Source organism: Cyanistes caeruleus, chromosome 15 (assembly GCF_971803275.1).
Source record: "Cyanistes caeruleus chromosome 15, bCyaCae1.hap1.1, whole genome shotgun sequence".
Lineage (NCBI taxonomy): Eukaryota > Metazoa > Chordata > Aves > Passeriformes > Paridae > Cyanistes > Cyanistes caeruleus.
Genome location: NC_141715.1, coordinates 5,833,691 through 5,905,779, shown reverse-complemented (window position 1 = coordinate 5,905,779; position 72,089 = coordinate 5,833,691). Strand labels below are relative to the sequence as shown.

Sequence of the window (72,089 nt, the reverse complement as noted above, 5' to 3'; positions counted from 1 at the left end):
CACAGTCGGTGGACCTGAGCTGGGATTTGCTCGTAAAGGTGCCCACGCTGTTAAGAGCTATATTTGCAAGTGCAGGTGGGGAATTTAGAAGGTTGCTGCTGGGAGGAGTGAGTGTCTCCCAGTGGTGTCCCTGCCCCAGAAACAACCACTGCTGCCTGTGCCTTTTGTGTAGCAGCATCTCAGATTAAGTCTCTGCCACTCATGGTGTTTTTTGCTTTGTGTTTTCAGAACTTTCCATCTGGAGTCACACAGTAGGTTTGTTCCCCATAGCATGAAAGCACGGCATCTTACTGCTTTTCCCTGGAGCAGAGTTCCACATTCATTTTTAATTGTTGACCACTCTATCAAAAATCCGATTTCCCAGAGTTTAATTGTTTTACATGATGTTTAATTCATGGCTTCCCTACAGAAATCAGCTGTTAACCTTTTAAAAAAAATTAAATGTATTATTTAGTATTTATTTATTATTTAGCAATAACATTTTTAATTGTACAAGATGATATAATTTATTTATATTTTCACTATAAAATTCCATATCTTAGTGGTCCCTCCCTCTTACCCCGTTTTTTTTTTGACTTACAATTATGAAGAACAATAAAAGCTGAAGAAATTTTACCATAAAGGTTCCAAGAACCAGCTTTTGATACAAGATATTCTTATACAGGACAACACTGAAGACAGATTTGAATCCTCCTGGAAATACTTAGTCTATGCTTAAGAGCTTTAGGAAATCAGGGCACAGGTGAATATATTTTCTTTCTTTTTGAATATGTTTTCTTCCATATTCTTACAAATGAGCTGCCCTACAGAAAAGTTCACTGTCAAAACTGAAGCCAAAGTTTCCGAGGATTTGTAGGAACAAGAATTCAGAGTTTCTGCCAGAGGCCTGATGTGACTGGTGATATTCATCCAGCCAGGGGACCGTGCTATGCAGAATGTGTCTAGCTGAGTTTCACACACAGAAAAGTGCCTTTGGAAACGTTCCAGGACAATAATTATTGGATACCAGGGAGATGCAAATAAGTGCTAAGAAATGAGGAAGCACAGCACCAGCACAGATCACATCCCCCCTTCTGGCTGCCTGGAATGCCCTTTCCTTTGGCTGCCATGCCAAAATCTCTATCTTTTTGTTCTGGTTCTCAACGAATGCAGAGCAAGATGAAAGGATTGGGTGCTGGGGGATGTTCTAAAGTGTGCCCAAGTCCTAAAGCTCCTTCCAAACCCAGAGACCAGGCAGAGGCTGCAGGAGTCCCACTTTCAGCAGAACAAAGCTCTCCCATGATGTACAGCCTGAATTCAGCTGCCCCCACAGGGTCCAGCCACTCAGGCAGAGATCCAGGGATGGATTTCAGCATGGGATGTGTTTGGAAGGTTCATAGCAGCAACATATTCCTTACCTTCTGTGTTCAGACTTTTACATACTTGGAAATATATATATTTTTTTTGATTGATAAGGCTGAGAGGCCAGCCTTTATTTTCCTTTTATCCAAAGCAAGTGTGGACCCAAGAAAGTAAGCCAGGATGGGTGTTTCTTTGTAACCACTGTACTTCCCCTGTGGCTGATCCTCTGCCTTTCTATCACTTTGATTTACAAATTATTCCTCCTGTTATCCTCACCCACACAGGGAGAGGTCATTTTTTCCCTGCTCTGAGAGGGTGCTGTAGTGCCAGTGCATCATCAGGGGAGGAAGTGCTACATCTGGACAAAAATCAGTTTACAGTGGAAGAATCACAAAGCTTTTAATGATGGAACTAAAAAGCAGTGTAAAGGTTTTTGCTGAGTGTGTTTGGTTTAAAAACAAAATTTCCATCAAATCCTGAGGGAGCAGAGCAACACTTCCTTTCCTAATTTTTAATATAAACCTTGGCAGTGATGAAGACTTAATGGATAAAGCAATTACAGGAAAACTCCAATTCAGTAGGAGGCAGGAAAAAAGATAACTACAGAAAAAACCCTGGTCATTTCTAAGAGATAGGATATCTGATACAGCTGCTGCTCTTTCAAGAACTACTTAAAAGCATTTTGTACTATTTTTCTCTGGAAAATATTTCAATCAGCATATATTTAAAAAAAAAAAAAGCCTTTCTTCTCTCTTTCACTTTCTTCCTACTTTCTTCCTTTTACCGCAATATAAATTCTACTGCAAAGCAAGAAGGAAAAAAATCTGTATAGCATAAATGACTCTCACTTGAAGCAAATATTGCCATAAGTAATTATGCTTCTCTCTGTTCTTGTTTCAGACATACTGATGTTACAAATGAATTAACCAAGGAACAAAATGCTTCACTGCCAACTGAGAGCTAGTCCTTGAAGTTTAGTGCTATTACTCTTAACGTATTTCATTTGGATCTCAAACCACGACATGAAAAGGAACTGATATCAGTGAAGGAGACACATTTCTTGTCAAGAAAGAGTCTCACAATTCCTTTACTCCAAGGAAATTTGAATAAAGGAACACTCTGTTTGGAAACATGCCTATTCTACTTGGACAGAGTTAAAAAATGGGTTGAGGAAAGCAAACAGAGCTAGAAAAACAATGTAAAGAAAAACTACAATTTTTTAACTAAAAATTCAAGTTTTTAAAATTTTCCATAGAACTTTTTGACCATCCATCCTTATTGGGACGTTATTACTACAATTTACCCCTGAATCTCTTGCAGAACAAGGAGTTTGTCGTGCTTGAATGGTCTGGATGTGCTTGTGATTTCCAGTGGCTCCCTTGATGGCTGTTGAGGTGTTTGTGCCTTGGGGCTCGAGCACCTGCACGACACTGACCCTCTTCCAGGCTGGAGCTCAGTGAGGTGCTGGCCCTGCCATAGACTTTGGGTATGGCAAGGTCCCTGGGTGTGTGCCACTTCAAGCCCAGAGGCCCTTGGCTTGTGCTTATGGTCCCTGTGGAGTTCTGTGGGTAACAGTTGTTTTGCTTTAAAAATGAGGAGGGAGGAATTTCACGTAGCAAGGAGCTGCAGAACAAATCAAGGTCCTCTGACAACAATTTGTAGTCAGAGGAAAGGCTGGTGTTTGCTGCATGAGCTGTCTGTGGTCACTGCTCTTGTTTTCTGTTATTGCAGGTAGCTACGTGTCAGGATGTACCTTCCACACCCCCAGCCTGCCTGAGCTGTGCTTATACACTTATTAAATAATGGTCTGCATTTGTACTCACACTATTATAAATCCATTACTTTCCTGAGGCCAGAGGAAATGGTTTTAAAATGTGAGGTTTTTCTACAGGGAATTGAGAGATAAAAATACTGAAGCTCTGTGCTTGGCTTGCACAGATCAATGTAGTACAATAACTGGGAAGACAAACCAAGCTTAAAATATTACAAATCTGATTGCATGAAAGCTTAACTTGACATTGAGTAATTATCTCTACAAAAGTCTCCTAAACCACCCTAAGAAAAAACAAAACCAAAACCAAAACTAAGAAAAGAGCCTGGCAGTAAATTATAAAAGAGAAATAACAGTGTGTGTTCTTGGAACCAAAGTCTGAGTAATATAATTGCACAGTAGTGAGTGAAACTTCAAATTTGTCTTTCACTTTTTCAATACAATGAAGAAATGTAGATGAAAAGTCTTGGGATGGGAGATATGAAGAGGTTTTGAAAATTATTTTTCCACCAGAAGTTTCACAAAGATCTTTTCCTTCATCTCTAACTTTGTTTCTCCACTAAAAGTTTCACAAAGACATTTTCTTAATCCCTAACTTCGTTTCTTCATCAGAAGAAACTAATTGTTTGGAACAATTAGTTCCAAACCTGACAATTGCTATTTGTGATGGGAACAATGAAGAAAAGGAGAACAAGGCAATCTTTCAAACAAGACTCGAAAGCAGTAATTAAAGTTCCTACCAAGTTCAGAAGCTGGTGCTAGGTTGAACTAAGGCACAATCATTATCCAGTGAGCAATAAGGTTTACCTGCATTTTCAGGACAATGAGATAATTCATCCTACAACAGTCATGATGTACCAGTTAGTGAATCTTCCCCCTTTTTTTCATGAATTTATATTAAGCAGAAAATAAATACTAATGAAATGTTCCCTTTTCTGAAGCACTGAGCCACTTATAGGAATGATTTTTTTGGGGAGGAGTAGGAAGTAAATTTGTATCTTAGACTTCTGTCATTATTTCACTTGAACAGATGGAAGCTCAGCCACTTGTGATTGAATCACTAAAATGAAAGCACATCACTGACATGATGGTCACTCATTTGCTCAATTCTATGTGAAGAAAATTAGCAGTGGATAGTGATAGCTGTGAGTTTCCTGAAAAGAAAGAAAAGCAGCCTTTTCCAATCTCTCCAGTTGTATTCCCATATTGCCTGTGGGAATGGCCAGGGGCTGTGATTCTCCATTTCCACTTGGGATACATTCCTGAGCCCCGGTATCCAGAAATATGCAAATCCTTCGGACTCTAAATTGTGCCCCAGTTTATGCACGAAGAAATTCTTTCTCTAAATATTGCAGGTACATAACTTAGAACTCTACAGCAAGAAGAGTCAAACAGAGATTACTCTAAATAATTCAAACATGTGGGACCATCAGCAATGGGACATTGAACACTTTTGTATTCTCAGCATGGAAAGTGTATTCCTGGTTTTGGAACACATTAGTAGCTGCACAAATCCATTTGGGAACTACAAGTGTTGGATTCAGGTCCCCATCTTAAAGTGGGGTGCAACTCAGAGTCTGAAAGTGTCCAGTTCTCTTTGCTATTAACCAATGTCAGCTATTTCAGGTGCTTTCTGAGAAAGTGTCCAACACCTCCACTGTCCCTGGGAGTTGAAGAATGCAGCTACTTTGCAAAGCATAAAAATGTAGTTTAAAAAAAAAAATTAAAAATCTGCCAAACCTATGATATACTATTCACTTACATCTTCAATCAGCTTCTCAATGCTCCATTTCTAATTATTTGCCATCTGGTGCAACCTCTTCTCTTCCAAAGCAAAGTGGAATATTCTTCTGGAGCAGGCACATGCAGCGGTGCTGCCCGAACATTAACTGCTTCTGACTGGTGATCCTGGGGAGCCTGATTGTTTGAGGCAAATCTCCTCCCCAGGGACAGCAGGATTTATTCCCTGCATCTGGCCTGCAAGATTTTTATTGTTGGGGGAAAAAAAATGCTTCCGTGTCATTTATAATGGATTTCATTCCAATAAACAGCCATCTTCTGGCTTATTATGACCGTGGCTTATCAAATAATAAACCCCTGTCACTCTGAATTTCCAGGAGTGGGACCAATCCAGCCAGCATCAATTTCAGTGTGCCCTTTGTCATGCCATGAAATCTGCAGTGGTTTGGAGCGTGTGGGAGTCAGGGCTGTGAGCAGGGAAGGAGCTCCCTGTGCCCCAGGGGAGCTGCAGGGGAAAGGGGGGAGTGATTCCTCAGGCTCTGGTCCTTCGTACGTCCCCCTTTAGTGCTACCTAATGTTCATTAGGGACGATCACAAAGCCATATGGCCAAGCAAATGCAACACATATCTCGGCATGTTGGCAGAATGAGTTCTTGTTAATTCTGTCTCCTTTCCCACCCTCTGCCTGGGAGAGAGGATAGTGAGGAGGCTGGTTTTACTGTGCTGAAGAGATGACAGACTTGATAACTTTAGTATGGAGCATTTCCAGAGCTTAACAATGAATGGCACAAGCTTTCTGGGGGGAGAAAAAAATAGGCACAGATTTTTAAATGCATCAGCAGGTTGCAAAAAAATGTGCTGATTAGCCATTTTTATATTTGACTTGGGATGGTTGGAACATGGGAGATCTCAATTTAATTTCTATCCCTGCAACATTTTCCCTCTGTGACCTTATTGTACCTTTTAATTTCTCTGTGCTTGGATTCTCCCATTTTCTCCCTAGGACAGGAGTCTTGGTGGGTCTTGGTATACATTTATTTATATGACACATGTTGGTTTGGGTTGGGATGGAGTGGATTTTGTTCATAGGAACCAGTGTGGGGCTGTGCTTTGGATTTGTGCTGGAAGCAGTGCTGATAATTCAGGGATGTTTCCATGACTGCCAGGCAGGGCTTTCAGGCAGCCAAGAGCTTTTCTGCTCCTCACCCCATGTTCTGGAGGCTGGGGGTGCATGGGAGGGGACACAGCCAGGACAGCTGACCCCAACTGACCCAAGGGATATCCCAGGCCATGTGGCATCATGCTCAGCCTATAAAGCTGGGGGAAAAAAGCAGACAAGAGGACATTGAGAGTGATGGCTTTTGTCTTCCCATGTTACAACACCATGTGATGGAGCCCAGCTTTCCTGGGAATGCTGAACACCTGCCTGCCCAAGGGAGGAGGTGAATGGATTCCTTGTTTTGCTTTGCACATGTGCCCAGCTTTTGCTTTACCTATTTCACTTCAGAAAATTCGGGTATTATTTCAAGGTGGATGTTTTCTCAGATACCCAGAGCTAGTGACAGCAGGTTATCTATGACTTGGAAGGGACTGGGACCATCCAGGGGTCTGGCCTTGCTGCTGGCTTCCTCCCATGGCAGAGCTTGTCCAGCAGCACCCCTGTCATCACTCCCTGTTGTCCATGGCAAGACACAGCCTGGAACCCCTGGGGCAGTGTTTCTTTCTGTGGCCAAAAGTGATGGAGTGCCCATAAATATTTTTCTATTATATTTTTGAAAATTCAGCTTTCAGATATAATATTGGTAAATTTGAGGAATTATTTTCCTCAAGAGATTTTTTTTCCTCTGCTGTTATTCTCAACATATTAAATGAATCAACTCTAATTTATGGTGATTCTTGATCTGTTGAAACCACTGTACTGATCTCTGTTGTCAGGTCCAGGGCTTGAATGTGCTCTTTCCATAGACTCCAAGTGCCTGCAGGAGTGCACCTCTTATACCACTGCATGTCCTCTGTAGTAGAACAGATGAGTAAATTTGAGCAAACCTCCTATTTGAAACAGACCCCACAGAAAGGAATAAAAATGTCATCATCAGCAGGAGTAAACTACTCTCACAAATAACAGCAAAGCAAAGGTTGGCTGTGTCTATATAGAGAAAACACTTAGTGTCTGTGTGATATACAAGGCAGCTTATCTCTTTGAGAGCAGGAGACTATAAAAATACAATTGCCAGAATGAAAGAAAATTGAAGCTGATTGCCATAGCAACAAAAGAATTACATTGATGAAACAGAAGCACATAAAATCCTTGTATGCTACATTAAAGACAAAGCAATCAAAAGTAAACAAGAGAGGATTGAAATTTGCTTGGCTAAAGCTGGAAATGACAAATGTTACCAGGTGGTAGAGGCAGAAATGAGCCCACAAGAAAGGAAAGGGCATCCCTGAGGAGCTGGGGATTTATTCCCCATTTCCTCCATGAGCAGGACAACAGGGACCTGGGAATGCAGCTACAGGCACTTCCCAGGCTTTGAAGGCAGTGTGTGGAAACAAATTCCCCATCAGATGGTCAGAAACAGCAGTTTTCATCTGTGCCTTTTGCACTGATCTCTGTGACTTTTTCCCCAACGCTGCCTTGTTTCTCTCTCTGGCTGAAATTCTCCCGTGGAGCTGGGTGGAACAAGCTGCTGTTGGAAAAAAGAAGTTTCCTTTTTCTTTCTGCATCTATTGAAACATCTTGCTTAGACTGGCACCTACTTGTCCATGAAAATACACTTTTGCACTTTCGGGTCTGCATGGCACAATGACACTGCAGACACTGCAGCAGAGGCAGCAGCTTTCCAGAGTGCACTGGAGAAACCACAATTTCAACCCCTCAACATAAATCTGACAGTTTTCTGATGTGAGGGGCTTTGAGGACCCAGACCTCAGCACCTCCCACAGCATCCAAAGTGTCATGGCAGATGCAGGGCTGTGCCGTGCTCCCTCATGAGGCTGTGTGCCCCTGTTTGGGGATGGATTATTGCAAACCTGAGGGCTGCTCTCACCTCCTGAATCACTCCCACAGGCAGCTGGTTAGATGAATTTACCTGGAGCATAAACAGCATAAATCTCAGTGGTGTTACCCCAGAAAAGGAGGATGCTCCTATGTGCATCCCTGTCCCCACACGAACAGCCATCCTCACTCTTTGGAGGGGTAGCCAGTGTTATCCAAGGTAAAACCATTTGGAGGAACTATCTATTTGTCATGGCGTGGTCTGAAAGATTAAAAAATACAGAAGGAATTAAATAAAAGATCTTTCCTGAATGCAGTTATAATTAAAATGTTACTATTCCTTACCATAACAAAGTCTTGAAGTCAGTCCAAACATTGTACTTGAGCACAATGAAAGCGTTCCAAGTGGTGGACTGACATGTCCTTAAAATACAGCAAGATTTAATCTATTAGATTTTATTCTGCAATAATGACCAAACCTTTCAAAATTATCACAAAAATTCTTAAGACTTGAATAAAGTTGACTGTTCCTTTAATTACACTCATCTTCCTTTCAAAGGAAGTGACAAAAAGAGTTAAGGAAGATTAACTGTGACTTAAATGCACAGAAATTACTCAAGGCATATTTAAGTAAGACTTAAATTAGTCTTTCATTTGGACATGGGAGATTCCATTAAGAATAATGAAATGAGGAAAGCCAGATCTTAAAGCCTTTGCTCTGAGCTCTGCTTGGAGGCTGTTTCCCAAGTCCTACTCATCTCCCAGATCTTAGTCCAATCTGGATTATTTTTTAATACTTCTGTCTTTTTTTTTTTTAAGTTATCTTTTTTGATTTTTTTGCTGTACTTTTACAAAACTCTTTGCCTTAATTCTGTTTGGGGTTATATGTTCCCATACAGGGTAACTTGTCCATGCAGATCCTGACTCTCTGGTTCTCCCTAAAAACCTGGTGTTTAATAGATAACTGCATTGTGCAGCATCAGCAGCTCCTGCACAGAGGTGGCTCTGAGTTGGGAGGAGGAAAACAGAACAATTCTCCTGGCTTGCATTAAAGGTTTACAGCATCTTGCCATGCGCAGATGGGCATGAGAGTCATCCTGGTCACCATGGTAATAAGATAATCAAAACCAACCCTTGGATTTCTAACTCTGGATGATAAATGGCAGAGACACAGAGAAAGTGTCAGAGCACAGGCAGAAAGGGTGGCATGGGAAGAGGTGTGTGAAGGAGGGTGTAGCTGTATCTGCGGAGCACGGGCAGCCTCACAGGTGCTTCTTTCCCCCAAGGAGACAAAAATTAACCTGTAAGAAAAAAATTAATTCTGTAAGAGATTTCTATCAGAGCTGGAGGATAATGTTAGGCTGTTCCCCAGCCCAACATGAGATTGCTCCTGTGCCTGGCAAATGTGTGAACTCGTGTCCAGGGTGGCCATGGTGAGGGTTTCTCTGCCTTCTCCTGGCTGCTCTCCAGGCTTCTGTCATTGCTGTCTTCACCTCTGCAGTCCCTGTTCTACTAATCTGTCTTCAACCTGCCTTGCTCCAGTGTTATCCCATCAGTTCCAGTTGTTCCTGGTGTGAATATTGGGAGAGGACTGCTCCCTGCCTCTTGAAAGGACAACTGCTGTTGATATTCCTCTATATGTCTTCTTCAGGTCAAAAATCTCAGCTTATTCAGTCTTTCCTTAGGGTCATATTACGTAGACATTTCATTGTTCTTGTCATTCTCATTACTTTTCCTTTACTCACAAGAAATGTATCCTCCTTTCCAGGTTTACTCTTGCAATAAAAGGACTCCTCTGGCATCTTTCCTCTCTACACTGTATCCTCTGACTCTCATTGATTTTTTATTATTATTATTTTTTTATCTCCACCAAACCAGACTGTAAAACCAGGAGGGCAGGGGGACAATGAACCTCTATTCAGTTTTGTTGAGGTTGCAAATAGGATCCATCCATTTCTCCAAGAAGGAAAACAAACAAAATGGCAATACTCTGGGGAGCACACAACGCAAAACTATGCAATAAGGAAATTTGTAAACCTACTTTCTCTCTGTGGGTGACTAAATGGCTGTTCGAAGACATTTAGCATCACACATACAATTGAAGAAACAGAATAATGAAAGAAATAAAACTGCATCTTCCTATTAAAGAAGCCCTTTGTTTTATCAAAAATTACTGGATTGCTGATTTAGGATGGCAGGGCTGGAACTCTGTGAGGGGGGAAGAAGCTTCATTTGGGCTCGTAATTGCTTTAATATGCACTCGTGAATACACTCTTAAGGCAGTGCTGCGTGTCCATGGAATTGCTGCTCCTGTTGGCTGGAGTCCAAATGTACTTTGGGCACTGTGGAGAAGGAGACAAATGGGTGCCATTTTCATGGCTAATGATCACAGCCATTACAGGCACAGCAGCAGGGGCAGGGAAGGAAAGATGATGGAAAACTTGCTCGGGAAATAAAGTCCGCTGCCCTCCTTTGCGCACAGCAAGCAAAGCAGTGTGTTTGTCCGTGTTGCTTCTGTTGGGAAACAGAGTTCTTCTCATTGTAGACATTCCTAAATGTAAGGAACAGATGTACTGCAGGTGTCTGTGGAAACCTGGGGGACTCCTAGGGATTGCTGTGTTTTTAATAATTTGGGTAGGGGTAATGTCAGGTCGCAGCAGTAGAGAGGGATCATTTAAACTGCTAAACTCCTTCTTGCCTTAATTGCTCTCTCCTACTAAATCCCAGACCAGTTAGTTGAAAACTAATTTAGCTATTGCTGCAGTAAACTGCTGTGACAGCAGTGTCTACAGACCTGCATGCCCCTTATTTTATAACACTAGAGCCAGGACACCTTCCCACTTGGTGACTTCCAGGTCCCACAAGAGCACCTGAGATAAGCATTTCAGGCAGCTCACTGGTGAGTCTGTCATGAAATATCCCCAGGACAAAAGTCACAATCTGCCTTGCAGCTGAGGAAGAAGAAATCAGAGTTGTTTTTTTTCATTGATGTCCTGTCCCACCACGAAGGGATTGAGGCTTGGAAACTGCTTTGCTTTTTAATGTCCTGTACTGAGATTTGTGAGAGTAAGTGCAATACATGAGGGACAAGGAACTGTTTTCCCTAGCTGGAATACGTGCTTCTTTGGGGCTTTAAGCTGATTTTCACTCAGGCAGAATGAAAAAAATAAACTGGATGAAAGCCTCCAGATAACGCAGTCCTCATGTGAAATCTAGTGAAAAATAAAGTACCTATAGAGATATCCAGTTTCCAGGACACAACCACATTCTGCTTTTAAGCCTGGCACTCTCCAGTGCCCCTCTATGGCTTTGGGATAGCTGGCCCTGCCTCCCTGGGAGTGCCCTTGGCTTGCAGTGAACCCCTGCCCTAAGGGGTAATACAATATATATAAACTGCAAAGGAATTTATATTCAATGAGCAGCATGGTTCAGGCTCAGGTCTGCAATTACAGGAGTTGTAGTCACTGATTTAGAGCTGTCTGGGTTGATACATTCTTTATCCAGATGGGGCACCAGACCATGTCTTCCAGTTAAAACCTATCCGCACTAGCTCCATTCATTTTGGCTTTCACATTCAAAAGATCTTTGGTATTTATTCTGGAACTAAACAAAACCTCCAGATTTTTCATCAAATAGAATCAACCTCCAGTCAACTCAATATATCCCATCCTACACCTGTGGATTTTTAATTCATATTCCTCTCCATCATCTCAGGAATTCCCTTTTGGAGTCTGAAACAGAAAACAAATCTCCACATAATATTGGCAGCATTCCATTAAAAAAAAAAAAAAAAAAAAAGGAGAAAAAAAAGAAACAAAAAAGAAACCACCACACTGAAGGGTTAAGAGGAGGGAATCAGGAAGGATGTTGTGTTTGGATTGGAAATAAAAGTAATGTGCCTGTTTGTTGACAATCCTCTGTGCCTATCAGCACCGTTGCAAAAACTGGCAGTACAGACTGTTTAAATTCAAACACTGTAGATCAAGTTTACACTTGCACACAAGGTGTAAAGGCAATGAGCCGACCAACCTAAAATTAATCTGTGTGGGAATGTGAGATATTGTAGGTGTGCTGGGTAATGGATTCCAGCTCTTTAGTGCAGCAGACTGGAAAAGGCAGGGGATGCCCTCAATTCCTTTCTAACCTCTTGCATCCTAGCTCACTTATCGTGTAGCAGAGAAGGGGCAATTTTGTTTTTCATAAATTAAGGGGACAAGCACACCTCCTGTGATGCTCCTGCTTTGCCTGTGATCTTGGGATTGTGGAGGGGATTTGAAAAACAGAGAAGCTAAGCAGACAGAGGAGACTTCTGGGAGGCTGGAGACTTCTGCACCCTCAGGAAACCCTGATTTCTAAATGATTCTTAAATCCCCAAACTTTCTAAATGAGTCCCTTAAAGGCACACTGCAGTGTTGTGGCAGGGTTGGGCTGAAGGGCTGGTATGCAGAGGCTCTAATGATTGAGTTGTGTTTTCTTTTTAATCCCTAGATGCAACAAAAAAAAACAGTGGCAGTCACCTTCACTTCCTCATTGCCTTTGCTCTCCTCCTCTCCCCATTGCTCCAGGACATCTGCCATCAGTTCCAGCTCTCCAGTTCAGCACCACAACAACCACCACTGTTGCTTTTGCTGGTGAGATATTCCAGGAGCCCCATCAGCTTGGCAAATCCTGCCCCATCCCTGCAGGATCTGCCTGGCTCTGCTTGCAGCGGGGATCCATCGCAGACATGGAGCTCTGTGACACACGGATGCACGGATGTCCCCTGGGACCAGCCTTGTCTTCACACACAGCTGCTTGGTGCACAAAAACTCTGAAGTTCCTTTATCCTTTATTTAGATTTTAGTCCCTAAAGCGATGCAGAAACCTCAGCTCTAACAGGGCCTTGTGTGCAGCTTCCTTCTGTTCGCAGAGAAAATCTCCTGGAGTTTTGCGTGTTTGGCGTTGTTTTGCTAAGACCATATGGCACCAAGTTTATGGATCAGCCCTGGAGAAGCCGAGGGGGTGATTCCCTCAGCCTGGGGGAGAGCAGAAGGGTGGACAAATCTCAGATCTCACAGAGAAGGAGGAGGCTGGACAACCTGCAGATGGCTCTTGTTCTCTGAGCACAGAGACAGAGAATTTACACTGCTGCAAGCAAATTGTCACAATGATGACATAAACTCGATGTACCATCAAGCACAGTTCAAAGGAGAAAGGCAGGGCTGATACAGCTCTTGGTGAGGCTCTCTCTGCTTCATGGCATCATCCGAGATGGATGGATACACTCAGACAGCCCAAAGGATTTGTGTATGACCTCAGACAGGTGAGGCATGGACAGCTTGAACCTAATGAAGACAATATCCAAGGTGTATTTTTCTGCCCAGAACTGTCACAGCAGCATTTATTTGTCTGTGTTCTATCACAGAAAGGGAGCCCCAGGTTTCAGTGCCCTGACACGGAGGTGTGGGCTCCATCAGGGCTCAGCACAGCCATTCCCAGTTTAGGCCTTGCTCCCTCTTATCTGCCTCCCATTCTCACAGGAGATTTGACAGGCAATTTATTAACTCCACAAGCCTTCACACAGTCAAGACTAAATTTAGAATTATTATTCATGGAGATGAAAGCTAACATAGTGTCTCCATTACCTCTTGAAATAAGGGGTCCATTAAGGACCAGTGAGGTAAGTGCTTCCACAAGGTGCCATCTGTTCATAGGCACATGTAATCTTTCAGTTCCAATTATCCTCAGAGATCTCATTTGTTTCTCAAAACCATGAGTTGGTTCAAATATGAGCCTACTCATTTTTTCACCAACTCCAGTAACTCTTTGAATCATATTCTTTCTGGAAAATGCAATTTCTTTATTTAGTGCATCTGTCTTCTGAGGCTTGAAATCCTCCCTGAGAGACCCCAGACCTGGATGTCAGCTGGTGGAAAACTGGGCTAAATCTAGCTCTTAATGTCTAAAAAGCATGAGTTATTGCTAAACTGAATAATAGCCACAGTATTTATTTATGGAGTTGCTATGCCACTGCTACCTTTTCCTAACTTATTACTTTGTAAAGCTCTTTGGGATATCCAGAATTTGAAAGGTGATATATTAAACTGGGTTCTATTATATTTCCTGTTGCTATCAGCAACTTCCCTTTTTAGCCTGGTTTAAGGCATCCATGTGTGTCTTGTGAAATGCATTCCTATTCCTGTGCTCTAGGCTCCCAGATGTCCATTTTACTGTCCAAATACTAGGAGGTGCTACAACCAGCATTCCTTCAGAGCACCAGTCTTTAATCCTGTCAGAAGGACTAAACAAGGAGTTTGAAATGAGAGGGCAGAGATGGGAGCAATATATTCCTTATTTGTCATTTCACTGCTTGGATAAAATAGTATTAAACTCAGTAAAATAACATTAAATTCTGCAAAATAATCAGCCTCCTTACCCTGAAGAAAGATTTTATTTTTTCCATGTCTCAGAAAACATTTCTTTGTCATCAGCCACAAATTCTGATGCTGTCTTCTCTCCAAAAATTCATGAAACAAGGTTCTTCCTTTTTAATTGCAGCATAATAATGTGCAATGATAATTCTTATACAAGCCATCAAAAATGGTAACAACTATTGCCAGGGCAGTGTGACAGACTAACATCTGAATTTTACTGTGCTTAGAAATTGGTGGGGTTTTTGGCCCAAGGGAGCAAGAGTCTGCTGACCGCAATGGCATTGAAATGAAGAAATGTTAAAAACCTGCCTTAATCATGAGATCCCTGTAGAGAACACAAGTTTACCAAGAGTCACCTACTGAACTGAAATTTCTGAGCACACACATCGTGGTGTAAAGAGTTACAGAGACCTTTAGGACAATTAGCATTTCCCCAGGAGTAAAGATGTCCTCGATAGAAGCTGAGGGATCAACATTCCCCTCCCTTTGTCATTTCTGGAAAACAAGCATTTCATTTCATAAAGGTTTCTTTTGTTCCCTTTGTTCTAGGAGATTATCTTCTTAACAGTCTAGGCACTTAGATCAAAGTGTCTGATTTCAGAGGGATTTTATGGTTGTTGTTGCTGTTTTGTGTTTGCTTTTCAAATCATTCCTGATGTATCTTGCAGCAACAAAAAAGAAACTCTCTACGGGTGGGTAAACTGAACCAAAACTTCCAATCCCACATGGAAGATGCTGCAATCAGGCACATCCCATCCCATCCAACACAATGATGAATCCAGCTGAGTTAGTTGTAATAGTGTCTAAGAAAACAGATGAGCAGTTGAATCCAGATTTTCTAAATAATAAGTTTCCACCAGGAGGCTGCATAATTCTTTTTGCAGATGGACATCCCTGTAGACTTTCAGTACACTTGCCTATTATTAGAATGAAGAAAATGGGAAGAGAATATTTTAATATTTGAGATTTTGACTTTCCCTTACTACACTGATCTCAGAATTATTGCTCTAGGACTTTTTTTTTTTTTTTTTTTAATGAAGATTTTAATGCTTATGGACACTTTTAATTAAAAACACACATTCTCTATCCCCTCTTCTTTGCAGCTTTCATTCTTCTTAAGTTGCTGGGGCTCAAAAGGAACACTGAGGCTAGAGCAGAACAAGGAAGTGGGTGGATGGGGGTGCTTCTATTAAGTCAGAGACATTAAAAATCAAAGGCAGCTGAGACACAGATTTATCCTACTCAATCCTGGACCTAAAGCCCATGCTCTGACAGTAGGCATTTGGGCTGCTACCTTCAAAAAGCTATTAAGATCAAAGATGAATAAAATGTTTCAAATTAGACATAGTTAATGCTAAGGATTGCTGAATCTGGTGAATTCTGAATGTTCTGCCATCTCTCCCCATGCACACACACGTGTGATCCCACACAGAGTGAACTCCAGGGGTTTTTTGCAATGGTCATTATTTAGTCTGAAATTTTGGCTTCAGAGACAAAGGTAAGGTGATTTAAGGCTAAATAAGTCAGAGAGAGCAGAAAAGGGTCTCTTGTATTCATTCTGAATTCATCCCTGCCTTCTGCAATAGAATACCCCCAGATCTGCTGCTGAGGATCAGCAATCAGATTTAAACGTTACCATGGCTATTGCAATGGACATTGCATTAATGTGTAAGAGCCTTAAAATTTTGGGTGGGTTAAAAGGAACATATTATTGCTGGTTCTTTTCCAACTTCTAGCTGATATATACACACATACACACTATTTATGTACTGAATCAGTACTGAATAAATGAAGACCCCAAATTACTTGCAAAATTAATTTGGATTTTAAAATAAGATCATTTTGGATTCATTCCCTTTCAAGTTTGTGCTTTTGCCAAATGATAAAATAATGATTTTAACTGCCTGGCATTCTCTGCTCTGTCACAACATGGAGATTTATATAAGAATAGATGCAGGAACAAATGCTTCAGCTGTGATGCTTGCCTAGCGCAGTAATACAGTTCAGAGCAGTGACTCTCACCTTGTGGAGCAGAACCAGACCATGAATTTAACTAACCCAGGGCATACATCAAGTGTTCTCTGCTTAGGATAAACTCCCCTTCAAGTTAGAATTCGTGCAGTACAGAAGATGCATCTAATCCGAGGAAGTTTGGTTTCAGACACAGCACGTTGCAGAACTGATTGCTGTGAAAGCAGCACAGTCTGCAGAGACCTGGGGGCTGCTCCTCTGGTAATAAATCAGTGGGAAAGTCTCAGAGGCAACAGGGAAAAGGATAGGAAGAAAAGTCTTACAAAGCTCCAGTGACTCCAGAGTCTCTTCCTCTGAATAAGGGTATAGTCACATCTCAGCAGGTCTGGAATCAAATGCTGCTATCCACCCACGAATCACTGAAACACCTCCAGCCTTTCAAAGCCCAAATTCTGGGGCACAAGCTGGTGCTGCTGCTCTTTGTCATGGGTGCTTGGTACTGACACATGTGTGAACCTGGCTTGTCTTGCACCTGAGGTGCATCATTTGCATGAAATAAGTTGTGTATCTCTGAGGAACATTGCATCATCTCAGCAGACCTTTGACAGTCTTAGGGAAATGAAGACTTTATAACTTCCCCTGTAAATTGAGAAAAAATATTCCTATGGAGCTATCAAAACGTTCTCTTGTAACAAAAATTAAACTGTCTCTCAGATTTTTATTTAATTTTAGTGTTAGAATTATCTCCTGATTGATAATATACAATGTATTTGCAAACTGAAATGTCATTTCAAATTCCCAAAGATCAAAATATTCATATGAAATCAAATTGAATATTTTGACATTGTCAAAGCGCTGAAGTTCTTTATTTTCCCCTTGGAAAATCTGATAAAAATCAACACAAATGCATACAAAGATACAGTTTCATTAAAACAGAATTTTCTAATAGGAATATGTTCTGCCAAAAAGAAACAAGTATTTAGGGATCTTCAACATTGACTCTCTGGGTGAAAAGATTAGCTTAATTATTGTTTTGTTGGCTAAGGAAGTCGTTCAATTGAATAGTGCTATTGTCTTAATATAATGGCAGTATTTAAATCCTGTATTTACAAATAGGGGAGCAGACAGGAGGTTCCTCCAGCTGTGCCATCGATTTCCCCAAGACTAATAGGACAAGCTGATAGAAATTAAGCAAAGGGGAAGGAGAGAGCCTTCACTTCTTCTCCCTCCTGGCAATTTTGAAGATCATGAACGTTCTTAGTCAAGCACCCAGAGTGTTGCATGTAACAGATACTTACATATTAAATTTTCATGTATTTAGGTAATCCTTTTCAGTCTATTAGAATGCTATTAAATTCTCTCTCATTTTTGTCCTGTAGTACATCAAGTAATATCCCTCTTCTTCATATTTCTCTCATGCTTTTGAATTCCTTGATTATTTAAAAAAAAATAAGCAAGGTGAAAACAACTAAACCATTTTATCCATTTTGGTCCCACAGCCTGGACTTGACACAGAGAGGATCCTGAGTGGAAAGGGAGTTCAGTCATTTCTTGCCCCTTTTTCCCATCACAATTAATCAGGACGATGGATGCTTCATGCCCACTAAATGAGGAGGTTTATGGATAGTTCTTTGCAGTGCCACAGCACAAGCACCATCAGAGATGCTGGCGGATTCCCATATCCAATCTCTCATGCAAATAAATATTGACGATCCATTTCATTCAAATTATTAGTCACTGCTCCTCCTCCCTTCCCCTTCTTCCGTCTGTTAAAATTATTCATTTTTGAGAAGCATTAGGGGAATAATCCACAATCAACAACGTGTCCAGTGTTCAGCAGCATAACTGATCACAGACTCAAATATCCCCAGTGCCCCAGGCACTCGACTGGAGGGGACAGACAGCCTCCAACTACTGCGTGACTCTTCCCTGCAAACTGCCTTCAACAGCACGTTTAATATGCTTGAAATGAATCACATTCATTTTTATTCACCACAGATTTCTATATGATGTTAAAATCCTTCACTAACAATGAGCCTCAGGTTCTTTAGTTTTGGCTGGACAGACAAGTAGCACAGTATTTTCCTATCCCTTTATTTGGATGAATATACAAATATTTCTATGGCAGATACATGCATAAGCAAACTTACAAGTGGGTATTTGCAAATATGTTCGCCACTCTGAAATTAGCTCTCTACAAACAACCCTGCCAGTAAAACTCATTGTTAGAGTGTTTGCAGAGAGCTAACAGATGAGAGGGTGGATATAGCTGGACTGAGCTAATTTAAATACCCAAGCAAATAGTTTCTGAAGTTTTCCATTATTCTCCCAGTTTTATTTTCAAAACATTATGGAAGATAAAGATTTTGCACCTTCTTAAACTGCTGAGGACGAACAGGAAGATAACAGAAGGGTCATTCTCATTTTGGTGTCTCTCTGCACATGTTCTTGATCTCCATTCTGAGAGATCCTATCTTTGCAGCCTGGGGTTGGATTTTCTGTAGTTCCAGTGCATGGTCTGGCACAGCTGAAGTGTTCATTCACAAGGATCATGTTCCAGCCCTGGAATGGGGTAATTACTTCTTCTGCTGTTCACAACTGTGGGAGAGAAGGCAGAAATTTCCAGAGCAGCAGCCTTCAACCGTGTCTTGCACCAGCATTATCAACTCTCTCCACATGGTAGATAAGCAGTGGAATAAACCCACTTCATCCAAAACACCCCAGGATAGTTCCAGATAAGTACATCTGATCCAATAATTTCTGTGGACATTTTGTCTGTTATACTCAGGTGTGCCAAATTTTCTTTCAACAAGTAGCTTCTTTAACTGTGTTGCCAAACACATCTTTCACCTCTTTACTATTCCCCCTGCTCCTTAAACTTACTCTAATAACCAGCATGCAGGAGCACTGTGAATTGTTTGGATGCAGCACACTTCAGAGATACAGCTTTGAAGCAGCAACACTGAAATGGGAAATAAATGAAAGCTTTAAAAAAAAAAAATTAAATTCAAATGAATGTCTTCATATCCAAGAACATGAAGTGGCTTTGATTTCCAGGCCACATAATTTTCAGAATAATTAGTAGCAATGCTTCTTAATATATCATTTTAAATGATTATAGGAGGCAGAAAATAAGAGCATCTTTAGGGGACTTTAGTGCAATTTAACTAATATGCTTTCACTTCAAACATTCAGGTAATTCATCTTAACTTGTTCAGATGCCCTTGTGCACCTAAGCAAGTGAAGATGGATAACCTGGAGGTTTGGGTGATTTCTTGCTCATCTCCAGCTGCCAGGAGCATTCCTGTAGCACTGGGATGAGCAGAGGGTATCCACCAACAAAAAAGGTGCTGTAATTCTGTGGTGGAATCAAGGCTACATCAGCTGCTCTGTGCCTCTGCTGCCTGCAGTGATCTCAGGGGATTTCTGTTCTTTGGTCTGCAGGTGTCAGGGGGCAGCTCCTCACCTTGCAGCAGGGGGGAGAAAAAGGTCAGGTTTTCTATCATTTGATACCAAGCAGGGCTCCTCACTTGTGCTGGATCCTGTGAATCACTAAGCTCAGGTCCAAAAGAGGATTTCTCTGTAGTCTGATGAGTTGGATTTTTTGTTTGTTTGATTTTTGATTTTGTTTTTTTTTAAATAAATGAACTTTCCCTCCCTTTTTTGTCTTCTCCTTACTGTATTGTATTGTCCTAGCTGTCCACGTAGGTAGCAAAGAGGAGCTCTAAACTCTCCAAAGCACCTACAACTAATCTGTGCTTAGGTAAAAAAGTAAATATTTCAATTGAGAACACATCAAAAAAACCTGGACCCTTTTTTCTTCTCCTACTATGATTTGTGGAAGTGATCATTATGTTTTTCCTGACAGTGATGATAACATGGCTTCTCTATTTTGCTAGGAGAAAGGGGATTTTTTTTTCAGATAACCACACACTCAGACAACCATTCTTGAGTGGAGTTCTGCTCTTGCTCATTACAGATTTTGCACATTGCTTGGTGTGTGAGGGGAGGTGGAAGAGAAAGGGGAAGGAAAAAGGAAGAAAATAACTGGAGAGAGTGGAAAAATCCAAGAAGAATGTTTCATCAGGAAGACTTAATATAGAAAAGAAAAGAAAACAAGTCTATATTTTACAGAGAAAGCACATTTTAGCATCAGTCTGCAAAGCTCCCTTTAGATAGGATAACATATTTCCTCAATGACAAAAGGAAAAATTGACTCTTGGGAAGAAAAAATTCTTGGTTTAAAATACAGGGCAAAGGTCTCTGAACTCAATCTGGGTTTTTTTTTTGGAACCCAAAATAAACAGTTTGAGTGGTTATCAAATACAGCCCAACTCCTCTGGGTTTGCAAAATCTTAGTTATCCTCTGGCCTCTTCTGTACTTCTGTTTGCTCTAAAATACATCAAAGCCTGAGATAAAACACATCAAACAGCAGCAACCTCTGGAACCAGGGAAATAGTAAGTGAGGAATGCAGAGAACAGCAGGATGACCATGTTGAGTACAGAAGGATGAGGCTTCTGAGGAAGGATGCCCAGTGGACCTCTTGGTTTGCATAAGGACAATGCCATCTGTGCATTTGTCTGGCATTTCCTCTCCAGAAATGACCAGAATTTGTTTCTGTGAATGTCCTCTGAAGCTGGTGGAAGTCACTGATGCCCCACCTGTCAGCAGCTCTTAGGAACTGTGCATTTCTCAGGCACAGCACATCAGCTGGGTGCTCAGGAGGGTAATGGAGCAGTTACATTTCTCCAGAAGTTTTCACTTGGAGAGGCTGATTGGGATCTGATTTCTCCTGGCACATCTTGCTAGCCCTGTTCTTCTGTTTGTGGTGGGACAGGACATGTGGGATGAACAACCCTTCAGCCTGCAGTTACTTATCCCACTAACTTTTACATTGATTTAATTCAAGGTTCTTACCTGAAGGAAGCAGAGCAGCAAAATATTTTTACATCTGTGCAAAAGATGGAAGATGAGGATGGCAGCCTCACTGCCCCAGCTCAGATGAAGTCAGAATGTGGGTAGGAATTCACTGTAAAATATCCAGCTCAGGGGGATACCCAAGGCACTGTGGGGTTTTCTTTGTGGTCCTTTTTCATTCATGCATTGCTCTGGTGTCTGGCTATAGGAAAAACAGGGCAAAACCAGTAAGATAAAGTGTAAAACACTTAAATTTTGAGTTATTTTATGTAATGTGTCTCCTTGGGATGCTGGTAAGGCACTGTGTCTATACAGCTTTTATATAGTGACCGTTGCCTAACCAAGTAGAAGTTGTGGCTGTAATGTGACCTAAAAGCTCCCTAAAATAAAATAAAATGCCAGCTGCAAGATTTCTTTCTCTTGCTGAGGGAGAAATGCCTTTTTTGCAGTCATTTTCAGCAGCACACGATATCAGGATTGATCAGCTGTTTGCAGCTCATGCAAAGGAGGAAACAGAAGAACCTGAGGGGTTCTGATGCCTCTTTGGTTTCTTTCCCAGTTAACCCCTCCACACATTAGCAATAATATTTCTTGAGTATGATACTAGTGCAGCATTTCTTGGATGAAAAAGTGCAGTCCAAGGTAGGTTAGTCAAACAGGAATATTTTAGATGCAAAATAAAATCATGCATTTAGAAAAAAGAAAGGAATAGCCATGAGTAAAGACCTCTGTTGAAATCTCTTGAAAATCTTTTTTTCCTGTCAGTCCTATAGATCTTGTATCTCTCCCTTAGGCTCCAGCAAGAGGAAGAGAAGGGTATTTTGGTGACAACTGTAAATATTTCAGCAATATTGACTGGCCAGCTGAGCAATGTGTTACTCTGCTTTTGTAGATTCTGAAATCTACAGAATCCTGGCTCTGAGTTTTTTATTATTTATCACTTTTACTAAGGTTCTAATAGACCTTAAAAAACATGAGAGATGCTATGATAGTCATTCAATGCCATGTTGTTAATTTTCTCCTTTACAAAACACTTCCCCAGATGTGACTTTGAAAGAAGTACAGAACAATGTATCGGTACTCCAGATGTCAATGTTCTAGGAATCAGTTTGTTGTCATCAGAGGTTATACTTTTCTGGAGATACTTCTGGGTTCTCTTCAGACCCAGACCATTTTAGATAAGGAGGCTCCTCTGCTAGAGTGGGCTCCTCAGCCACATCCATACTCTGGATGGATGAGTGGAGAGGAAGTAAAATAGGACCAATGTTCTCCAGAGCTGAAAAAGATCCTTTTAATTTATTTCTTCTGGTGCTCACAACTGTGAAGGGCTTTTCAGAGAGGGATGGCAGGATCTGTGCATAGTTTTTATCTCCCTGCAGAAGTAGAGATGAGGATGCACTGAGCTTTTCCCTTTTTGCCAGGTGCTCTCCATTTTCCATAATGTGAACACTAAAGTTTCTCTGAGTGGTCAGGTAGAGAAGGCAGGAGAAGTGAGATGTGAAGGACACAGCAGGAGGAAGCAGCCAGCCCATGGTTACATCACAGAAAAGTTGAGAAAACAGAAACAGTTCTGATGTTTTACCAGACCTTTGTACAAAGATCATCAGCTGGGCCTTGCAGCCCAGAGGAAGCTCCAGGATTCTGGAAGGATTTAACACAGAATAACACAGAACATCTCCATGGGCTGCACTGCACCCTCAGGCCACATATACATCTCCTTACACCCAGTTAGCCCACCTGCTTTAAGTGCAAACTTCTCCAACCCACTGCAAGCAGGATCCTTCTGGCAGACAGAGAAAGTTCCTTCCTGCTGCTCTCCGAAGGAGCTGTGTGCTGCCAAGCTCATTGTGGGAAAGGTCTTCTGCTGACCACAGAGAACAATACCAGCAAAGCCCTACTCTTAATTGGTTTTCCATGGCCAGATGAGCTCCCAACCCCTATCTGAATCCATTTGTCCCCAAGGCTGTAGCAGCTCTGCAGATTCAGGAATTTTCAGCCTGTGGAGCTATGATAAATAGAGGCAGGTAATGGCAGTGCAGATAGACTGCAGTACTGGACGTCTGCTCTCTATTAGCTGCGGAATAATTCCTGCTGAACTCCAGGTTTAATGGCAAATATCTTCTTTCAGCAGCTGTTTCCCCAGACATCTCAGGTACATGCACCCTGAACTGAACTGCTGGTCTTGTCCTGCCTGAGGAAAAGCCTCTGAATTACATTTGAAAATGAATTAACTTTGAATGATGGTGTTGACAACCAAATTCTGAAAAATTTTAGACATTGGTCTCATTTTTGTTACTAGTGAAAAATGGCATCCAGAGCCAAAGGCTTCAGAAAACTTTCAATATTTGTAAACATTTCCAAAGCTGAACTATTTAAGCTTTAGGATTCAGGGAAACTTTAATGTCTACAGAGGAACCTGCATTTTAATTTAATGATTGTATGTGGAGCCAGCATCCCAGCTTAGAGCAGCTCAGAACTTCTATTGTGAGATCTGTTTTAAGCTGTTTACAACTTGGACAAGTTTTGAGAATTTGAATTGCAGGCTTTTGAATTAATTTGGTGTTTGTAGAAAAGCATCTGTTAAATTGGTGTAGAAATCTGTCTGAGAATGAGACAAGAGGAAAAGTACATTGTTAAAAATCCTCATTTACTTCCAAATTCAAAAACAAGGACTTGACAGGTACCAAGAAGATAAGGAGGTTTTGTCTCTTTTCCATTATTCTGAAAAAAACCCCCCAAACAGCAAGACAAAAGAGGAACATAAGGAAATGTGAACCTCAGGGGTAAAAAATCTATTAACAGAATTGGTAGAGTCTGGCACCTAAATTTGCTGAAGAGTGCGTCCCAGCCTGCCAGTCATGTTCTTTGAAGTTGATGAAGACTTAACAGATCATTCCCTTTCCCCAGGGTGTCATGGGCAAAAGAACCTGAATTTGGGGACTTTTAACTTAAATTATCAAACCAATCAAGACAAACATCTAATCCGTGATTCATTTATTGAGAAAAAAGAAAGTGCAAATTATTAAAAAAGCCCTTAAATAAACATCCTTCCTCCTCCAGCCTCAAATTAAGTCAAATGCCTGCCTTCCCACCTTCCCAGCGTGAATTTTTTGTGTTTTCACTCCAGGTTACACTGGTTCTGTCACAAACCTTCAGTGAGGCAATGGTTGGTGAACTGAATTTGTTTGTAGTGGTGTTTGTCACTGTGCCCACTCTGTCACAGCTCATCCACAGCTGCAGTGGTGGCACGGGGTGCCCATGGCCATGGAATTGGTTTCCCTGACCCACAACAGGACATGGTCCCTTCAGGCTTGTACCCTCGGGCATGGAGCACCACCACAGGCTTTTCCATGAGTGAGTCTGTGCAGTTGGAGCCATCAGTGATGTGAAACACCCCGGTCCAAAGCAGCCAGACAAAGAATGAGGATGGATACCACATCTTCCATCGCTGTGGCTGGTGCTGAACACCTGCTCCAAAAGCAAACCCCAAAAGGGGCTGATGCCTGCAAGGTGCTCCAGGTGAAGTTCCAAGGCTGGGACAGTGAGGAGGGGCCCAAACTCCAGATGCAGAGGGGCTGAACAGAGGTTTCCATGCTGCACTGTGGGCTGGGCATGGGGAGCAGGCAGGAAGGATTCTGCCCCCCAGCCCCTGCAGTGCAAAGGCTGCAGTTTGTGGTGTCAGTAAAACCTTCAGGAAGCTGCAAAGCTGTGCCATCCTGCCCAGTGCTGGCACACGGAGGATGGCAGCCTATAGCCACTGCCTGTCCTGGGATCTACTGTGTTAACAGAGCACAGAATTAATTCACAGTGCTTGTGGAAACCACCAAAATCCTGCATACTGGATTTGCAACAGGGGCAGAGGAAAACGTGGGGTCTCTTTTTCTCCTTTTTTTAATATAACCCACATGCAACAAAAATGTATTGGAACTTCACGTGAGTTCGGAGGTGAGACCTCTTCCACCCTGGCTTTAAACAGGCTGCTGTCTAATTTTGATTCTTGTTCCTAAAGAGTCATCATTTCTGATGTGGAGAAGAGTCACAGGCAGTCACGCACACTTTCTTTGCCACCTGCACAGCCTTGAAGCAGAAGTGAAGCAGAAAGACATGAAGACTTTTATTCCTGGAACTGGGAAGCAGGGGGATGTATCAGGATTCCAATCTGCAGTAAACTATAATAATTTTGGAAAGAAGCTACCATCACACCCCCTGTTTTAAGAGTGACAGTTCTTACAGAAAGGTCCTGGCAGTGCTGATTTGCATCTCTGCTCGAGCCCTGACAGCAGCACCTCTCTGGGAGAATCCCCCCAAACACAGTGCATGTGCAATGGGACATGACAGGCTGTGTGTCTGTGGGCGAGTCCCTCAGGGGCTGTTATAAGACTCAGCACTGTGTTCTTTTAACTGCCTGAGAGAGATTATAATGATTTTTTTCTGTGCCTGGTGGAGTGTCTTCCCACTACTATAAAATGCAATTTGCAAACAAAAATACAAGAAAAGGGATTTTGGATGATCTGGGCACTGTCCAGGGCCAATTACAAAGCGCTGTTTTTTCTCATCTACAGCTGTGAGTATAGCTTATAATAATTTACTGAAGTTGTTAAAAAGAAGTAATTCTTTACACATCTGTTTTTCATAGGCATTTACTGGCCTGTAGAAAATGTAATTAAGCAGAATTCCTGCCTGTTGGGTTTTGTTACGCAAGATCTTTCTGTTCCACTGCTGCTGTTAAATTCATCAAGAGGTGGGCACCAAATTTAATACTATATCCAGAATTTGTCTTTGAGAATGGTTCCACAGTGTGCAAAACTACCTGGTTTTGTCTGCTCCATGCCCAAGCTGCACATGCCCCCGCTCACCACAGCTGAGCCTCAACCCAGTTTCTGGGTGGAGTGGTTGCTTTGAGTCAGGATTTAGGAAAACTCCACCATTAGGGAAAGATAGTGGAGGGTGAGGATGGAGAGACTCCTGGGAGTCCTATGGAGTGGTAATGGCATGCAAAGCCTTTCATCTCTAGGTTTCTAGGCCAAATTAGCTGTAGTGACCCAAAGCTTTTTGAAACCAAGAAGGGATGTATTTTATTTTAACTTGTAATAAATAAGACAATTTGACCTGATTTTTTCAAAGGGGTAAGTGTGTGTATACCCTGTTGGGAGTTCCTCCAAAAATCAACAGCTTGTCTTTGACTAAAAGAGAGGCAGTTCTTCTCCCTGGCAGCCTTTGAAGCTTCCCAGGCAGCCCCATCCAAAGCCAGGGCATCCCTCCTCCAAGAGCATCAGGAGAGAGAAGCTCTGGCCCTGGCCAGCCTCCTCTGCCCTCTTTTCATCTCATCTCATCTGCCCTCTTATCTCCTCTTGCTCAATCAGCAAGTTTTCTTAAAAAGAGATACCTCCATGCATTGACTGACTTCAAGAGTTTGTTTACAGGAGAGACATTTGTCAAGTGGCACATGGGGACAGACAACTTTCTTTCTCCTAGAACAGTCTTCGAAATAATTTTAGATTATATCATCTATATAGGTATTCACTGGCAGCAATACCTGAGTTTTTTCAGCTCTAAAAAAAACAATTCATCATTCAGTTACATCTGTTTATAATAGCATAAGACAGTCCTGACTGCTGAAGTGCCATGTGGTATTTTCAGGCATTTTACCTCTTCAGTGTTTTTCCCTCTCAGTGTCAACAACTTTTTTCTTTTTTTTTTTTTACCTCTTGTAGGCTGTTTTCTTAGGACACTTTTTCCTTGTGAGTTAAGGAAAAACTTGATTTGGTCTCCAGGCAATGTTAAATAGATACATAATGAAAAAGAGAAAGTTCTGTATTTTTTCCCCCAGTGGCAGATTGGCAGGATTTCCTTTCCACCTGTCTTCCAGCAAGGAAGATTCCTTATCTCAGCAGTTTTGCTGCTAATAATCAACAGGAAATATCACCACAATTTTAATGGAGGCTGACAATAATAGGACATCTGGTATTAAGAGAAGCTGTTAACCATATTCAAAATCTAAGTATAGCATGACAGTGAGGAAGTTATGTAAGATTCCTTGTCACTTTGGGTTGCAAGTAGAGTATTCACTTACACAATCCTGGCACACAGGCCTGGATGGGATTTCTGAGATTTCCACTTGCTCTGTAACAGTACCATACTGGTTGGCCTCAGACTATTTCCTTTTTCCAGCCCTCACCCTGTGCTGCCCAGTGCATCAATTCCATCCACTGGGAACATGGCTCTGCTGCTGTTCTGGGGGTGTTTTTTGGGTGCTGCATGTCAGACACACAATCACCTCTAAATCCACGGAATAATCAACAGAATTTGTCATACCATGTCTGCTGCACCCTGGGGAATATTCCCTCCTGCCATCAGCACTGTGCCATTGATGTGGCACTGAAAATCCCCAGTGACCACTGCTTGTTGGCCAAGGAGAGCACAGGTACCTGTGCCCACCAGGAGCAACACGGTGAGGAACCAGCCCAGCACAGCACAATAGAAAATAGAAAATAGCAAAGTGTAGGGAAAACTGGGCTTACCTGTGGGACTATGGACTAACATCACAAGGCAGTATTTTAAATTCTAGGGTTATTGAGTTGTCTGTCTATCTATAAAACCAGAATAATTCTTTTACATTCCTACTATTAGCGAGTTTGTACCAAATTTGGAGAGTGCTGTGAATGGTTTGGGGTATAGACTAATGGTATTAAAAGGACCAATAGGGCCAGGTTCTTTTGTGGGCTATATTTGTGCACTGTTAATGACTTCTATAATTAAAGGCATAGTATAAGCCTATGTCTCTTTAGTATTTAGGTACAAATCTGCCTTTTCTCATCCACGCAATTAGTTCCACTTAAGGCTGTTAGGACAGAGAGGCAAATAGGCAATCTTGGAAATTAAGAGAACTGCACTAGAAATGAAGAGGCATAGAGAAGCAGACCTCAGATCCCATTATCTGAACTCATTTTATTAAGGGCATATTTGCACTGTATTTGCAATTCCCTCAGAATCGCCTACCCATTGCTGAGGAACGTCTGCAGAGCAATTATGTTATCGCAGATGCTAATGCGACCTCGGGGAGGGAGGGAACCAGGAATCCTGCAGCTGTGGAGAGAAAATCTCACATTTTAACTATGGCTAATGAATGCTTGGCATGGCACCTTTGTTCTTCGTCCTTCCTCCTCCTGGAAGCCGTTCCACATGGAGCTGGGAAGTCAGTGGGGCTATACTTTTGCCTGCTGGTGAGCTATAATGTAGCAGCTGTTAGCAAATGAGTTGTTCCTTACATAGTAAAATTAGGCCTAATCTTTCTTTGCTCTGTCTGTGCCAGGTCTTTCTCTTTTTTTTTTTATTTTATTTTATTTTTTTTTCTGTATCTCACTTGAGGCTGAGACAAAGGGGACCCAAGGTATTTATGTGGTTTTCCCTCCTAAGGCTCTGAAAATTAAAAATGAGTTGTCACTGGCCCAAGCCCCATGAAAACTGGGGATTTCAATCGACATTTCTGCCCCATTTCACTGCAGAGAGTGGGATGTAATTATTACAAATGTCATGGTAACAAACTTGGTGGTTTTCACAGTGACAGTTGCCACTGCAGAAATAGCACAACAGAGAACAAAAATTACCTGTCAAGCAACTCATTATGTTCATCCAAATCCTGCTTGTTCAATTCTCCTTTGGGCTGCACCTGACACAACACTTCCAAATGCTCTCACAGATTACCCGGGTGGATCTGTCTGGGGCCACAGACATCCTCCCACAGCCCACCTGGGCAGCCAGCACCAGAGCCCCGCGGTCTAGAGGGATTTCAGTGCCTCCACAGAAAATGTCTCACACCCAGTGCAAGCCCAGACTCTTAATGCAGGGTCTGGAGAGAGTAAGGACCTCCCAGAGCTGGCATGGTTGAGTGGAGCCTTGTGTGGAGGTGGCTGAGAGGAGACACATGGAATCCTGACATTCTCTGGAGCTGAAGTGCCCTGGGTTGAGACCTGCTCTTCACAGCGTGGGAGATGTGACTGTTCTGCTAAAATTGTAGCCCACAAGTCAGAGTATTCATTCTGAAAGGAGGAAATTTGGGTTAAATTCACCTGTCCCCTCTGATCTGATGCTTTCCAGGCTGCAGGAGGTGCCCGAGACTTGTTCCAGGATGGAGAAATAGGAAAGCAGATGGGCATTCAGGCAGGAACACAGGACTCAGCCTCTGCTGAAGTTAAGTTATTGTGCAAAGGAGAATTTAGGATTCATTGGACCAGAGATGCCAAGACAATTTAACACATTTGAGTATTTCAAAACCACGGTGAGGTGACCTTGGACCATGGAATATCACAGGGCTGGCTGAGCACATACTCTGGGACTAAAGTGGCACTCAGGTGCCTTAAACCACTGGAGGGACATTGGCACTGAACCTGCCAGTGACAAAGTGTGACTGGCACATGGTGCTCCTGGATGACACTGTGCAGCAGAGCAAGCCTGGCAAGAGGGAGCATCCCCCAAGGCTAACCTCATTTTCTCTTTGTCCATTTGTCCTAATGCAGAAAAGTGACATTTCTTGACTTCTTGACAAAGCCTTTTCGACTTTAAGTTCATGAGATGCTTCATTCTGTTCTTTTTTACCTCAAAATAACCTGATAAATGCATCACTGAATGGGCCTTTTGTCTGGTAACGGGAAGGAGTCTGATCAGATCACAAAATGGAAACATTGCTTGCATCCTTTGGTGCTCTCCCTGAAGGGAAGGGTCTGGTGAACACAAACACCAGGCTATTAAACAGTGTTTTATCCAGCCTATAACTCACAAGGGGGAGTCATATGTCTACTCTTTGGATCTTTTACAGTGAGTTGACTGATACTCTGAGCTTTAGTGCCTTATGGAAAGCACTGCTGAATATTTTCTATCTTTTGCAACCCACAAGATCAGGAGGGTGGAGGAAGCAAAAAAGTTAGCTAAGGTAACAATTGTAAATTCACAAGGAAAATCTTCACTGAAAAAACAAAATTATATCTTTCACTGGTTCTCTTAGAAGAAACACCTCTTTGAGGAAATGAATTTCAAAATGGGGAAATGGTTGATTTTGAGCCAAACCTTCATAGATTTCTACCATTTTTTTTATTTCAGTACAAGAAAACGAATCCAAGTAAAATAAAAAAGGACCTTTCACCTCAACAAAAATTTCAGCTGTTCCCATCTCTTTCAACTAGGGAAACATACCAGGCCAATGCAGCCATGGGGACATCCTGCTTCATTCACCAGCAAAAAATTCCCTGCCACTTCCCAAAGTGATATGTAGCCTTGAAATCAATAACTTCTACATGTAATAGATAAAGCTAGGCTAGAATGTTCTAGTATAAATTGATACTGTATGAGAATTTTTCTGAAGATATGATTCAAGCACCTAAGGATGAACAAAGGAACCCACAAACCAGACACTGATTTCCCTACAGGGTGCCTGCAATAGGAAATCATCTGGAAGCATGCAGAATTAAGGCTTTCATTGCTCTTAACCAAAATGATGTTGAACTATATTTTTAGCCTTTCAGAGCATGTTCACTGTTGGAGAAATTCTGGGATGGGCGCCTATAAATTGATGCAATAGATCCTTTTGACCTGGGCTACCAAGGGATTGACTATAGCTCAGTGAAGAGCACTTAAGAACCAGATGCATTTCACTTTTTTTTCTTTCCTTATTAAATATTTTGCCAATGCTGAACCTGAAAAGAGCAAAATTCCACCCGCTCTCCAAAAAGAGCAGCCTAGGATTTTTTAAATTTTTTTTTATGTTTCACAGTTTTAAAATAAGGAATATGCTTTCATTTGCCTAACACTTTCATTAGGGTTTTTAGTATACATCTGGAGGAGTGAGATTCTCCCAGTTTTCCACCTTGTCTCCATCCCTCCTTTTTTGTTCATTTAAGAAGGGCTGAAAGGAGGAAATACCAAAAGCTGAAGGTACTTTTTCAGTTTCTTATTTTGATCCTTCCTTCTGTCCAAAATAAAATTTTGTAAATTAAAGAGAATCCCAACAATAATAATTATTATTATTATAGAACTTGTTTCACCTAAGTTACAATGAGTTGTTTTAACTCTGTTTTTCTGCCAGACTAATAATATTGCACCTAAGAATGCATGTTGGGTTTGGGCAGGCCTCTCAGCAGAAGAAAAATAATTTTAATAAATAGAAGAAGCTATTGGCAGAGGAAAACAATCTTGGTATTTTTAACAAGCCAAAGAAACCTATTTTCAGCCTTTGACCTTTCAGATCAGAAAAATCTGAGAAACAGTCAAAACTAGTTTGTTTTCAGCTTTCTCCATCATTTATACTCAATCTCTTCTCCACCCACAGGTTCACCCACTCCATTGCTAATTAAAACAACTCAATATCTTTGTCTTTTGTGCCTGTCTTTGCAGTCGATAGGGCCCCTGTTCCCTTGAAGCTGGAATGCTTCCTTCTATCCACAGAGAAGGGCAAAGAGAATTGTTACACAACGTTGAACTGCTAAAGCAGGAAGGATATCACATTGTCAGAGCTCAGGCAGAGTGAGAAGGTGGAGATTAGTGAGGCTGAGGGGGCTGAGGTCCTCTCCTCGTGTGCTGCTAGCATGGGACACATGCTTGGAAAGGGGAGGTGGTCACAGCCAGGTGTTCTTGCTGCCATGGCCACTAGAAATCATAATTTTTCTACAGCTTTGAAATCCAAGTGTGCCTGGGCTAGGTTAATAAGAGAAGAAGGTGGGGAAGGTTAGGGCAGGGGAGCTGGCCAAGTTCTTTGAAGCTGGAGAAGAAAAAAAAATCACTTTATTTTAGTGGTTAATTTAAGTTCTTATCTCCATGTACTTGGAGCTCTGTATTGGCTGAAGCCACCCTTCCCTGCAGGGCTTTGTCCTCTGAACTCTTCATGAAGTTTCAATGACGTAGCAGGATAAAAGGTTAAGAACAAAACTAGAGAATCAACCTTTTTTTTTCAGATTCTTGTGGGTTTGATCTCAAAGAGAAGAATATTCAGAGCCCAAATCCAGCTGTCAGATCTGTGCTCCTTCCCCTGTCCTGAAGTCTTTTCTGGGACATTTATGCCAGGCTCCCACTGTGCTGAGATTCAGAAGCAGGTTCACAAAGCTCAAAAATCCCCCCAGGAGGAGGCTCCTTTGTCTTTCTCTCTTATGAAAGCCCTGTGGTGCTCCTCTGGTTGCGTTTTAGGAGACCCAGCTTCCAAAGCCTTCCCTCCAAGCACAGAGAGACATTTCTTTCACCTTACTGTCCTCTTGTGTTTGGAAAAGCTTTGAAGAGAAGCCACCTGTAGAGCGTGTTTAGTAAAAGGATGTGTCTCGGCTGCTTTTCAGTGTGTGTCCTCTAAATGGCTTTGCTATGGCATTTAATCAATTGTTTCAGCTGTTTATTACCTTGTATATCACAGTGCAATGGAAATAGTTGCTTTGGTTAACTTTATTGGATCTGAAATAAATACACAGGATCCACTTAGAGTACTTTTGGAAGGATGTGTTTTGAATGCACTGAACCAAAGCAGGCCGTGAAACTCGCTGCCCAACAGCAGAACAAATCTGTGTACAAAATTAAGCAACTGGCTCTGTGCTTGGAATAATGCCTTGGAGTGCATGGTGAGCTCTACAACGATGTCTCAGCAGAGAAAAGTTTCTGTCTTTGCTGCTCCTTCTTAGATGACTCCTGTAAAGGCAGTGTTGAGGACCCTGGTTTCATCTACCACAGTGACAGCATGGATAAACAAAAATGTGTGTCCCAGAGCTACTGGAAAGTGGTTGGAGGAGTCCCAGCACCGTAGACCAGTGAGCTCCAGCTCCAGCAGCCTCACAGGAGGAAGAGTAGAGGAATCTAGAATACCATATATTTCCTAGACTCCCGTGATTTGTCCTCATTTTGGTTTGCTCATGTTTGACAGATACAGAGAAGGCCTGAGGATAACTAACAATGAAGTTAGGGAAGGGATTGAAACTGGCAAAATGGACAGGGCACTCCAGAGTGTAAAACTTGCTGAAAGCTCAGTTTGCCTTCTGAAGAGTCTTGGCTGGTTCCTCACCTTCATGGGGTGGAGACAGGCAGCAGAAGAGGTTTCCTTTTTCCCCAGAAAATCAAATTAACTAGAGGCCAGAGTTCCTGACATCCCTGCAAGTCTGGCTCCAGCTCTAACCAAAACCTGATTTCCTGCAGTCAAATGTAAAACATCAAGATTGACATCCCTTCAGACAGAGATGTGGCACCAGACTCCAGGGACACAGAAGTCAAGCAGTGCATCCAGTCCTTGCTGAAGTCCTTGCTGCATACTGGGGGTCTAGGAGATATTCTGCCTTCACCCATGATTTTATCTAGAACCAAAATGCTCCACTGTCCATATTTTTTCTTCCTGGCAAATTTTTGGCCATATCCCCCTGTCAGAATCTCTTCCCAGCTGTTTCCTGGCACGGTGCTGATGGGCACTGTGCCCCAGCCGCCGTGCCACGCACATTTCTGAGGTAACATCTACAAGGTGTGGCCAGTCACAGAAAACTGGGGTACACAGGTAAAGGGGTGCCTTCATGGCAAGGTTACAGGGGTAAAAGTGTCCTCCTGGAGTCTAGAGGGTGGCCCATGACCTCATACATTGACAGTTTGGTTCTCTGAGTAGAAAACCACTAAAATCAGGCAATTGGGATACACCTGCTCTGTTTCAATCAGCCAGACTCAAGCTCCCTCCACAGTGATCACTGGGCTTCCCACTGCCTGCAAGGAAAACACTCCTATATGCCCAAAACCACCCTGCCAGTTTTAGGTTTGCAGCAGTGGCTATGTAGGTGAAGTGGAAGCCTGGAGAAATGTTGTGAATTAATCTGTTCCAGGCAGTGAGCAGAAGACATGGGCTGCTCTCCCCTGCTGCTTGCAGAGCCTCTGAGGGCAGCACAGCAGGCAGAGCTGCTCTGCTCAGGCTGCCCAGGCTCTCCCCAGCAGCTCTGCAGAGAGCTGCTGTCATACTTAGTGGAGCATCTAATGCTTGCCAGCCAGCCAGCAAGGCAGTGGAGACAGGGATTCAGAAATGCCTCAAACTCTGGGGAGCACTAGTCAGCAAGCTGCTGTCCAACAAGCAGCAGTAATCTGAAATGAATCACACAAGCCCAGCTTTTTCCAGCAGAGGCTTATTATTCAAAAGGAAGGACATATCCAGTCAATGAGGCGTGGTGCTGCTAAATGGTTGGCTCAACATGAGTGTGAGTAAGTACAGCAAAATAAGTCCTGCTTCCCCTCAGAGTGAAAACTCAAACCAGTTCTTAAGAGGTGAGAGCACAGGCCCTGTGAGCAGAGGCAGGAAAATTGATTTCTGTTTCACTGTTTAAATTAGAGAAGATGGAATCTGCCTGATCCACTCTTACATCACTTGGGACATGGGTTTTTGTGGCAGCCAGGGACTTTTCTGACTCAAAGTCCTATGAGATCCCACTTGTTTTCCCAGAACAAAAGCTTCTCCCATTGTTTTCATTCAAAACTCAGGTCATGGAAGCTGCAGTCCTGCAAGGATGCAGAACCAGGGTTATCCAGCAAGGTACTGTAGCTCCTTCCAGCTCCTGCTGCAAAGAAGCCTCTCTGAAGCAAAGTTTTCTGATGGGGTTTTAGCACTCACCATTCACAGGTCAAATAATTGCAAAATTCTATTCTTGCACACCCCCCTCCCATGAGAACACCAGGCTGGACAGTCCTTCCAGTAAAAGTGAGGGTCTGATAGAAAAAGCATATTTGCTACCCTCCCCAGTTTGCCTCCTAGAGAAGCATTTGTCAGGCTGATTGTCCTGGCCCTCCATCTCCAGCCTGGCATTAATCAGTCAGTACAGCACACGTCCACAAACTGCAGGGCACCAAGGCAGGAAGAAAAGCTGGATTTTAATTTTTCATGTTTATCATGTTCATAGTTCTCCACAGCAGCTCAATGATTTCTTTCTGTTCATAAAAGACAATTGGGAAAATTAGTTGGTTTCAGTTTAACAAGGTAATGATCCAATTTAGAGGAGATCAAAGCAAGCAGTGTGGCAAATACAAAATGGTGAAATTAAGTTACTTTATTAATGCTCAATGCACTTGCACCAGGGTGATTTGATATCCATTAGGTTTACTGAGCTGCAATTAGCAATTATCAGCAATAGCTTCCTCTGTGTGGGCAAGTAGAGGTCTGGATCGTGTTCCTACTTCCAGACAATGAATATTTCCACCTTGTAAAATCTCAGCTGATGTAGGAGTGCAATGTAGTGGCCAGTTATAGAAAGAGTAAGCAGAACTTCACCTGTGACTTCTTTTTCTGACTGATGCATCATAATATAATGAAAAATTATGCATATGCTAATGATCTTCACTGTTATGCTGATGGATAACTTGATGACTGGCAGTAGCCTAAAATTTGAAGAAAATCAGAGATGAATTAATTTCTCTCATGCAATTTGGTGATTTGTCTATCAGCCAGTAACCCCCCTCATAATCCATTACTGGCAAAAAACAGTGGTAGCCATTCTGTAAACAAAATGATCAGCAGAGGAGGTGGAGTCCTCTGAAAGCTTTAAGTGAAATCTGACAGTGTGGGAAGAATTTAGGTTCACATCAGTGCCTTATCTGTGCTCATTTCTTTGTATCTTTTGAGACAATTCTATGATCATTGAATTCTCTGATGACAATTATGTCACTTTATTCATTATTTCTCCTCCTTTGATCTTTCTAAATGTTGGAATAGGATCTTTATTTATGTAGTATTCATCTGTTCCTTGTTCCTCAGGCTGATAAAACTACAGTCATCTGAAACATGCCGAAGTATTTTTGTTCCAGCACGGGCTCCATGGATTTTATCCTGCATAGTGCTTGGGTATGCATATGCCTGTTTGTTTCTGTGCCTGTTCTCCCTTATTGACTTTTGATCTTGCTGTCCAAATTAAAGCAAATTTGACAGCCAGGAAAATTCTTAAATATACCAAGTTCTTACAAGTCTTTTGAAAGTAGGTTGTCAGAAAGAGTAAAGAGAAGCTATTAGCAGGGAAAAGTTGCCTTTTCAACTCCTACCAGACATCAAACAAATCTACAAGAAACAACAATGTAAGAAAAAGTTCAATTTGTCATTTACATCTTCTTAGACATCACAGAACCAAGAAGACACATGGCCATAACAAACCAGGATTCCTGCATTGCCTCAAACAAACCAGGATTCCTGCATTGCCTCACTTAGGTTTTGTAGCTCTTAAAATCCACCCTTGAATAAAGCATTGCCTTTATTGACTGAGTGTGGTCTGAGAGAAAAGGGGGAACAAAAGAGCTAAAAATGGAAAGGCACAAAGAGAACATGGAAGGAAAACAGATCATTTGTGGGAGATTTGTGAAGATGATGGTGCAGGGGGCCTTGCTGTGAGCAAGGGCAGTGATAACTGGGTCCTGTGTGAGTCCTGGGTGCTTGGTGTTGTATTAAGAGCAGGTCAAGTAGCCCTAACTTGGAGTTTATTCACAGTTTTCTGTAATAAGCTATAACAGTCCCACTGAATTTCTCATTAGGAAACAGAGTGCATACCCAAATTTCCTATTTCTATCAACCTAAACCCCTTTAGACAGACTGCTTTGGGATATTGCCAAATTAAATGCTCAATTTTCCCAGTAGCTGTGCCCATCCAAGGATTGTCATTACTTATTCTCTATTTTAGCTATGCATAGTATACACAGACCTACAGTAAAAAGTTTGACTCATTGGGGGAAATATTTGGGTTTCCTTGTTTGAATTTGACATTTTAGTTTTAACATTTTAAGTCATACCTTTGGACATGTGCAGACATTCATGTGAATTCACATAAATGTCCTTCTAGACACACAGACACATTCCTTCTGTATGAAATTAGGAGTGAGTATAAGTATCTATGTCATCTGCCAGGAGATAATTTGCACATTCCTTTTGGAAGAGACATCTGGTACAATTTAAAAATATTAGTTTTGCTACTAAATCTTAAGCTAAAAAAAAAAGTCCTTGCCAAGTAGAGAGCCTTACAATTTGTGTAACTTGATTTTCCATGCTTGATGGCCATATTGTTCAGTGTTTAGTATTTATTGAGCTACATTTGACATCAGGAGTTCTATTTACATTTTAGTCAAACAGTTTGAAAGTTGCTAAATTGGCCATGTGTCTCCAAAATGTGCTTGGCTTCTCCTCACACACACCTATCCATCTTAGTGACTCTGTTATCAGCACAATTATTGGTTTTATCTGCACTGAGGAGCTGTCAGAAGCACAGTCCTGGTGCACAATCTATTTACTCTGCCAAGATAAAATGACTGATGTTCCCATGCATGGGGATTGGGTATTTCCTCGGAGCTGTGTAATTTGGGAAAGATTGGAGCTGCTGTCTTATGTTAGAGCTCCTTCTCTGCTGTGCTTCATTGCTTTCTTCCCAAAGTCACTGGGGAAAGTCTCTGCACCACCTTCTTTGGGAACTCTGTCTGTCCTGATGAGCAGGACTTAATTTACATGTAGGACACTAATGACAGGAGGGAAGCTAAAATAAATACCTGTTCATGGAGTGGGGTTGTGGTCAGGCCATAGAAGAATATATCACAGAAAATGGAAAACATTCTAAAATTTCCATTAACAACAACATGCCCACCACATCCTAATGGCACACATGAGTAAATGCTTGACAAATAGTACTTGAAAAATAGTGGGGATTCATGGGATGTTTGGCTGGTGGAAGAATATCAAACCCAGAAAGAAGTTTTGACAGTTTAGTCAAATTTGCTCTCTCCAAGCAGGCAACCTGCAAGCTGTGAGGGGATGATGAAGAGCTCTGTTTACAGTCAACAGTGCCAGTCCTAAAAGACATGTTGAAATTTACAGCATAATAGATGATGACAGAAGAAAAAGGCTTCAGTAGGCCCTTGCTTCCTCCTACTGCTCCTATCATGAAAATGAAATAAGCAGGACTCAATTTCCCTCTGGGGATCTCATAAGAGAGATGCCATTCCTGGCACTGAGGCCATGGCTGAATGTCTCTCCCGAGGGGCTCCTCGTCTCAGAGCAAGCAGAACCACAAATCTTGCATAGCAATACACAATTTGCTCTCTGACACAAGGGTCAGGGTGGCAGGGATGGTTTAAGCACGTTCCCGCAGAACAGGACATTGCTCTTGACATGGTAATAAAGAGCATTTGTAGTTGGCTCTCAATTCACTTCCCATTTTGTTCTTCACTCAAGGACAGTTAAAAGGGATTCACTTATCTCACTAAAATTTCTCTAATACGCTATGCCAGAAAACGAAAAAATCCTTTGTGAATCATATTCTATCAAATCCATTATCATCTTTTGAAAAGACAACAGTCCTCCTCCTCTCTGGAGAGATGACATTTCAGCTCCAGGTGAGGCAATTACAGAGCTGATTGCAGGGGATGGAAACTGCTATACCAATTCTCTGATTAAGAACTTGATTTGTATTTATTTATGTTTGATATGTGTTTTATTTAGATTTTCCATAACTAAATGCAATTGGCGTCACATTAGGAGGTTTCAAATGAACAAACCCTATTTTTTTGTTCTCTTGGGTTAATGGTAAATATCAGAACCTTTCATTTTTTGATTGGGAATTCGAGTGTGATTTTTAGTGCTGCCTCATATAAAAATCACTGCATTCATTCTTAGGCACAGAGAGATTTTGGATCCAGAAAATGTATGTGTTTAAAGGAACACACACAGGAAGCTTTCCAGCACTTCTAAAATCTTCGGTATTTTTCTATTCACAGTGTTGTACCACTGTTACATCCATCTATTACTCATTCCCTGTACAGTCCTTGCAATTGCTTTGTTAGCTAAGCTTCTACCCCAGAAAATGCAAAGATCTTGAGGCTGAGTTAAAATATCTCTTCTTGAATGCCAATTTTAAAACATCTATTTAAAATATAAAAAGCCTTGAGTGAATTGCTACCTGGTCAAAGCAGTGGGCCCATCAGAACTACTCCATCTGAACATGTATCTGAATTTTGGTTCAGGTTCCCACGCCTTGAATCTGTGCATTTTCAAGTTTCCTAACCCTGGACACCAGAGGGACACTACAGGGACACTGTGTATTTGCTTCTCCATGGTATCCTGTGGGATGAGCACCCAAGGGGGTCATTTCTTTCCCTCTGCCCTTGTTGCATTTCCATGTGTATCCTAAAAGTGTATCCTAAATAAGTCAGGCTGGGAACACGAGTAACTCCATACATGTCACCATAGAAAATTCAAAATATTACTTCAAATGCATAATATGTGTTTGATTTGCCAAATTTTCATTTTCTGTGGGGAAAGGGGGGCTGTTGAGGGCACTCCATGAAGGTGGAAGCTGCCTCCAGACTTGTCCATCAGCAGTGCTGCAGTGCCAGAGGAGGGTGCAGGAGAAGATCCTCATCCTAATGCAGGCTGGCTGAGGAGACACCAAGGGCTGCTGTGCAGAGTCTGTGTCTCTCAGGTCATTAACAGACCGGCATGATTAGCATCATGATGTCCACCAGCTACTCCCACGGCTGTAGCTGCTGGTGATTGAGTGAATTAATTAGCATTCCTCTCTGCTACCGGATTTCAGGTCTCTGCACTTACAGGGTGATTGTTTGGTTCTTTCTTCAGCCACTCATATCTGTAGTGAGCTGCTCTCTACAGCACCACAACCTCTGACCTAAAAGTAACTGGGTCTTTACCGGGAGAGGTAGAGCTAGAAATGTGCCAATCTACCCTATAATTAACAACGCTAATTAGCGGGGCCTCAGGCTGGCCCTGACAGCTTTTTGTCAACAAATCTGAGGCCACCTTAACTCTTCATCTAGGGCTGAGAGAGATACAAAATGCACTTAGAAAATGGTGATGGCAGCAATATCTATAGGAAAAACACACTTAGCAGAGATATTACTTCCATTTTTCATGATCACAGCTACCTCAACACTGTTAGCTCCAAAGAGCTGTCCTGGTTTTGAAGCTGTGTCTTCCTGCTGTCACTGCTCCTTCTCCATCAGTGCTTTGGGACATCTTCCCCTCAACACTTTCATCTCCACCAATTCAAACTGTTCCTGTTTTTGTCCCTCATCCTTTTTCCTGACTTTTACAGATCTTTAGCAATATTTCTGTCATCTCTAAAGTTTGATTGGCTTCCAAGGCAACACCATCTGCCTATTTAACTAATATGCTTCTCATGCCTTCTTCCTGATCACTAAAGGTGATGTTAAATAAGAACAATCTTAAGACAGATTCCTCTGCTATATTTTTTAGCTACAATCTGACAGTTTGATGCCTTCATTGTTTACCATCAGTCAGCCAATTTTCTGGCCAGCTATGGTGCTCATATCCAGTTCTGCTGAAATGATTTTCTTCAGGCCAATTTATATTTAGTACAGCAGAAAATTAATCCTGTGGTAAGAGCATTGTGATGAATTGTTCTCTGCTCATGCTTGTCCTCTCCACTGAAAATGGAACAAGCTCTATATCCCATATACCTTGACTCCATGAAATTTTGTTAGATTAATATAAATGTCTACTTCTCTCCTACTTGTCTAAGATACTCCATGGCCATTTTCTTTCTGATATACTTGGAGAATTCAGGAGTGCAAAATTATGTTAAAATAACAGGCATTCTCCATTGAATGGATTTTTATCATGTTTTATATTAGCTGAGATTTATTTGTAAATGGTTAACAGAGGGTTAATAAACAGTAATATATATTAAAAGCATCTGTAATGACTATTCCAAAATTGTTACATCACCAGCAGACATTACCAAGGTTTGAAAGCAATTTATTGACCTAGATAACAATCTGTGTGCTTAATTGAAACATTCATTATTCACTTAGTAATCTTTTATGAACCGTTAAGAAAATAAATGGAATGTGAAGTGTGACAGCAACTTCCTCAATAAGGTTTACACAAACAGGACAAAAAACCCCCAGGTTTAATCTCTGCCTCAGGTTGTACATAAAGTCCATTGAAACAGCACCGATTTATTATTGTCTGTACTCTCAGCAGAGCACATGAACCCAGCACGAGGATGGTTTCCATGCCCAGCTGGGCAGGAAAGTGAGGTTTTCTTAGCAAGCCCCGGGGCTGGGAGGTTCTGATGACAACCCTGGACTCACCATGCTGGGGAATAGAAACAAAGGGGGGAAAAAAACTCCAAAGAGGAATCCCTTCTAGTACTTCTTACCTTACTCTTCATCCTGGCCTCTTTGAACTAGAGCTGTCCTAGCAGTCACAGCTGAGGAAAGGAGACTCAAATGTTCCTAGTAAAAGTGATTTCAAGTGGCCTTTGTCCTCTTCACGTCAGCTGGTAGAGAGGACCCTGAACTGTTCACTCCAACAAAAGATAAAAGAAGAAAAATTCACAGTGCCTTTTGGTTTGAGCAGATTGTGGTTACTGCACTGCCAGCACTCTTCCAAGCATGTTTTTCCCTTAAATGTTTTCTTTTCAGAGCTCTCCATGGCATTTTTTCATTATATTAATATGCTCTTTATATTTACTTTTTGCTCTTGCAAAGTGGCATGTGCAAAGGCAAGAAATTTATCAGGGTTAGTAAATTTTTCATTGCAGAAAAATGCCATATCAAAACAAGCAAAAAATCTGCCAAAACAAAAAACAAAGAAACAAACAAAAGCCAAACAACAAAACCCACCCCCACCAAAGCCAAACAAGTGGGATAAAGCAGCACTGATTTTGGTTTTTGCAGCATTAAGTCTCTTCAAAATCAAGATAACTGTGGACTCAAGATTAAAAGAATATATTTTTTTGAAAAAAAAAAAAATTCGACTTCCTTGGTTTCTGACTTCCATGCATCCACAATACAAATCTCTTATTTCTATGACTGGCATAAATTGACTGCTATTGTTGGGGAATTGCCAAAATCTAAAACCTAAATATGTGTCAAAATATTCCGACCTTCTAATACACAGTAAAGAAACTGTTCATGTTCATTGCATGGGTTCTTCTACAGATGGAGAACTCCAGCATTCTGTGCTGCTGTTGAAGTATTTTTCTTCCATATGTAGAAATATTAATGAGAAATAGCTCGTTGAGAATCATCTGAGCTTGGTTAGCTGCCAACCCTTGACATCACGGCCAGGAGTTTCTCGGCAGCACGATCCTTATCCAGCACTTCCTGGAGAGCAGGACCTGTTCCCTGATGCTTTTTAGAGCCAGTGGTGGTTCCAGCAGCAAGGAGACACCTTTTGATCCTCCAGTAAAGAGATAGCTCTGGCAGGATGCTGAAGGAGAGGCATCCGCTCCTGTTGGAAAGGCACAGCCAGTCAGCTGATGAGGGGCAATCCTGGAATCCAACTCTTTCACAAAGGCTTCAAGCTCCATTTTCCAATTGCTTCTCACCCAGCTGATAGAAAGCTTCAGTTATTTCCAGGTTACCTCTTTCCATCATCAACTTATGGATGCTGAAAGCAGCAGGGAGCACAGAGTCTGTGTGAAACTAAGCCACACAAGGTTCTCACCCTGGCCTGAGAAAGCATAAGGAGGACTCTAAACAGTCCTTGGAGAAGGACAATGACCTTTGCAGGTGTTGTTTAGATCCTTCTTGTTTACTTGCAATAAAGAGTCAAAGGGTGTAGTACCCAATTGACCGGTAATGGTGATGTGTTGTTTTAATGACCAATGAGAGTTTTACCTTTCAGACCTGTCTGTAAATTAAGATCAGGAATAATAAAACTTGCTTTCTTGATCAACCCACAAGAAAGACTGTGTCGTACTTTCTCCATTCCTAATATAGTGTGACATCAATTTATGTTTCTTTGCTCCCGTGCCAGTGGCACCATTAGTTCACAGGGTTCTGTTCCTCAGTTTATTTATAAAGGGAAATCAGTTTTCCTCCTTGAAATGCTTCTTGTAGACAAATTTCCCAGTCCACAGGTTATCTGACCTGCATGTCTCTAACTTGAATGAGTCTCCATTGAACATGAGCGAGCAGAGGTTCACCTGGCAATCCAGCACCTCACACAATAACACTGATCCCTCTTTATCTCTGCAGGATATGCAGCTTCTGTTATCTCCAAAGACTAGGCCTGACTTCTTAGAGCTATGTAAGTCCAGTGGCTGAGAGTCCATTTGCAGATTGATTGATGTGTCAGCTTGGTTTTTCTCCTCTGCTGAACTCTCCTACCCCAACAAGAACTGTTGTATATACTCTTAAATGTGCATAATTGTTTTATAGTGTCAATATATTGTAAAAATAGAATGACTTTGTGGTTTACACTATTGTATTTACTTTGATTTTCATTATTACAGTGCCCAAAGTCATATATTTATTAATCTATAATATGCTGAGCATCTTTTGAAATGAAGATTTCTCAGCTTTGTGCTATTAGCAAATTAAATTCACACACTGAAACTTTTTTTTTTTCAGATATTAATGAAAATATTGAATAATATTAGCCCTAAGGATAATCTGCAGTTTTGCTGACAGTATAAAATTATTCAGGGTAGTAAAAACTAAAACTGATCATAAAGTTCTGAGGGAGGAAGAAACTGGCAGATTAAATTCAATGTTGATAAATGCAAAGCGATGCACATGGGGAAAACAACACTAAATACACATATGCAATGATAATCTCTAAATTAGCCATTATCATTCTGCAAAGAGATCATAGAGTCGCTGCAGATTGCTCAACAAAAACATCTGTTCATTGCCCTGCGGCAGGCTGGAAAGGTAAACAGAATGTAAGGTATGAAAGCAACCAAGAATAGCAGGAAAAGCAGCTCTGTGCCACTGAATGAACCCCACATTTGAATCCTGCATGAACTGCATCAAAATGGAACAGGCAAAACCCAGTGAAGACACAGAGAAGGACAAAAAGTCAAAGACATTAGATGGTTTCTGCACTGGGAGAGATTAAATAGACTCCAAGCCTTTAACTCTGAGAAGAGGTGATGGGACAAGGAAGTGACAGAGCCACAGGAAAGAGTGGCTGGCAGGAAAAGGTGAATGAGGAATGAATATTCTCTCTACTCCTGTAAGAGGAGCTTGGGAGCAACAAATGAAATCACAAGGCAGAGCCTCTGTAGCAGACAAGGACAGAGTAGGTGCTCCCTCCTATCTCACACAAATACTCATACACACATAAGCAGTACCATGACAGCATTTCCCAGTTTTCCTTAAAGAAATGGAATCCATGAGATTGGTGAGTGCTGTGCTTTACAAGTATAACTTCCTTGGACTAATGCTAGTGTTGTTTTACACAACTGGGTAATATTTTGTTTCTTTTTACAGGGGGGCTATCTCATATCACTTGTATAGGTAAGCATTTGGTTTTAAATGGGATGAACTCTTTTATACTCCCTCTATCCTTAACACTTGGAATATTGCCAGCAAACTCGCAGTGAGTGGCTGCCAATCTGCTCTGTGATTTTGGTACAGCACCCATGAAATTAACAGGACACAAACGTGTATCAGCAGGAGATCTGATCACCAGGAGATCAGATCTTTCAATGATACTTACTGATACTCTGATTCTTTTCATTTTCCTACATGGAAAAAAAAATAAAGTCTGGTAAGGTCAGCCCAAAAGGAATACTAGACTGGGATGCTATAGTTTTGGAAATTAGTGTTTTTCCCAGTTGTCAGAAGCAGCTGATCCTTCCAGATTACCCCAGGGATATCTTAAATCAGATTAAGACAACATTCACACCGACAGAATGTGGGGAGGGTGGGGATCAGAATATCTTGTGTGACTGCCATTCTACAGGTGGAGAATTCCAAAGGTTTGCTGGACATGCACTGCATCAAAAGGAATAAAGTGCCCAGATGTCAAGAGGTCTCTGGCCATCCCCAAAGAGAATCCCAACAGGAACATTTCCCAGTTTGTCAAATGGAGAAATGTTTCTGTGCCCTGGACCCTCAGAGGAATCATAAATGGAAATATTGCCTAAATGCTGCTTTGTTTGAGCAGGGCCCAGAAGAATAAAAGCACTCTCAGTTAATTCCCTACTCACTTGAAGCCACATATCCCATTTTTCAGGGAAAAAAAGTTAATAAAGTTTTACTAAAACTCCCACAGTTTGTTGGAAATTCTGGCATGGTAACTGTGTATCTTACTTAAAAGGTCAATGAGAATCTCATGAATAAAACCTAACTTTATAATGAAAGCACAGTATTTAAAATTTGCCTGGATCTCCTTGCTCAAAACTGATTAAGAACAGACCTGCTGCTATCCTGTAAAATGCTTCTAAATGAGTCATCCGTTCATCAGCAGAGCCCCAAAAGTTCAGATGCAATTGCTTCAGAAGGAACATTTTCAAAACTATGGCATACCAGTTGGAAGACGCTGATAACTTCCAATCCACAGGAGGGCCCTGCTAAAAAAAAACCTGAGATAACTTTGCTTTCAAGGTTTCCCCAGCTGCCTGATTAAAAACGTCACAACAGAAAATTCAAAGGTCACATTTTCTCAAGTGTCGCTGAGAACTCACTGTCTGAGAAATTAGATGAGATTAAGATGCAAAACACTGAAACACTTTGAATCAAATTTAATCTTCCAATGTTTTGCTAACTTATTTAAAAAAAAATAAATAAACAAGGTGGGGGGATTTGTATTTTAGGAAAACACTACTGGAAGTACAGAGCTGCCAGGCACTGCCAGTGGGATTAATAGGCTTTGACTAGATTTTGATATTTTGCTTGAGGAACTGGTCTAATTCATATCATCTGAAAGCACTTTTAAAGATTAATTGAAAGAAAAAGGATTTACCGGAGTTTATATTTTCATGAATCTCTTCTAGATATCTCTGAAGAACAAAAGTGAAGGTCAGTTTTGCTGTCTATAGAAGCCAATCAGAAAACTCGAAAATGATAAATTTTCTCCAGATGGTAACTAAGAAAAGATTGAGGATTTTCATCCACATTTAGCAAGATCTCTCTTTTACTAATACAAGGCAATTTGTTCAGCTGCTCCTGGGCATAGCAGCTGAGAATGAGACTGGTGTTTTTTTACAACAAATAGTTGACTTGAGGGGTTGGGTGGAATTTTTGTGGGGAAAATTTTCTAAAACAACATGAGTGAGAAGCTGTGCATGGTCTCTTGTATTCTCCCTGCTCGTGCTGTTCTTGGGTACAACCAGAGGAGTTTGTTTTTCCTTCCTCAGATGTCGGCTCCAGACTGTGCAGGCAGCACCAGGCAGAGAAAGGGGCACAAACAGGAGGGTGCGAGAAGAAGGAATTTGGAACAGCAGAGAGAAAAGCAATTCTCTATAAAGAAACCTCAGAAGAAACATAAAGAGGTACAGAAAGGAATGCACAGGACTTTCCAGGGGTCAGACACTGCAGGGTATAACTCACTGTCTCACAGCCAGCAGCAAACTTAGAGCAGTGAAAGGGTTTGGGGTTATCCCACACCTGGATGAGGAAAACAATCTGCTGAGGCCAAAACTGTTGCAATAAGATGAGAAAGGCTTTTTTGGTATGCAAGAGGCTCAAGCAGATTGGAATAAGGGTAACACTACTGAATTACTGAAATGAATGATTTGCAGAGGAATAAATAAATGTGCATTTGCCTCATTTTTAAAAGTTTGACTTTTCATTATGAAAATTAAAGCAAGGAAGTAAACAAACAAACAAACAAACAAACACCCACCAAAATCCCATCTGGCTTCTCTGACTTCCTTGAAGTTCTGAGATCTGTATTTGCTGAATCAGAATGTAGATATAGGGCCTTCTTTTTAATCAGCATCACAGTCACCTGCCAATGCTTTAGTGCAGCAGGAGCTGGTTCCCCTCTTTTGAGAAGTGCTATCTCCTGCCTGCAGCTCACATTCCACAGCAGGAAAGCAGCTTGTGAAAAAATTCACTCTGAAATACCTCAAGCTCTACTAGAACTGAGAGAAAGCAGTTTCAAAGACTGTTTTGGGTTTAGCCTGTGTTTTTATTCTCCCATTTAGAAAACCAGTTCAACCAGTTCAAGTTAAACAGTTTGGATGGAAGTGGACCATATAAAAGCTGATGGCCATTTTTTAAGGAGCTGTGAATACTTGTTTCTCTTTTTGCAGAGGTGCCAGAAGAGGGAAAAATGGGGACCTCAGCAGGACAGAAAGGCACCAAACATCAGAGCCTGGGAGCAGCTGAGAGCAGTGTGCCTGCCCTAAAGGAGACAGGGCAGGGTAGGGACAAGGAAACAACCTCACCAGAACCTTGCAGGGCAGGAGCTGTGGGGACAACCACCCCCTCCTGGGCTGTTAGGACACCAAGGATGGCTGTGAACAGGACTGAGATTCCTGAATATTCATGGATGGAGGGGTTGGAAACCCTTGCTGGCTGTCCCTGTAGCTCTGGGAGGCTCAGGACATGAATGACAACTCCCAAGCACCCCACAGGTCTGTCTTGAGGGCAGTGATCCAAAGACAGTGGCTCTCTGAAGCCCTTTGAGATGGCAGCAGCCAAAGAGCAGGACTTGGAATTACCCCCAGAGACAAACAAGGACTGGGCACCCTCAAACCTGCATTTAGGAGAAAGTCACAGCACCAGAGCATCCCATGGGAACCACAAATGTAAGGTACAACACTGCCTGCTGAAGTGCTTTCAGATTCCCTGCTAGCAAGAGATAAATCTGTAAAGCATTATTGAGCTTTTATTTGTTCATTTAGTATTTTCAGATGCTAACAAATCCTGCAGATTTGGTCCTCTCTGCAGTATGAGGTGATTAGGATCTTTTCTATCACAGAGTGCTCAGGTTTTCCTTCTCTCAGAGTCTTTATTCCCTGTGTGATAATGTGGTAGCATGTTACAGTACCATTTGACTTGACAGGAATATGTTTTTTATTTTTGCTTTTTGATCAGATTCATGTCTTACAAACACCTACTGTAATCCTTCTGGAACAATCACTGTTTCAATTATTAAATGAATTAATGAAATGATTTAAAATTCTAGATTCGTGTTTGAAGCAGACTTCAGTCTCACTCTGGTTTTTCATTCCTTGAGCACTGACACAGAAATCAAGGTTTCAGCTGAGCCACCAACCTGTGTCTGTGAACCCCAGCAGAAATACTTCTCTATCCATCTCTCTACAAGCTCACTTATGTATAAACTACTGCTGAAATAAAATTCTTTGATCATGATTTTCTTATAATTTCCACCAGTTTAGTGGAATTCACCTTCCCTTTCTAGCAGTAGATTGAGTTCTTGAGATGCCTAGATAAAACAACTTGAACTTCTTCTTTGTCCTTATAAAAAACCCTACATTCTGAGGGCAAACACAGACAGCTGCTCAATTCATTAGATAATTAGACTATTAATAAATTGGACACACTTCTTCCTCATCCTATAATAATCATGACAGCTTCCCCAAAACATTTATCTATTTTTTTTTCTTTTCACTCCACCGCATTCGAGCTCATTTGTGGCCTCTTTCCTTGTTTCACTTGGTTCCTTTCAAAGGTGGATGCCTGTCCCTAAAGAGCAGTCTGGTACTCCCAGGAGTGGCAGGGTGGGAAATGGACACTGGCTCGTGTTTCTCACTCCCAGCCTCGCTGCAATGCCTCTCCCTTCCTGCACTGCCAGACTGCAGACAGCACCTTGATGCTCAGCAGGACTGAGAAAAGCTGAAGCAGTTCCCAGCACATCTCATATTCTCTAAATCCATCTGGAGCCTTTGGACTGTCTTAGCAACATTGGATCAAAACTTATAAATTTCACTTGACAAACACAAAAACACAAAGTGTTGAATTTTGCTGTTGTTCAATAAGAACATTCAGAAGTTTTATTTCCAAGAAACACTTCAGACTGAAAAGCAATGCCATGACTCTGGACAAGAAAGTTATCAGTACCTGAAAATGAAATTGTTTGTTTTGCATCAAGCCAGGGAAAACATCCCTATGACTTGACCCGAGTTTAATTATTTATCAAAATGGGCATAATCTAAAAAGAAAACAAAAGAACAAATTTGTTCTTTTGTTTGTCCATAATTATATTTTAAAAAAATTTGACTTTTTCATCCAGCAAAGCACAAAAATTAAACATCTTCCAGGCTCTTAAGATGAATATTCTCAAATTCACTGTTGCAAGCCTTGGGGTTTTATGGTGATTGCTACCCAGTTTACAAAATACCGTAAAACTTCCCTTTCTTGAAGCATGCACTCAGTTAAGAATCTCATCTTGTTCCTTCAAAGGCCTTTTTCAAGCTCTCCCAGTCTCACTGGAAAGACTGGAAGCATGGCCTAAGTACACATCATTGGTTTAGTAACTAAAGGCAAACTCAAAAATCCCAAGTGGATTTTACTTCCTTCAGCAGCTTTGAAAAGGGAGATTGGACCTGAGGGCCTAAAGAAATCTTTCCCAACTTAATATTTGCTTTGATTCTCCAAAATTCCCACTTCAGAGGGCAGTCTGAGGGTATTTCAGAACCAGTTTCAGAGGATTTTAAGAGATGGTTGTTGACATTGCAGCTCCCACAGATTTCTTTCTTGGTGAACTCAGGAACAGGAACAGTAATTAGTCTCTTTTGTCTTCGTCAAGGCTAAGCTTGGGTTGGGAGAAAACCATTGACAGCAGTAAAGCAAAGCTGAAAGTAAGAAAAGAAATACACCTTTAAAAATTCCTGCAGCCTAGGTCGAGAGTTTAAGACATCAAATGAATTCAAGCTTAAAGACAGTAAAAGAGAAAATAGGCAAAGGTTAAAGAACAAGCTAAAATGGATTCCTCAGGCAAGAGGTTAAAACTAACTAAATAAAACTGTTTGCAAGTTGTCCAAAACCACAAATCCTTGCACGTTTCCCTTCCATGGTTGCTGACTGGGTGAAGACCCTTGACTCTGCAATTTTATACCTGGCTGCCTGAACAAGAGTAGCTGTGAGAATATCCCTGCTGTGGCTGTGTGGCTGATCCCAAACTCTGGGGTGGGCAGCTGGAGGTTCCTGAGCCATACCACAGGACTCCCTTGCTTTTTCATATCCCTCAGCTCCCCCGGCCAATGTGGTACCAAACTCAATTAGGGCAATATATGTTTTTGAGTGAGCAACAATCAAAGGAGGGAAAACCTGGTAAAGAGCTGGAACAGCAGAAGAGTTCCATGACTCCTGACACCCCAGTTCCAGCCTCTCCCTCCTCCACGAGGACTCAGGCTGCTCTCAGCCCCATGGATGACCTCTCAGAGCCCTCCTCCACAACAGGCACTTAAAGGGAAGGCAAATAAAGAGGAGAGCTTGCCACCATATGCTTAATCTGCAGGTTAATTGTTCCACTACTATTGTATGTAATTGTTCCCAGTGAAGTCTTTCTAATTGCTTTTCTTTTTGCCCAATTGAGTAATAATAAGAATATTAATAATAAATATGCCAAGGGTTTTAAGCAGAAAATGATAAAAGCCATTTCCCATGCAAGCAGGTGGAGGAAAGTGACTATGAGGATGAAAAATGCTTCTTTCTTATGTGAAATAGAGGAGGAATAAAAGCAGCTGGCCCAGGTAGGCTGACACAGCCAGTGCCTTGTGTAAGTCCCTGCTGAGGGGTGAACTAATGACCAGCTGCATTTCCCCAGCACAAACTGGAATCAAGCATTTGCAAAGTTGTGCGCTGATAGTATACACATTTCAATATAGCCCCATGAATATTCATGAGTGAAAACCGTTCTACTTCTTAATAGCAGCTTATAGCCAAATGCCAAGATTCTTATCCAGAAAAATCTCTCATTTAGCTGGGTGGGAGATCTGCCCAAACTCAGGCGTTCAGGAGCTCATTTTAAATGCATGCCACGCAAAACGGTTTCCTGTTCTCCTTCACCCCCAGCACTAGATTAGCACATAGAAATACCAAAACTCCATAGTGGCAACTGTATTTTTAACACATTGGGGAGCTGCAAATACTCAGTTCCAGACCAGTAAAGCTCTTCCTCTAGAAAAATCCTCTGCTGTGCCAGGCAGCTTCTCCAGTGGCTTGGTGTCTCATAGCCTCACAACAGGCTGGAGTGCCTCAAGGGGCTGTGAATGGGAAAGTTGCAGAATAGTGGAGTTTGCACATTCCCTGAGCCCCTGAGCTTGCTGGTTTGCAAAGCACTTTGCGACACTTGTGCATGGAAAATGTTGCTGGGAATGCAGGGCTTTGCAGCCCTGCTCAGCTCAGAGCTGTCCTTTGTCAGGCAGGGAGAAAGCGAGCCCTTCTTAATCACCCCCAAGTCAATGAGGGGCACTGCCACCCTGTCACTCGATGATTAATTACTGCATCTGCAGGCAGGGCTGCCAGAAAACTCGTGGGCATCATCCATGACGCATAAGCAGGCATGGATTTAAAGGGAAATGTGTATGGTGCTCAGGGGGGCACGGGGGGGGCCTTGCCCCACTAAATCAGCATCTGCCACCCAGCAGCTGCAAGGCCAACAAAGCTCCTTCAGAAGGAAACAAGAGAAAGCCCTCAAGCCACTGGAGGAAATTGTGTTATTATTCATCTTCTTCCCAGTGCAAGTATTCAATGTCTTCCCACCCGAATGTTCCCAACATAATGATTTCCATGGGTACATCTAATGCCACTGGTGCTGGAAATTCATGAGAGAAACACACTGGGGATCTTAGCGTTTCACTGGGCTCTAAGAGATCAGGCTTTCAGAAGACCTTGAGGTACCACAACAGCTGGGAGTTCTGATTTTATCCAATATTGTTTTTTTTTACCCTGTCTGTGGGCATGACAGAACTGGGGAGGGGAGGAGGGGAGAGGGGGTGATTAGTTGTGAAGAAAGGACAAATAAATGTCCTTGCAAACACACACAGCCCTATTGCAAAGAGGTGCTCAGGAGATTCACAGGAAGGGGCAAGTTAGGATTTCTGTCTTCTGAGCTACTGCAGAACTGCTTGTGCCTGGGGAAAAAAAGGAAAAAAGGAAAGGAAGAGGAAGATGATTTGGAATTAAATAAAGGAGGTTTTAAAGTATTGCTTCTGTATGACTATATCCTCTCCTAGCCTGGCACACACCGGAGGGTGACACTTCAGTTCCATCCACTCCCCTGGGCCTGTCCCCTGGCTTAGAGCAGACATGGCACAAGTGGGTGGCATTCAATTTTCATTGCTCCTTTGTCCCAAAGCTGGAGGCATCTTTTTGTTTTAATGGCACATTGTGTTCCTTGACAAGACAGAGCTAATGCCCTGAGTGGAATTCTATTCACACAGCAGCAGTGGATTAGAGATTTGATTTTCCTTTTTAACAAATCAGTATAGCAGATGGCATTGGGAAAAGAAAGTGCACACACTACAGGGATGTAGCAGAGCTTCCCAGATCCTTCCTGCATGGGCAACAGCACTAAAAGGCAGATCTGTGCAGGCCAAGAAATTAAGAATACCCCCTCTAATTTTTTATTTCCCCTCTCAGAGCAGAGACCTCCTGTGCCCCCAGATGCCAGTGCTCTCCACAGGATCACAAATAGTTTTGTGGCATTCCAGTTTTAAGGTCTTGTGGGTTCTTACTGCTGTTATTGCCTGCTACATCCAAATAATGAAGCTGTCACATTGCAGGGGTGTAATGGCTGCATTTGTCCCTGTCCAGGACTTTCTGACACAGCCAGGTTACAGTCACAGACTGCTCCTGGACCTGAGTTGTTGGTACAGCTTTGTGAACAAATGCTGTTCCTCCCTCTGTGGCTCTCCAAGAGCTGCAGACTGGCCTCAGCCCCAGCTGGGACTGCCCAGGGGCAGATGACACTGTGGCAGCCCTGTGTGACAGCCCAGGGGCACCAGAGATCTGAGACAGGGGGATGTGCACTGCTCATTTCTGTGTAAGGAGATTTCATACAATACTTTGGTTTGGAAGGAACATTTCAAGGTCATCTGGTCCAATGCTCCTGCCGTTGGCAGCACATCTTCAACTTGACCAGCTTGCTCAGAGTCCTGTCCCACCTGACCTGGCATGTTTCCAGGGATGGGGCAGCCACCACCACTGTGGGCTACCTGGGCCAGGGTTTTACCACCCCCACAGCAAAACACAGCAAAACTTCCCTTTTTTATATCCACCTGCATTGACCCTCCTTCACTTTAAAGCTGTTCCCCCATGTCCATGTCAGAAGTGCTTCTCCAGATCTCCTGTAGCTCCTTAAGGTACTGGAAGGCTGGTATAAGATCTCCCTGGAGCTTTCTCTTCTTAAGTTTGGACATTTAGTGGAGGAAATTTGGGATGCACTGTCACCAGCCAATCAGAGTTGTCACAAGCAGTGGGAAGGAGAATTAACCCAGGGAAGCTCTCCATGTGTCCTGAGCAGGACAAGACACAAAATGTAGGAACAGATCCCCTTCCTTTCTCCATGAAGCCACAATTTACTCAGACAAAAAAAACCAAAACAAAACAAAAACCCAACCAAACAAACAAGAAACCCAAAAAACAATCAAACAAAACAAACAAACAACCAAACAAAAAACAAACAAAAAATTAGAAGAATCTGCCAGCTGTTCCTGGGTAAAACAGCATAACAATATCAACAATATTTTCACTTCTTGGCTCTTGACATCCACTCACCATTATGGACTATTTAATAACTGAAGGGAAAAGGAGATGCTGCAATTTCCTCTACAACAGCTGCATCTTCTTTTTGTCCCGATTAGCCTTATACTGGCTCCTTACAGCTAAGTGGCACCAGGAGGGCATTATCAGCAGCAGTGCCCTTATCAGACAAAGCCACAAACCCACTCAAAAGTCACTGCACAGATTGTTTCTTTTCACCAAGCAAAATACATCTCACTGTGGTTCTTTTTTATTAAAGCATTCTGAAGTGTTTCTGTGCAGCACGCTTGACACCTAGTCAAGTGTCCTTTGCACTGACTGATGCTGTAAGTCACCTCTTTGGAACAAAATTTGTCTCTTTCACAGAAATAATTGGAAGAAGCAGATGGAGGGAGCCCTGAACATTGAGGATTCCCTTAAATTTTGTGCGACAGGATGGGGGTGTTGGACAGGGGGCAAGGTCCTCTCTTTCATTCATGGTAGTATCTAAGGGACAGCACAGAGCTGAATTTTACCTGTGAAATTCTGGAAAGTGCAATAAAGAGGTCTGTTTGGCCCAGAAGAGTGAACCTGGAGTGCTGCAGCAGCCCTGGCTGATGCTGCTCCCTCTGGCCTGGACCTCCAGCAGGAGCTGTGACAGAACCAGGACTCAGCTCCAGCTCTCTCCCCTCTGTCAGCGAGCTGCTGCCAGCTTGTTCCTGCAGCTCTGCTCAGGAGTGCCTGTGCAGGTGGGCACTCTGCTCCTTACCCACACCTTGCACATCCCTGCAGCCACAGGGAGCAGCAGTTATGCAGGCCAGCACCCTTCCCTATGAGCAAGTGAAACAACAAATCCCAGTCAATCCAGCGAAGGCAGAGGGATTCTTTAGGCTCCTGTATTCAATTGCCAGACCAGTCAGCAGGCTGCTACACCCTGAGTTTGTGTTCAGATGAAAGGAGAAAATTGATAGCAGAATTTAGAGTCTCTGCCTCTCACTCCTGGCTCTCCCCTTTTCCATTGCTGTCCTGCTGGAGCTGGAATTGTGTTCCAGCTGAGTAACCTGTGACTCAGGCAAGAGGGCACTGACAATGAGAAAATTAGTGGAGGGAGAAATGCAGAAAGCCACAGCAACAAGGAAAGGAAACCTCCAGAAACACAATCTGAATATTTCAGCTCTGTTTCAGCAGCTGTCTCAGAAGACTGTTAAAGCAAGATTTTTTTTGTGCTCCTACTTGTTACCTGAAAAATAAATAGGGAACAAGAAGTGGAGTGCTCAGGCTGGTTTATCTGAATGAGATGCTGACTTTTTTATGGATACAGAATTTCAGATTAACAAGGAGAGGGATGCTTCTGACATGTTTTAAGAGTGGCTCTAGGGACAGATAGGTTTTCATCAGATTGGATGCAGTGAGATTCATTAACCATGAGCCAAAGGGAGAAGAAGGGAGAGGCCATTTCTGCACTGCCTTTCTGCATGGCTCCCTTTGCTGTTGTCTGTAGTTTCTGAGTTGGATTCCAATGCTTATTCAAACCAGTATAACCTCTGATGGATGGCCATTTCCAGTTTTATTAACTCATATCCAACACGTAATGCTGGAGTGAGTAACTACAACAGGTCTTAATGTGGCAGGCATTTAATTGTGTAAACATTTTGTAGATTAATGTCAAATTTTTGGGACTGTGTTTTTATGAACAAGTATGGGAATTCTTCGAGCTTCATCTTTTTTTTTTTTTTTTCCTTTCTCTGTATATCTGTGTACACTTCCTATAACTTTTTACAAGGCCAAAAATAAACCAGTGCATGGCCTCCTTAATTTCAGTCTGGAAGAGACAAAGATTATTGTGGGTTCTTGTGACTAGAAATCAGGCTGAGTTTCCCAAGTAATTCTCCTTCCCCTCCATTTTCCAGTATTGAAGGGAACACTAAGAATTGCTTTCAGTGGGGGAAAATGCATGTACTGGTTGCACTGCAACATGAAATGTAGGCTTGCGTGCCAATTTTTCTCCTGTCAGATATGTTCTGGTGAGAAGCAGTGGAGTACACACCGGAGATGACAAGGCTCTACCTCTCCTTCTCATCCTCTTGCTGTAAATAGCTTCCAATTATTATCTCAGACATTCAGCCCAGCTCTCTAATGAAAAGATTTTCCTTTAGCAAATTCAGAGTGGCCTCAGAAGAGTGTTTATGTTGAAAACCTTCAGGAGCAAAGAAAGGATTTGGCAAAGGACTTGTCTGGGTAAGAGCTGCTGCCCGCAGTGCCCTTGCCAGGGACTGGAACACACGGCAAACACCAGACCTACAGATGCTCTTGGTGCCCTCCAGGAGCTCGGGAGTCACTGGTGAGGGACAAAGCTCCTGCAGCTCTCGGTCCTTCTGCCCCAGGGAGCTGCAGCATCCTCCAGGAGATGCAGCCAGAGGCTGGTGCTTTCCCACAGAAGTGCTGAAGGGAGCAGGGAGGGAGATGGGAGGATGTGCTAATCACAGCCCATCACTAACAACCTTCCTCAGTCATCCCCATGACGGTGGATCTTTTTCTGCCTCACTGCAGGCCGGGGAGGAGATTGGGATTGTTATTCACATACCCAACCTGGGCTCTTTTTTTCAAACACTCTGCCAGATGGCCAACAATTTTGATTCAGGTGAACAGCTCATTTAGCAGGATTGGGCTGACAATTCAGCGATTTCAAGAGCAAACATCAACTCAGAAGCAAAAAAAACATAGGGGCCAAGCCATAAAATATTGAAATAGGGATGGGGATGCACCTGAGTCTTGCCTCAGAAAAAGCTTCATGAATTTTAAGGATCTTCAGACCTATTTAGAGGAAACCTTTATTCAGCGTGCAACTGCATGTATATATGAATTAAAAAAGCACTGGAACAGGCTTTCTAGAATACCTTAAGACAATGAAATGTTTTTTTCACAGTACATCCATCATGCAAAATGTCAAATACAGTTTGCAGAGAAAATCAAACAGAATTCAAAGAGGAAAAGAAGGTCTGAAGGTGAAGTAGCAAGCACCACTGAGAAGTGACAGAATGTCAGAGAGCAATGCTCCTCATGGCCCTGGCCTTTTATTTATTTTTATAGCTGGTAACTGTGTGTTGCTGCAGAGACTTATTTATACATATATTTACTTAAAAGCCTAGATTTACAGAGAAATAAATGGCCCTTAAGTTGTTTATTGGAAACTTCCCTCAGCCTGAAGTTGAATATTTCACTTATACTCACTACTGAGTCTGTGCTGGAGCAGATAGAGGCGTGTAAGAAACACCTGATCTCAGAGAACTGTAACTTCTTTTGGTAGTTACTCCTCCTGCACAGAAATATTTTCATATTCACGGTCTTCATTTATTTCTTGGGGTTCAAGGCACAAATTGCTGGCTTTGTTACTCAGCAAGAAATTTGGCACTGGAAGTGTCCAAGGTCAGGGCAGGATGGTGCTTGGCGCAACCTGCTCTAGTGGAAGGTGCCCCTGCCCATGGCTGGAGGGTTGGAATGAGATGAGATTTAAGATCCCTCCCAGTCTAATTCATTCTGTGCTCTTTGGCAGAAGGAGCAGGATTTGCTGAGGACTTCTCTCCAGGCACCTCTATTCCACCCCAGCAGGACTCAGTGGGTGGAAAGAAGCAGCCCAGTGCTGTAGAGCTGCAAAGGCCTCTCCTGGCTTTCAGCACTGCGTATTTTATCACTGAATAACCCCACTGGGGGGCAGAATCTCTCCCCACTATAGATTTATATCTGTAAATATGTAGATTTTTCCCTCTGATGTTGTTGCTCTTAATTAAAACCTATATGGGAGCAGATTGTAACCCAGTGTGCTCGTTTCCAGGAAGGGCAAGTATTAGCTGAGCTCCTAACTCTTGGATGAACTCTTTCTTTTGTAGCATTGTGTTATGAATTGAGGTCTCTGAGAAAGTTTATTAGCCTAGATTTACACCCAGGTTATTTCCTGGTAGAGGATCCCTCCTCACATCAGCTGCCTTCTCAGGGGGCAAAGGCAATTAGACAGCAGTGGAAAAGAAACACTACTGTATTTACATTTAATAGCCTTGGCTTGATGCCCTGAACTTCCTATGAAATCTGCTGTGAGGATGGCTATAAAAAACATGAGTGATTGACAAAAGAACAGAGTCTCAGTTTCAGGGTGCTGGGATGGCTGTGAGCAGAGCTCATCGCCTGCCTGGCCCCATTAAAGACAATTTCCCCTGGCTCACCCTCAGACATCACTGGCTTTGTGTGAGGGAGCCTGGGCTGACCCAGGGCAGGAGCAGCAGCAAAATTGCACCAACCCCAGATTTACTCCAGGAAATGGAGAAACTGTGAAGTCCTCCCCTGAGCCAAGAGTTGATATTTTTATGCACTGCAGGGCTGCCTGCTCACGGGCTGTGAAAAAAGGGAAAGCAAACCCCAGATCAGGGCATGCTCATGAATTAGTTTAAGATCCTGGGTTTATGTTCTCAAGTAGTCAGGTGTAGTCCTGGCTTGAATGCGGCTTTTCAAAAATTTCCAACAATTATTTCCAGCACAAATAATGCCCATGGAGTGGGAGTAGCATTTATTTGGTGCAGAGGGAATCAGTGTAATCAGTCATTTCCATAGAGTGAAGGTAGAACAGGTTTGAAAAGGAAAAAAAAAAAGATAACAATGTCACAATAAAGAATACTAATCCCAAAATTAAACAGGACAAATTAATCTCTGGGATAAAGAAATATCAAAGGTCAATTTATTGTTATTTGTGCCCAGGAAATTTCCTTTCTTATTCTGATAAAAATGAAAAGCCTGTAGTTTGTAAATACCTGTTACTTTTCAGAGAAAAATAAGAAAGTCTGGAATTTTTTTCTCTTTATGTCCATCCATTGTTATTTTGATTTTTACATAAGCACAAAACATAATGCATCAAAAATTGCTACAAATGCAGGCAGTCTGAAAAGGTCAATAAACAGTTCAGTAGATAGGAGAACAGAACAGTCTTGCAACCTTCAAAAACAGCATCCTAATGTTCCATTTTAATTAAATACAGATTTTCAAAAGACAGTTAACAGAGCAAGTACAACCGAGCAGGTTGGGAATGTTGATTTCTTTTCCTTAATTGCGTTGTGAAGCCACCTCCACAGATAATAGAATAACAAATTAGCATGGAGGACAAAAGAACACAGTAATGACACAAATGAATAAGGAAAAAACGAGATGGAGAGTAAGGAAGTGTTGGGGACCGAGCCATGCTGGTTTCTCCTCTCCCTCATCCACTCTCACAGCCAGAAGCCCCCAGTGACACCAGCAGCCCCTGGCCCTGTGTCACCCCCTTGTCCTTGAGCCCCTGGTGGCCACTGATGTTCTCCTTCAGCTGGTGTTTATTACAGAGCAAAACACCCCTCCTTGGCCACCCAGCCTCTGCTGTTTCCTCCCAGCTAGGACATGGAACACACGTTCCCAGAGTTCCTGGGCTTAAATTTCATTCTGGAGGCAATCAACTTCAACAGAGCTGCTGATTGCAGCAGGACAGGGGTTATATGAATAAAACAACTTTTCTCCACCTTCCCAGTTCTAGGCTGCCCATGTTGCACTCACTGTGGCCATTGCTGGGGGAAATGAACCACAATAAAATAGGCAAAAAAATACATTTTAGGGAACATGTCAACGAACAGGCTTTTCCAAGGGTTTTTTTTCCCCACAAACTTTGATTTATTTTTTTTTCTTAAAGTTCCTACATAAATCAACATTCAAAACCTGCCACAGAGCTTTGATGATTTTTTTAATCATCAATCAAGCAGGAAGACAGCAACAGGATGCACTGTGTCATGTTTGTGTCATTGTAACGTGAGGCTTTGGGGATGTGCTAAAACCACATAAAAGCTTCCAGATTTAATTTGGATAAGCACTTCAAAATAATCTCACTGATTAGCTGAAGTCTTCTTAGTTGGACACACTTCAGGCATGGCCTTTGCCACTGGATTTCCCTTTCAGCCTTGCTGAAATCACCTTGAAGATTGAACACTTCACAGCTTTCTTCCTTGGGCAACTTGGAATGAGAAGAGCATTAAAATGAAAAGTGGTGGGGAAAGAACCAAACTTTTTCAGCATTTATCACAGTTGATATAATTTCAAAGCACACTAGAATTTTTTAGGAGATTTCTCATTTTACTGGAATGATTTTAACTCTTTCTGATACTGAGAGAAGGCAGTGGCTGCATGGAGGTTTCTGAATCAACTAAAGAGACAGCACCCAAAGTTCTGCAAAACTTCATATTTTGATTAGACCTGAAAATTGAAGGCCTCTCATCACTTGTAGTGCTTTGGATTAACATCATCACTTGTAGTGCTCTGATGTAACACCAGTTTTTCTCCAGGCTGTGGTGGAGAGCAAAACTGAATGTCTATTCTGCTTCTGTGATGTCCAAGTTACATTTTAAAGGCAGAGACGTGCAAAGGAAGGAAGCACAGAGGGAACAAGACTCTGCTGCCTTTCCTTTAGCAGAAGAGGGGTAGAGAAGCCTGTCCTGTGTGAGAGCTCCTTTGTTCTGGCAGCCAGTGTCCCCTGAGGTCCATCAGAGGCTTTGCTGCCTGACCCAACCCGTGCGCAGCTTTCTGCAGGGTTTTCTCTTCCATATCCTAAATCAAATAATCCAACCACGATATAAAAGTTAGGCCAGCATGATCCTTCATAATCTTATCCAGAGCTTGGGCCCCCTGAGGCACCTGGGGGCTGGATATCCACATCAAGCTCCGTGCCAGGTCCCAGGGCTCAGAGTCCCTGCTGACCGTGCCCACGATGCCAGCCCGGGGCACGGACACTCAAACTGTGGTGGCTTTGCTGGGGACCCTGGAGTGCCACAGCTCTCCCAGCTATTCACACTCCTTCCTCTCTCCCTGCTGGTTTCTGAGCTCCTCACAGTGTGTTTTCTGCTGCCCTCACCCCACTGCACTGGCTGGTGCCTCCAACCTGGTCTGCAGGTGCTGCGGTCCTGCTGGGGCTGGCACAGCAGCTGGCACAGCCTCACAAACTGCTCAGCTGCAAATTTCAAATGTCACCTGCCCTTCTGCCTTCTCCAGCCATCTGGTCTTTGAGAGTTTTTTGTTGTTTGTGGGTGGTTGGTTTTTTTTTGTTTTGTTTTGTTTAGTTTTTTTTTATTGGCAGGAAACCCGAAGCAGTGCTGTGCAAACCTGACTCCCCAGGGGCTGCCCAGCTGTGTGACAGGTCCCAGAGAGAGAACAAACCCATCATGCTGGACAAGCCATTTCCATGCAACTGGCAGAAATGAAAACTGACTCACAGGCTGTGAAGACAGGAGGCAGAGGGGACAGTAATTGTTGTTGGCCAGGCAGAACACCCATTTCATTGCTGCATTGGCAGATCCCCCAAAGAAACACTGCACACAGGCCATCAATTCATATTTAAGTGGTGAATAATATCGACAAACATCCAGAGGAAGGAATTCATACAAACAGCTCTTACCCCTACAGCAGTATCCCATTGCTCTGCAGCTTTATCAGGGATATTCTCTCCCCCTGCCAGAAACTTGTGTGACGTGTAAAAGAAGAGACCTTTTTGAAAGGGTTTCTAAGGACTGCTGAGCATTTTGAAATGCTAATAATAGATCAAGAAATTTGGTCTAATGATCCTGGATCACCACAAACTGTAATGCTGGGTTATGCTGTGCAATAGGTTTGCGAGGACATGGTAGTTCCCATTTCCCAGGCAGCCAGAGCACCTTTCTTGAAAAAAACATCTGGCAGTGCTGATAAAACCTGGCCAGGGCACAGTGGAGTTTACCAGTGGGGAATCCAGTGAGAACTCTTTGAAGACCAAAAAACTGCCAGTGAGGAGCAGAGATTGGGTGCTGAGGGTCTGTGAGCTCTTCATGTGCACACCCACCTGCTCCTGACACTTTGGGGCTGTCAGCATCTCTCCATTCCTGAGGCAATGGGAATTCTCATGTGCAGGACACAGCACTGCTGTGTTATTCTGAGCACAGAAAATACTCTGGAGGATTCAGGCACCTCTTGCCAGACACCTCTCTGACACTTCTGTATTATTCACCAAGCAGCAGTGAGAATTATCAATGCACTTTTTTTTCTTTAGTTCCACCACTGCGGAAATTAGGAATGAACAAATGTAAAGACGAAAAAAGGATTAATTTCACTGAGTCTGGCCAGATCTTGGATGCAAAACCACCAGTTCATGATTAAAGTGCCAAGTAATGAACTGAAATAGTTCATTCAGGCTTGGAATCTCCTCCTAGCCTGAGATACCAGGAGTGAGTTTGTTTGCCTGATTATCCTTCACCACCCCATCCTGAGGAGCTGCTTGTTGAATTGTTGAATGCTCCCCACAGCACATGAGAGACAAAAGGGGGCCCTGAGAGACCTTCTGTGCACAGCTCATGTGGGCAGAGCAATTTGAAAATTAAACTTCCTCCAAGCGAAACCATTTCCTCCCAAATGCCTCCTCCTGAACCGAGGAATAAAAGTTGCAGAATCAACAGAGGCATCTTTTTCCCCTAAGGCAATGCACAGGAGCTGACCTAGCAAAAGCTTGCCTTTGTTTTGCTGCTACAGATTTTTCCTTTTGCTTTGGTCTTGTTTTGTTTCTAGTGGTACCAACCTAGCTGTCCAAACTGTCTCTGTTCCCACAGAATGATAATCAACTTCCTAGTCCAACAGCTTTATGTAATGAATAATAAAAAGAATATCTGAGTAACACAGCTCAGCAGCGTTGTATCTTATCCATTCTTCCCTCATGAAGGAATTTGGAAAAGTTAAGACATCATCTAAATATTTTTAAGAGGGAGGAATGATGCCAGAATTCGATGACACATATGCATATTAGCAGTGGGAATAAAATTAACAGATATTAATATTCCTCTCTGGGAGGTGGACCTTTTGCTTAACTTTTCTTGGAACAAACATAGTGTATGCAACAAGCAGAGCCAACACTTATCTCTCCTCTATTATCTTATAGCTGCATTAGCACTAAACTTTTACCTTTTGCTACCGTACAATTTTAGCGAAAGTCTTCAATTAGCTTCTGTCTACTTGTCAGAAAGCTATTTATCCCCCCTGTAGGTGTGATTTCTACATTTAGGACGATCTGTGTGCTCATCTTCGTGCAGAACCCTTCACAAGCTGGGCCCACAAAAGGTGCATTGCTGGAAGGCGGAGCGGCTGTCGTGCCTGGCAGTGATCACCTGTACCCACACACACCACGGGGCGCCCTTGGCTGTATCTGTCAAGGGCTGCGGAAAACTCACGTTGCACATGGCCTCCAGAAGCATTCTGATAAACATTATTTGCAAATAAAAATGTTATTCCACCCTTTCCATGGGTAGGTTGTGCTGTGTCACACCACCAGTTTAGCTGTCAGCTCCCATGAGCCAGAGCTGCCTAACTGGTGTTTAGGGAATGTCGAGAGAGCAGCAGAGAGGGTAACAGGGTTTGGTGTCAACTTCTGCAACACTTGGACTGAGGGGATGATAAAATAAAAAATGGAATACCATTTCCCAAAGCTGAAACAAGCTGTATTTACTGGGCTCGTGCTGGTTCACCAGCAGTACTGGTGGTAAGGACAGAAAGTAGAGGAGAAGGGAAATGGAGATGGAGGCAGTGCCAGCCAGGGTGGGAAGTTGGGAGAGGGACCTGGGGAAAGAAGGAATATAATGGAACTCTTAGATAGGGCTTTAGGGATTTCTGGGGGAAGCTGTGTAAACATTTCCTTAATTGTGAATGTGTCAGAATTCTCATCAGGCTTTAAAAAGTAAAATCCAGCGTTTATTAGTCTGCACCCAGGAGCCATTAACTTATGAAATAAATGGTTTCAGTAGCCCATGTCCCAGCATGCAGCCACAGAGCAGGCCAAGTCTGTCTGCTGGCTCAGTCCAGCAACTCAGCCAGTTTCTGGGTGCACATATTTTGCTCTTTAGTCCTTTCTCCAGAAGCTGTCCCACCCCTGCATGCTGTGCACCTTCCAAAGGGCATAAACACTAAGATGGGTAACATCCTCTAGGCTGGGTGTTTCCCCCTAAACCTGAAGGAGATTAAACACAATAGAGCTGTGAGAATGGTTGTATCAAATACACTCAGACAATAAATACACCCAAAGATTTGCTTCCTGTCAGATGTGAGATGATAAGAAGACAGAGAAGTATAGCAGCAGCCAAGGTCACGTACATTGAGAATTAGACCCTTTCCCCTTAATTTTTTTCCTGCTAATTAAACTCAGCAAATCCCCCACCTTTCTGTGAACTTTCCTGCTCTCCTTTCTCTGAGTCCTTGGGCCGTTGTTTTTGCTGCTGCTGACACAGACCCACGACCCTGGACATGGAGCTGCTGCTCTCCCCTGGCTGAAGTCAACACGCAGGGCAGGCTACACACAGCAAAGCTGTCAAGCCTTCATTTAACAAGATGGAAAGTCCTGCCAAGGAGAAACCCTCCCTTGTTCATCACCAGGCTGCTGACACCCTGCACAGAGACCCACAATGTCTGCTTGGCCGAGGATAAGGTCTTGCTGCTGCTAAACCTCCCCTCTGGGCTGCAGAGGAGGGAAACTGTGATTAACAGCCACCATCCTTCTGTGTGCTGGAGACTGAGATCTGCCCTGGAAAGGTGTCCATGGAGCTGAGATACCAGAAGTTACCATGGATTTGGTGTCCTCTGTAGCTGAATTGGAAAAAAAAAAAAATGTGTGCAGTGTTTTCCAAGGTTTTTCTGTTTTCTGCCTGCTGGACCTGACTTTGCCCATTGGGTCACCTGAGAGATCTCTGGGGTGACAAGGCAGGACAGCAAGATGAGAATCCTGCCTGGCAGAGCAGGCTCCTTCTCCAGTGGGCAGGAAGCAGCTGCAGGATGGGATGGATGTGAGCCACAGAGGGTCGAGTGAAGGGCTCCTTTTCCCTAACCCAGCACAGGTAGGGAAAGGGAGGAGCTGTTGGGGAGGGTTTATAAAGCTCCAGGACAGGGGAGAGTAGGCTTGTAGCTGCTCCAACTCTCCTGGACCTCTCAGCTGAGGGTTCTGAGCCACTGCTGACCCCCACTTTGGGAGGGATGAGGCCAGCCATGCATGGGATTGTGAGATTTACAAAACAAGGGGGTTTATAACTGAGAGTGGTTGATGGTGTTGGTGATCCTGAGGTGGTGCAACCTTAACCCAGCCCTCCACTCACCAGGTCTCTGCAAATAAATACGTTGGAGTGGTTTTGAGGCCACTCAGGGGGCTCTGTGGGCAGCTGGGCTGTGCCTGAGGAATGCTGAGGTGTGGAAGTAGGAACTTGGCTGTTTTGATGCCTGTTGGGTTATCTTGAAGTATAAAGGCCATCTGAGGAGCTGGAGAAAGTTAAAAGCCGTTTCAGAGCTGCTGTGTGGCTGCAGTGGTGCTGGGTTTGTACCTGGTGCTGGTGCCTGGCACTGCTGGAGGCAGCTGGGCTTGCAGTGACCTCCTGCTCTGGAGCTTCTCTTTCCTTTTTCTGCAGAAATGATGCACCCAGAGGTACCTAATCCCGGGGAGGGGGTGGTTGTGTGGCAGAGGAGGTGCTTGGAGATGTTTTGAAGGAATGGGTTTAGCCCTGTGGGTGACATTGATAAACCCAAAGGTAGGCCTGGGGTGTCAAAGGCTATTCTCTATGATTTAATTCTCCTGCTTTCTTTATTCTACTGGGTTTTTTTATTCCATATCACTTGAGCTCCAACAGTAACAGTAACATCTTAGGCTTTTTCCATCACTACAGAAAAAAAGAACATGTAATTTTATCTTGCGTTAAACCAGCTTTGAATTCCCCTTGCCCAGAATTTCACCTGCAGCTGCCAGGAAAGCTGCAGGTGACTTGTTTTGAGGGGAGGGCTTGGGATGTGAACGAGCGTTGGCAGGAGGACAGAGGGATATTTTTACATTAATATTGCTGCTTTGAATGGTTTAGTGTCAGCTCAGAGCCTCCAACCACACCCATTCAAGACCTCTGATTCATCCTCCTGCTGAATGAACGGGGTGACCTGGAGAGGCTGGTGCTGGGGAGTGATCACACATTTGTTTCACAGACTGAGAAGTGACTGGTCTTGCATTAGCCTGACACTGTCATGTCTTTGTCTCTTAAGTGCTGTTTGCACCACCCGGGCTGAGAGAAGCCGGTAATTTAGGATGAGTTGGCAGTAATTGTAGTGCACTGTAATGAGTCTCTAAAACTACAGTGTAACTAGTCAGCTAATAGCCACAGCAAGCCTTTTCTGGGGAATGCTGGAAATACCTTGGAGAGGTGAAATCGATAGTCTTTGTTTTTTATTGAAGTTTTGTGTTAAGAGCTTTGCTCTTTGGCTCAAAGCCCGGTTTTTGTCATTCTGGGGAAAAATTTTCAAAACTGAAATGAAGTTTTTAAGGCAGTTTGTGAATATTGAAAAAGCAGATTTTCATTTTAAGTTGCATCATTGGACAATAAATCCATTGCTCTCCTCTGTTGATGGGAGGAGTGTGGTTGAGGAGAGCACAGTTCCTCAGGGATGTCCTGAGTTGGTAGAGATTCCAGCCTGCTGTAATCTCCCTGTGTCATGTGGATGCAATTTAGGAGGCTCACTACTCTTTACTGCAGCTTATTAAAATAAGAAATCACATCAGAAATGTGCACTTCTGCCACAAAACCTTTGACAGCGCTGTTATGGCTCTACTTGATACAAAACTCTCCTCGGTGTAACTCTTCAAGCTGGCACACATCAGACCCAGCTGAAAAGTTATTTCATTATTGGAGTCAAGCTCAGAAAGAAGAAGCTGGAGAAGAGCAGCCAATTTCAGACAGTTCTTGCTTGCCAGAGCTCTGCCTGGGATCTCTCCTCTGAGATTTCTGTCATGCTGGCTTGTTTCTCCAGGTGATGCCACAGAGTGGAATTCTTGATGGATGGCAATGAACCCACAGCTTAAAAGGGCTCTCTCCTACATGTCACTTTTTTCTTCAGAGCTTCCTGACTGACAAAGGTGGAATTGGTGTTACTGAAGTAGGCAGTGGATTCTCCAGGCAAATTTGTTACTTTGAGTTTGTGCAGAGGAACTGCCTGAGGACTGTTCTGGGCTGTCCCCTGTGCTCCAGCTGTGGGTTTAGTCGGTGACTCTGGAGGGACTGAAGTGCTTAACCTGGGAAATCAAAAGTCAGAATTATTGCTGGGGAGTTGGGACATGCAAATATGACAAACACCTTGTCTTGAGTTTATGCTCTATTAACTTTTCCTGAGCTTTGCACATTTTAGACCTTGATTCCCTGCTTTGAAAGATGGTTTGTTTCACCTCATGCAGGGTACTTGGAAAATAATCCAACATTCTTGCATTGTTAATGGCATCGTTCATTTGTAGAGTCCCTCTGGCTATTTGAATTTATCCCTGACTGCTGCCACCAGCAATGGCAAGAGGGTTTTATCTACAGCTATAATCTGTTCTTGTCACTGGAGCATTAGCAGACACAGGGTTTCTCAATTCCTGCTTTGCATAAATGCTTTCTCAGAACTCCTGGAAGCATTTTTTGCTGTTTCTTGGTGTTATTTAGGCTAAGTGTTTTTGCATGCCCTTCTGTGGAGGTTGGAGACTGATCTCTGCCAGGTTTCATGTGGGCTGTAGGGGTAGGTAGGTGAAATAAAAGCCCTAGAGCTTCCCAAAGGAAACTTGTGCTGCAGGATAGATAGTAAATAAAAGAGAATCTGTTCAAAAATCTTTTCGAATGAGAACTGCTTACAACGACTTTGCAATTTTGGCCTCTAACAAGATTCTTTTTGTTTTTCCTACTGCTTCCCTCTTGCTCTGAAGCCTTGCCTGAGCAAATAGAGTGTTTCCCAACCCCTTCATGACAGAAAAGGAGCTCGAGCTGACCAGTTGCCATAATTTATACTCTGACACTACATGGGATATTTTTCTTGTGTACCTTATTGTGAAATATTTCTGAAACTGCATCAAGACTTCTGTGCTACACTTAGTGTTTCTATTTGTGTGCAATGGCTGAACAGCAACAACAAAATAAGAACCAAAGCAGATGGCAGCACAGAGATATCCATGATTTATTCAGATGAGCCCAGGAAAATGAATATTTTGATGATTGGATGATATGTGTCATTAAGCATATAGGTTAGTCACCACTCAGTATTTTGTCTGCTCAACAGAGTATGTAAACTTTTAAACATAGACCACTATTTTTGCAGTTATTTGTGTGGAATGTATCCTGTTATAAATGCTTTGATATCATCCATTAATAGGACTGAAATTGATGGGAGGTTCTATTGATGGCTAGGATGTAAAAGAAGATGCTCTTAATAGAGTAGCCTCAAAGCAATCCCTGATTCAGTTTTAGGCTTTTTTACTTCTTCAGAAAAATCTTTAGTTGTATATCATGTATTATGCCCAGGCTATTGTGAGGTAGAGCAATCATCTTTCATAGCTTCAAAATAGATGTCTAAGTTGATTTCTCTGCTACCTGTTCAATTTTGAGTAGTGAGACTTTGCAACATGAGTTTTCTATCTAAAAAAGGGAATAAAAAGAAAATTCTGAAGCTAGTAATGAGAAAAAAAGTGTTCTAAGGTCAAAGATTTCTAGTGAAAATGGGATGTGAATGTGTATAATTGGGTACACATGGTGTTTGTAAGTCTAACACTGAGTGTGACTTACTCCAAATAATTCCAGAGTTCTCTGAAGTGATCTTGCATCAAAGATATGAATGCAAGTCCTCTGATAAGAATGGATTTTTCAGATGAAACATCCAAAGCATTATCCCTTGCATGGTTTTCTCTTCACATCAGTGTTTAGCTGGGAATCCATCCTGGGAGTTCAGGTGTGACAAATCCTTGTGCAGCACCACTGGGAGCCAGAAAGAGGAATCTGAGTCCTTTAAGGGGAAAAAAAAGGAATCACAGAATATCCTGAGCTGGAAGGGACCTACAAGGATCATTCAAATCCAACTCCTGGCCCTGTACAGAACCCCAAGAATCCCACCTGCCTGAGAGACTTGTCCAAATGTTTCTCTGGCAGCCTTGGGGCCATGGAGTTGTGTTATATTTTCTATTCATTCCTAATCTGTGGAATTCCTTCAGCAACGCTGGCACAATTGGAGGGTTGAGTTATGATGCTGGAAATGCACTGTAAGGAGTGAGCAGTGGATAAAAAGGAAGAATGAGTTAAATAAGTGTTTGCAATAGTCAGAAGTTTTAATTTCTAGTAATATACAAATTAGCCTCCTGAAAAAAAACCCACAAGTTGCCTGTGAATTCTTTCTGCTTAATAGGCCAAATTTGTTCTGCTGCAGGTGACCGCAATGCAACAAGAGTTGCATGGGTATAACTGGGGAAGTGCAAACTGCAAAATCCACATCTAGAACAACTTTGAGTCTGTGTGGCTCTTTCCCTCATCTGGAACATCAAAGTGTCTTGTTCATTCTTTTGTGCTCAAGTTCCTATAACTCTGCCAAGCTTTACATTATGAAAAGAGGAAGAGACAAAAAGGAATTATTTTTTATTCAGTGGGACTAATAACTGAAGAATAAAGCACTGAGCAATTTCATCAGCTAATTCCTATGGGGAATAAAAAGCAGAAGACTTGAGCTTTTTGGAACTGGGTTTTTAAATATGATTTCTCTGCTGAAGAGTAGAGCTCTTAAGCACAGCCCACTTTGCCTGATGATTCCAGCTTGGACTTTCTCTGTCATAATGCAAACAGTGGTATTATAAGTTGTACAGATCAAGTCAGACCTCAATTACATTTATGTTATTCTTGTTCCCAGATAATGCAGCTGAACCCATAGGTGTCACTGTGTTTGGTCAAGAGGAAGTAATTATGAATGTATTATGTTATTTGCATGATTTGAATGTATGATAGCAATTAGGAACATTTTAATTTCTACTGTATTCCCTTTCCCTGTTCTAGAGTGTTGCTTGGTTTGAGTTAATGTTCTGGCAGGGAGAAAACACCTCCCCCTCAGGCACTGGTGGATTGTCCTGGTTTGGTCCTCTCCTAAATGCCTAGTGATGCTTTTTCCTCTCTGAATGCATGAGGGACTCAAAAAAGATCCTTTAGATATTTATTTATTAGTTGGTTAGACTGAAAGTACCACTTTTACAAGGGTCTTTTAGAGTTCACAGGAAAAGTCCTGGATTTGACTTGAGTAAGAACTTTTTGTTTTGTATCAGAATGTTAATTTGTCTTTCATGCTGGGATTAAAACCCAAGCTTACCTATATTAATATTTTCAATAAAAATACTGTGAGTAGGGGGGATGGATTAAAATATTTTTATAGTGGATCAATACTTCAGTTTCTTTGCTAAATAGCAATTGGAATTCCCTGGGTCTGAGGCAATCTTATAGTAGGAGGGTCCCAACTACATTTTCACCAGGGAAATGGGGTAAGCTCCTCTCTCTGAGAAGTGGGGAATGTCTCAGGGTGCCAGTGAGATGAAGGGGGCAGCAGCCTTGTGGCAGCCTTTAGCTCTGCTTCACCCCCTCATGCAAAAGCCCCAAAGTTAATTACCACTGTAATTTAATTGAAGGAATTGGATGCCTTTAGATGTGGATCTTTGGGCGGTGTCACTGCTGAATTTAAGATTTAATCTTGCATTGACATTTAAAGTTGAAACCAGCACTGAAGCTTCCAGTGAATTCATGGGTGCAGGTTTATATTTAGACTGCACTCGCAGAGGAGCCCTAAGGCTGCCCTCAATTCCAAACTCAAATTCTCCACGGTCAAAAAAAGTGCAGGCTTGTCCCTTGGCATAGCTGGAGGCCTCTTCTCAAAGCAGCAGAACTCCAAGGAGCCAAAGCATTCAGTGCCTTTTTATCCTGCTGATTGTCTCCCTTCTGGAAGCTGCAGCCTCAGAATAAACAGATGAGCTAATCTGGGAGTATCAGGCTCTTCAGGAGGAGCCTTGTCATCCCCTAAGCACCATGTGTTTTCTTTGCTTTAACCTCAGGCTCTGTCCATCCAGCAATATTCCCCTTCTGTCAGGAAGTGCTGCTCAAACAAGAAAAGAGTTTGCAGGGCAGGGAGACCTTCTGTTTAACCAGAGCCTCTGGGGAGTGTTTACACACAGGGATCCTGTCCAGACACAGACACAGCCCTGGCTGGGTGCTGACTTGGAAGGTGAACTGAGCTTTGCTGTGTTGGGTGGATGTGCCACCAAGTGCTGCCAATCCCTGCGCTGTGAGCAGCCACCACAGGACTTGGTTCTGCTGCCATCCTGTTCATTAGCTTGCAGTAGCTCTCCCAAGTTTATCTACAGGGGCTAAACGTGCAAAAACAAGGCAGGATGTCAGAGTCAAATTACCTAGTGTGGCCTCCTCCTTCAGCAGGAGAAGATGGTGCTACTGTACTCATCCATCTCCCTCTGCTTCACTGTGAAGTAACTCAATTAGCAGTGAGAAAAGGCTGCCAATCCAGTGAGCAATCCTGGAGATCTCAGAGCAGTTAAGCATGTTAATTAAATTGGCATTGCAGCAGGAGTTTGAGTTAGCAGAGTACCAGCAGTCTTTCAGAGCAATGTTCCCTTCCCCACACAGTGCTCAGACTTCCCAAGTCTGGATTTGGCCAGATTCTTTGCTGCCTTTCAATGGCTTTTCATTTCAGGGGAGCTGTTCCTGATCTACATAACTCTCATCAGAAAAAAAAGATATGCATTAATTCAGTGTTTTATTCCTGTTTATAGGCATTTATGATATTTACTCTAGAATCTCCCGCTTTTGCAGCCTGTTCTTTCTAATGTATTTCCTCATATTTTTAGGTAACTGTGGGGCTCAGCAGGCACAACTCAAACTTGACAGACCTTTTGACACTGATCTTATGAGACCTACCATCTAGATTTCTTATCTCTGCATTAATAACCACAGAGATGGGGCTGCATGATGCTGAAAAGTCTGTGCTGCCATCACAACTCTGTTTACCTCCAGCTAAATAAAGATAGATATCTTCTGGGATCTTGCTTTAAAAATATTGCTACTTGTTTTGTGTCTGCAAGAACTTTCATCACTTACTTTTTGCCTGGTACAAGCCAGAACGTTTCCTCTTGATGTAAAGCTGTGTTCTGGCTTACAGATGATAAATGTTTGTAACCAGGCTTTAGCAGTATGAACCAGACACAGCTCTGTGGACATCAAAAGTGTGCTGCAATAACAAATTCCAGGGCAAGAGCAGTGGGAGGAAAGCCATGAACTTTAAAACTATTTTCTAGGGGCTTTACAGTATTATATCTTCTAGGAATGTTGATTCCAGTGGATACCAGTGTCAGTAATTAACTGGCAGTCCCTTGTGTGGCTGCTCACAGGAGGTAACAGCAGTAAAGAAGTGTGATTGATTCAATGACCTCTCTTTGATCAGTCCTTGTGTTTGCCACATCTGCAGCAGCCTGGCCTTTTCTCTACCTGGGTATTGCCACTTTTGAATGCAGATCGTGCCTGCACTTCATTGGTGTTAGTGAGAATCTGCTAACTGGGAGTGGAAAAGAGGAGGAAGAGCTAATCACTGCATCCTAGGACAATTATGGCAGCATCCTTTGGAGGGAGATATAAAGATATAACCTCCTCAGGTGCCATTAAGGCAATACCTGGTTTACAGAT

At 42.5% G+C, this 72,089-nt stretch overlaps 2 long non-coding RNA genes across 2 annotated transcripts; both read right to left on the bottom strand.

Annotated features, from left to right (window-relative positions):
• Window positions 1-18,535: 18,535 nt before the first annotated feature.
• Window positions 18,536-19,190, bottom strand: LOC147650346 (uncharacterized). The gene is made up of 2 exons (XR_015276724.1): window positions 19,115-19,190; window positions 18,536-18,829 (listed from the first exon to the last, which is right to left on the bottom strand). It is a non-coding gene; the product is annotated as an uncharacterized LOC147650346 (long non-coding RNA).
• Window positions 19,191-34,851: 15,661 nt separating this feature from the next.
• LOC111935513 (uncharacterized) lies at window positions 34,852-41,431 on the bottom strand. The gene is made up of 3 exons (XR_002867722.2): window positions 41,301-41,431; window positions 35,405-35,511; window positions 34,852-35,064 (listed from the first exon to the last, which is right to left on the bottom strand). It is a non-coding gene; the product is annotated as an uncharacterized LOC111935513 (long non-coding RNA).
• Between the last annotated feature and the right edge of the window lie 30,658 nt (window positions 41,432-72,089).